At 50.9% G+C, this 70,877-nt stretch overlaps 4 protein-coding genes across 4 annotated transcripts in view; 2 read left to right on the top strand and 2 right to left on the bottom strand.

Moving 5' to 3' along the window:
• LOC100906164 (gamma-aminobutyric acid receptor subunit beta) overlaps positions 1-3,976 on the top strand; it is a 23,644-nt gene extending 19,668 nt beyond the window's left edge. Inside the window, exons 8-11 of the mRNA XM_029111674.1 lie at positions 881-1,009; positions 1,601-1,894; positions 2,721-3,044; positions 3,704-3,976. Coding sequence (XP_028967507.1) covers positions 881-1,009; positions 1,601-1,894; positions 2,721-3,044; positions 3,704-3,976 — 1,020 coding nt within the window. The remainder of the gene's footprint in view (positions 1-880; positions 1,010-1,600; positions 1,895-2,720; positions 3,045-3,703) is intronic.
• Positions 3,977-30,532: 26,556 nt separating this feature from the next.
• On the bottom strand, positions 30,533-31,918 carry LOC100906018 (elongation of very long chain fatty acids protein 4-like). Its single transcript, XM_003744095.1, has 3 exons — positions 31,453-31,918; positions 30,750-30,977; positions 30,533-30,660 (listed from the first exon to the last, which is right to left on the bottom strand). The coding sequence occupies exons 1-3, from the start codon at positions 31,916-31,918 to the stop codon at positions 30,533-30,535; spliced, it is 822 nt and encodes a 273-aa protein (XP_003744143.1).
• An 8,484-nt stretch (positions 31,919-40,402) lies between these two features.
• Positions 40,403-42,129, top strand: LOC100905871 (cholinesterase 2). The gene is made up of 2 exons (XM_003744094.2): positions 40,403-41,083; positions 41,202-42,129. The coding sequence occupies exons 1-2, from the start codon at positions 40,403-40,405 to the stop codon at positions 42,111-42,113; spliced, it is 1,593 nt and encodes a 530-aa protein (XP_003744142.2). The 3' UTR covers positions 42,114-42,129.
• Positions 42,130-59,447: 17,318 nt separating this feature from the next.
• LOC100905728 (LHFPL tetraspan subfamily member 1 protein) overlaps positions 59,448-70,877 on the bottom strand; it is a 16,532-nt gene continuing 5,102 nt past the window's right edge. The window contains exons 2-6 of the mRNA XM_003744093.2: positions 64,088-64,317; positions 63,030-63,232; positions 60,635-60,755; positions 60,247-60,514; positions 59,448-59,746 (exon numbers count right to left, since the gene is read on the bottom strand). Coding sequence (XP_003744141.1) covers positions 60,415-60,514; positions 60,635-60,755; positions 63,030-63,232; positions 64,088-64,308 — 645 coding nt within the window. The 5' untranslated portion in view covers positions 64,309-64,317 and the 3' untranslated portion in view covers positions 59,448-59,746; positions 60,247-60,414. The remainder of the gene's footprint in view (positions 59,747-60,246; positions 60,515-60,634; positions 60,756-63,029; positions 63,233-64,087; positions 64,318-70,877) is intronic.

Raw genomic sequence — 70,877 nt, 5'->3', positions numbered from 1 at the left:
TCGCACGTCCAGTGACGTGGATCAGTTAGGCTGAGGAACTCACAGGTCGGGAGTCTTCGGACAGATAAAAACCCCTGCGAGGAGAGATACTCGCTCACCTCAGGCGTGTTAAGAGGGTTCGCTGTTGAGAATCGATTCTCCATATCGTGGCAAGACCAACGGTTTGCGTCTGCGTCGCGATGTCGCGTCAGGGTGTCCACGAGAATCTCGCGAATGAAATTCGCTCAAACGATATCGATTCCGCTGTCCAAATTCGGGCTGGTCTCGATGGAATAGAATTGTGCCGATTCAATGGCTCCATCGGTTTTCTCTGCTTCATGAGAGAATTGCGCTCTCGGCCGCGATTCTGGAGCGAAAAAACTGCACATCGGACGCGAATAAAACGTCGAGTGAGTAGCGCCGATGTTCAGCTTTTTTCTGAGGCAACATTAGGAATTTCACCGCACTGAAGTTGAGAGCGTCCGGAGGAATGTTCAGAGCTCATGAAAAAAGAGGATCCGGACCTTGAGTGAAAATTCCGAGACACCGCTGTTGGAATTCGCTCGCCAGCCCCGACACCGACGGGGCGATAGTGAGGTGCAGCGGAACGGAAATCGGGAGAGGAAAATTGAGACACAGACGATTATTATCAATCTGTTCAGCGTATTGGTTAGTTCTACCCAGACGACATCATTTTCATGGTCGACTTTTCTGGGAAGGAGGCCGGCCGAAGAGACTCTCGAGTTCATGTTTCCCGGGAGGCGGCCCGCCGACTTTCCGCCAGTATCAGGTTACAAGTGCAGTAGAACGTACAAGTAGCAGCAGCGCCGTCGCGCTCACGCCATGGCGGTCCGTCCGGTCCTTTCGGTAATCTGAAACCTTCGCTACGATCAATTTGCAGGTGTTTGCTTCACTCCTGGAATACGCAGCCGTTGGATATCTTGGGAAAAGAGTTGCCATGAGAAAATCCAGGGCGCAACAGCTGGCCCGGTTCCAGGACAGGAAGCGAACGCAACGGGTGATGCGCCAGGTAAGGAAGAATTGAATCACCGTAAAATTGATTAATAGAGTTAAATAATTGAACTTGAAAAATGCTACACGTTGATCTTTCCGAACGATTCTACCTACAGACTTCATTACTTTATCGTCTCTGGATAGTCCCATCGATCACCTACATGATTCACTATCGAGCTCTTGTCCGCTACTATCGGAGCGGTTGCCGATTTTCTTGGGAAAACCTCTTCGTGAGAATCTTGTGCTCGAGACTCCAACCGCGACTGTGCCATGGTTTAAGATCGTGTCACTGTGATTCCTTCTGCGTCTGGCCTTCCGAGTCGCTGGAGAAAGAAATTCCGCGAAGAGCTAATAAGCAGTATGCCATCGCAGCATGGAAGGCCGAGTTTCTCGTTCCGCAACATGTCGCGCGGAAGATCGATCATAAACGATTCGGCGAGCGACTTGCGAAGGGCCTCTTATACTTCTCATATTGAGAGGCGTCACATGTTGCTCGAGTAAAGAGTCACACGAAACACTAATATTAGAGAACACTGTAATCGACACTGCGCGAGTCGATCTGGCTGGCGGTCTAGCTCACAGTCGACGCACTTTCTCTTCCTTGCAGTTTGGTCCCAGCATGGATGAAATGAGCCCGGAGCACGATCCTTTGATAACGAAGAACTATAACTTCAACTTCAATCAAGCGCCTTGGGGCGGTGGAGCGACGTCTGCCCCGGCTCCAATGCCCGCGTATAACCCGCGATACGAGCGAAAACTTCACATCGCATCTGCGCCAAAGTCCGTTCATCATGGGGGCCGGGAAAGCGGGAAACACCTCGATTTGAACAGCGGCAGCATAAAGCCGCACGGCAAGCATCACTCGAGTGAAAAGTCGAAAAACAATAACCAGGATAAAGTGGTGAGTTCTCCTCGAGCGGGATTGGCGAATTTCTCTGGTAGATTATGTTTATCAGTGCTTATCAGCAACAATGACCAGTAGGTTATAAGATACTACCTGGGTTTTCGATCTGCCCAATCTATCCTCATACATTTCCACATTATCTCTCGACGTATAGAGCGCTGCCTCGATTCTCTCATAGATATTCTCCACGAATCGTCGGAAGGATTACGTATGTTCCCCCGCCTCGGATCGCGGGAAAAAAGGAAATGGACCGCCAGCGCCGATATAACATGCTCGAAAGTAATCAGAATTAGCCCCGGCGCCTCAACGGTCAGAGGGCCAACAGGAAGCCATTAAGGCGAATTCCGATCATTAGTTCCCCGGAACCTCATTTCTGTCTCTTTGTTCGCTGTCATATTCATTTGAGCCGAGCCGTTCAGGTTGATACTCTAGCTTTCTAGAATGTCGCTCAGAGATTCCGTCTGAGAGCGAACAAGCTTAAAGAGCTCACTCACCTTCTGAGGTGTGATGCGTGTCCGCGAGGTCTTCCGAAGAGGTCTCTCTCGTAATTGTTGGTCGACAGATATCGAATTTTCCCGTGCGCCTAACAGGCTCCCCGAGGCTATGTGGGAAGAGAGAGCTCCGGCAGAGAAAACCATTACGTGGTGGGCGATGTCGTGGCTCATGTCGAAGCTAGTGGACTCGCTCCAAATCCGATAGACCGTTTATACTTAATACCTACGCGCTCAACCGAAGACCTACATCTCTCTCATCGATCTCAAGGCTCGCATCGATGTTCATGGGATATGCTGCTTTGTCATAAAGAAATTCGCTTTATCCACAGGATGAAATTGAGAACCAAATCCGAAGTGAATACTACTCCTCTTCGAACCCTGGGAGACCTACGCAGATCGGACACGGCAACCTCAAGTTGTCCTCGAGCTCAGCTCGTAACGTTAACAATTACTACAACACCATCAACGGCAAACACCACCAGCAGTTGAACAGCATGAGTAATAACCCAACAAGTATGATGAACTCGTACAACATGATCAACCACAACGGGCCTCCGACGTCGCACTACGCAACGATGCCTCACCTCGTCAACCCACGCGAACGACGGACAGACCACCTTAACAACTCCATAATCAACCCTCTGGTGGCAATGGTACGTAAATTCGATTGATGTGTCTTCCGTTTGTCCGAACTCGGTCGGAACGAAGGAAGAAGATTTGAACGATGTCCCTCGGTGGCCAAGACAAGCAATGGTGGCCTCTAGCCTCGCTTCTCGTTCTTCTGTCATGGCCATCTTATGTCATGAAGCTCATATGGCAGAGAGACAACGATATTACGCCGAAGCTTTCCCGAATTACGGACAATGTTCCGCAGACTTCCCTCGCGATGGGCGGGCGGGCTGCCGCTGAGTCGACCGGCCGAGCGGCGAACGGTCCCATCTTGTAGTTTGTAGGTATGTCCGTCCGTTTGTCGGATCGGCTACGTGGGTCATGGCCTTGGTTCCTCCCAACCGTGCACCGAATAGGGTCCGCCACGGGGAGGACAGCTAACAAACGAGCGACATATTGGCATTCTTCTCCGGGATGGCCGGCCGAGCAGATGTTCGGACCGTCGGTCCCCGAACCGAAAAACTCGGTCGCTTGTGAGACGCGAACGTCGTGTGGGGACGAATATTAGGTCGACCGGCTGAATTTCTCGCCGAACCGGAGCCAATGACAGGAATGGGCTCCGATCGCCCTCTTCGGTGCTATAGTCCTCAATTATTAGGGAGCAGCTCGCTCTGATATCCAACCGTCACTGTTTGTCTTTCAGGACGAGCATAGACTGAGTCGATGCGATTCGAAGATTTCACGCAAGGCTTCGACGTCTCCGGAAGGCAGCATCGTCGGAGGAGCCCTGAGCCCGGCTGTGGAGTCGGTCCTCCTGAAGAACCCGAACAAGCTTTGCGGGGTCAATCCGAGTGACATTGATAAATATTCTCGAGTCGTATTCCCCGTTTGCTTCGTCTGCTTCAACCTGATGTACTGGGTTATCTACATGAGGATCTCCGACGTCAAGTACGCAGAACCCACTGTGCTCCATTAGTGTTCGTGGATCCCCTTTGCTTTCGTGGTCGCCTGGATCGTCCTGGACCTGTCAATCCGTCTGGTTGGATGATACCGGCTTATTTTCCACCCTGGAGATACAGTACTCCTCGCTTATCACCCGGGTGATGTTTCCAAAAGTGAGCTCGACGAAAAAGCTGCCTCACTCCCATGGATCCTGACTTTTTCGGGAGCGTTGTTGTTGTTTATTCCCTCTGTTGGGCGAATTCGTCTCCACTCTGTGCCTCAATCGTACCATGAGATTCCAAGCCATCGCAATTTTTTCTCTGGCACGCCTCGAATAGAAAGACCTCGCCATGTATTCCGATTGAGAATTCCTATCGTTCTCTACAGTCTCAAGTCAAGAATATGCTCAACATTAAGTTTGAAAAGTCAATATCAAACCTCAGACGGGTCCAGTAAGGTCCTGCATGCGGGACGTATGATGCAAGCCTGCTCGAATCCAAAGGCAGGCGAGCCTTCGAGCTGCCTTTATCATCCCTATCGGTAACCACATGTTCTGTCAAGGGTTTGCTCTCCATCACACATGACTCGGAATCAGTCATTCAAAAGAAAAAAATCCGATAGGCAGCTTTTGGCAACCGTTTCTTCAGCGGGCACAGTGGGCAGGAGATCTACAGACCGCGTAACTCAGATCGAATCAGGTCAACGAGCATCGGCCTCGTTTGAAGAAATCCTTACCAAAAATCGGTAATATTGGAACCTCAGCCTGAGCCAACCAGCTCTCAAAGAACAAAATTCGAAGCAGAGACAGCATTAACAGCTGACCGCGAAAACGCAAATCGAAGCAGGGGAATACGGCCCATGAATATGCCCTTAGGATATAAAAACTGATTTCGCATAGGTATACGTGATGAGCTGAAATTACATAATCAAGCACCCCGATTGGTAACGATCTCAACATGGAATGTCATGAGACATTTCTACCGATATCACCACTACCTGTCATCACACAAGTCCTTCTACTTTGAGATTATCACTACTTCTCCCGATGCATGCTCGATGTGAGGGAGCGCATATTGCGACGCGGGTCGTTCAGAAACTGGAACCGACCATCGACGTTCGATTATCACCGGTAGCTATGACGTGTGTAGGTCTACACACGCTATGATGAGATGCCGTACTGCACGTAATTGACGCCGCACTTCTCTGGAGTGCACCGAATGAACCGTGACCGACTAGCGGACAAACAGGCCGCTCGCCTCGTCGGCATCGTTATTGGAACACGTTCCACGTACCACCATTATCGATGACACAGTTCTCCAGAGAGTGTAGCAGTGTTAGTTGTCTTGTACCAAGACGAATCGTAGCTGGTGACATTGCTCAACGTAGACCCGCTTCGGGACTGGTAGCCAGCTGTTCGTATAGCTAACAAAAATTTTAAAATTCGTTCGTTCCTAGATTATCATGAACGCCTTACGTGAACAAAGACTGACATAAATGCCGCAAAGTGAGAGCACTTGCGTTGCTGTGGTCGACAGACGGCTCCCCGGGAGCGCGCTTGACAGCAACACCCGGAGCATGCTCCCCGCCCAATGAGTGTATAATCTTATCGATGTCTTCCAAATCAATCAAAGCTTCCCGCGTGTAAGAATAATAAGATTCTCGTCGCCGAGTCGTACCGGTGCGCAAGTGCTCGAATCAAATAACAAATACGGATGACCGAACTGTACACCAATGGTGCCACAGCTACTAGCGTCGGACATTCTCGTATACCCTAACCTCAGGAAGGGGACTCCCAGCCTCGAGAGAGAGAAAGATGATCGATGCTCGTTCCGATCATGATCATCATCACTATCCACAGAGAAGGAAAAGAGGCTTTCGAGCTCCCTAAGGAAGCGGGCCGGCTAGAGAAGCCTGCTCAAGCTCTGTCTACAGGAGGAAGTGACCGACCGATTATTCTAATGCCAACGACTGAGTGAATGCGTGTTGAGTGAGCTTGGGATGCAGCGGCCTTCGAACATCGTGAAACAACTCCTCGGCGTGTCCTTTCGGAGGCATCATCCATCCGGAGGGCGAAACCAACAACAACCTTTTTGTCAACGACAGCCTCATTGACATCGAGAATGATGAAGCCTCACCATCAACGCGGGGACACCGACATTAATATGATACCATCGATACCATCGTCTCTTGACAACCTTCGAAGCTGCCATCGCATTTCAACTCGACTCAACTACACGATCAACTGGGATGTGTTGTCAAACGGATCTGCTGTTCTTCCAGGGTGCTCTTCTCAGGTAGAGCATCCACTCAATCACTATACATAGAATATTCAGGGACAGAAAGACTATTTCTTTTGAAATGATTCCAAGAATAATCATTCTTGAGCGTATCGAGCTGCATGTCATGTACATATAAAGTCTTAACCGATCATAGAGTCATCATCAAAATGATGATGAGTTTGAGGGTAACTGGCTGTTTGTAATCGGATGTAGAGCCGAATGCGAGAGGGTGAATATCATACGCAAACGAGCGGGCGAGCGCTGAAAAAGAGTGCACGCGTCACGGTCAAAAAGGGGAAAACTCGTTATGGTAATGTTATCCGTAGGTCGAGGCATTCTGATTACGGAATCGATTCGTGATCGGGTTGATGAGGATGATTAATTTCAAGAAGCGCTCGGATTCGAAAAATCCATCAGGAAGCCGATGCTTTCAGGCACTACGAGGACTCTCATCTCATTCTAGCCCTCCTTGAAGACGACAAATATTGCAGAAAATCTCAGGAAGATCCGGGGAAACCGACTCTCGAGATGGGAAATCAGGTCTGTATGTCCGCCAGGGCTTGGCTCCTAAGATTCGATTAGCCCTTGAGTTTGAAGTCGGGTGTACAATCAGCACTTTCGATGTCTTCCGTATCGAGGAGCCAGGACGAGTTTTGCAATCGGAGTCCCAGTCTCTGCGGGCTCGTTCCCAGGCACAGTGAAACGATTCCTCGAACAAGAGCCAAGATCAGGAAGAAGTCTAGTTTTTTTCCGATTCGATCAACACACGATCCGCCGAGAAGTCATTGATAGGGGATAGGTATTCGAATGAAATACCAGCTTTCGGGAGTTTATCAGGTACGTGTTGTTCGAGCTCCGGTGGTACGACACTATTTTAACTTAATGGAACATGAAGCAAAACTAGATTGAGCTTCCCGGACCGAGGTGTCAAGAGAGGAAACCAGGCCGGAAAGTCGGGGAACCAGAGAGACGGGGGCTTCGGGGCCCTGAAGGTGCCCGTATGCCCTCTGGTGCGTTCGGTGTGCTTGTTCGGAGATGAGAAATACCAATGAACTAATATTACATCCAATATTATGAACGGATCCAAATGTATTTATCATATCTCTAGTTAATCGATCCATGAGTTCAATGATTTGGGGAACCCCCATATCGACAATAGACTTTATTATTTACTGAAGATGATAGACAGTATATATATGCAGACATGCTCTATGAAGATGGAGTGAAGCAAGGTCAGTCAGACGCCTCGGGCGGATGATGAGACCATGTGGGCGTTCAAGGAATGATAGAATCAAGCAGCCCATCGACAAAGGGGCAAACAAACAACCGAGCATCTAATAACAAGCACCGTTCGATGAGAACGAAAAGTCTTCCACTTTTTCTATAAAATTGAGTTTAGAGAATTTACAGTGTTAGCGGGTTCGGTTATGATCGCTCCCCTTCTCAACAGAGGCTACAGCTGTCATTACCGTGCCTGAGTGTTGGCCTGGGATATCCATGTATACGGAAAGACCCACTTATACATCATCGTGTAACAATATGGGAAGATATTATTCATGCGACTTCGATAAGTTTAGGATCGACCGAAAATCATATCGTTTGACGACGGGGCACATTGACGTCCAGCTATACGCACGGACTTGTTAACTTGTTAACCACACGTTCGGCAGAAACTGTTATTATCAAAGTTCACTCGTGCATATTAATTGATTGGCGACGTTTGTTGCTCTACGGAGATGAGACAGAGGTTTTATTATCCAGGTCAAAATGGTTTTGTGCGGAACAGTTCTACGTCGATGTTCTTAGCGGATCCGTAGAATCACTGGACGCCTCCGGCACCAACAAGTTATCCTTATGGGATACTCGCCGCTCTGGCGAGGAATCTGTAGAGTACAAAATAGAGATCAAAGTTGCATGGTGTCATCTCTGATTGAGTTGACGCGTATCGCCGTAATGACGTCGAACCGAACGCGGTTCCGCATTTTTCATTGTGAAACTACGGGCGTCGCAACGCTCGGTTACTAAGTACTACATCACGAGTGGAGTTCTCAGAAAGACCGAACATTCTGTTGCTCGCAGCATCTCGGAATTCGCGTAGCCTCACCCTGTTCTTGGGAGAATTATTCTTCTTCTCATTGCAAACGTTCGGCCGCAACCGTTATATTTTCTCGCGGCCGTTTCGTCGGAGAACTTCCCGTCTCCGATATGGCTAAAATTCCTCGAGCCTCTCTCTCGATATCACATTCCGAATCTTCAGCATTCCTGTTCTTCGGTGAAAGCGTGTCACCTCAGATTCCCAGCTCACAGTCTATTCGGTTCTCTCTTGACACCACTCAATCTTGCCGACAGTATAAAGGTATGGCGTCATCGAGAGTCTCTGAGGCGCCCCGAGCCGACTAGGGAAATGGAGATCGTTAAGTTCAGAAGCGAAGATGATCGGAGAACATATCGTAGGGGCCTCGAAAGAGGCAGAGAGGAGCGGATAGCGATCACGATATAGCATGCGATATGTAATACTGGAGAAGCTGCACTGGAATCACGCTGTAGATTTGCTTACAGTCCATGTATAGATTCGATCGGAGTGATTTACAGAAGACGCAGATATTTGTGTAAATAAATTCTTCGTTCCTTTTTTAACAGTACACACACGCAATCTGTTTATTGGCTCTGCCTCGCTCGCATCCGGAAGCGTCAGAGACTCTGAGGAAGCTCGAGAAGAGAGGGTGAGCTGGCTCACGGACTCTCGGACCGAAAAAGCGATAGTATCTGCGCTTTCGATTTAGGTAGACGCCTCAATTAGCCCCGCGGGGTCACGTATCCCTGCCTCTTGCTCTCGCAGAACGATGTAGCATGCTTGCGAGCGGATGAAAAAACTTCAATCCGTTATCGAGACCTCGAAAGGAGTCGGAGCCCAAGACCTTATCATTCTGCCGACCATGTAAATGCCACCGCCGTGACGTCGGCGTCATTTTTCCACGAGTTCGATGAGAGAACATCTTCAGGACACGTACGGAAACATTATGAGAGCTGAGCTGGCCAATGTCGCCGAAAGAGCCAAGTCTGCCTGTCTCTCGACTCTCAAACCCAGTCTAACCGTCTGTCCACTGCTGTGGTTCTCTTAGAATCGAGCGGTATGCTGGTCGTCTGTTCGCGGGTTTCTAGCTCTTCATTCGTCAGTTGCTTCATTTGTCTATTGATTCGCCGCCCGTCCGCTTCTCTCGCGGCGCTTTGGCACCGGGGGCTGCGGCGGCCGTGGAAGCAGCAGTAGCGTCCCAGCAAGTGTCCATCCAAATTCCTTTCTTCGATATTTCTACGTTTAGCGTGTATTTTGTGCTTTTTTTGTTCCGATCGCCCGTCCGCTCGTATTCAGAGACAGCGATGGTGGAAAAAATCCCTCTCGATTTTCTTCGACTTCTATATGCTTTGATGGGCCACTCACGACGATGATGACGACAACGATGAACAAAACTTACGGGGAACACGATTGCGATTCGCTCTTCGACAGCAGTAAATGCGGTGGTGGCAACAGCCGTTGTTGCGCCTATATCGATCTGAATTGTGATCTAATAGTTCACCACATGCTCCAGAGCCAAGCCTCGTCAAATACAACATTTTTTCCGACCACCGATTCCACCGCGATCCCATCCTCGTCACAATGAACGCCAGTCGAAATTTCTATCGATTTCGACGACTGACAAAAATCAACAGTCAGGGAAACGAGAAGAGGACTTCGGTTAATGGAACAACTAACAAGAAACGCGATTCATCGATGGTGATCTTCCCACGACATGGCAGAGTAGGATTACGCCAGGGGGAATTTCCTTCGCTACTGTGTAAAGCGGGAAGATGAGATTCGTCGAACCTCTATTAGGAGGCGATTTAGGTGATTCGATAATTGACTCTGAAGGATCTGAAAATGTAGTTGGGGAACGATTCATCCATCGAAGGGAGATGGGCACAATCACATACTTGATCGAACGCCCCCCGATAGACCAAAGTTTCGAGTTTCGGGTGATCGTATCGTAATGCTCCCCAGAGGTAGGATCCCCTCTCCAGTAGAGAGTCTCCACCCACCGGCTGATTCCGGACGAGGCGAAGCTCCCGTATCTCTTCAGGGGGTACTCGCATTTTTCGAGATAACCGAGTCTCGCAGATCTTCCTCCACTCTCATGAGATGCTGACGGCCCACTTTTTCGTGATAAGAGAGATTCCCCGCGGATTCTATGCGAATCCTCACCACACGCTTAACCATCCTGTACGGGAGATTACTCTATCGGCGCGGCATCCCAAGCTCCACCTTCGCTGGATGCTGACTGAACGACCGCGGTCGGAGACCATCGCGCGAAATTGCTATTTGTTCGGGTGTGACCCCGGGTCTTCTTTCATTTGTTATTCTAGCATACCTACGTCCGTATGCCCCAGTTGTAATAGAGCTTCCCGTCGCGCGAGGCAACAATGATAACAAGCGGACTGATATGAGGCAGCAGCCGATATCATACCGTACAATATCACTTCTTCTCTGTACCTGCTGTTATTATTCGCATCGGCTAAGACAATCGTTCACTAATGAGGAAATTGTTGAGAACAAGATACAGTGGTGTTCTTCCTGGTTGCATACGGAGGCGGGACGAACCTTCGTCATGTTCACGTGGTGAATGAGCAAGACTTGAATTGATTAGTGCCCGAAATCACGATCGAGCTAATGACGCCGACGATTTCCCCCAACGCGGTGCCTGATCCAGAAATTCGATCGAGAGGTTCGCATCGTGGAAAACACAAAGTCTTCCATTGTCTATCTCGAATTGAGCGTTTCCGGTGAGGGTATTGCGATCAGTGATCACTTACATCAAATCAGAGTAATTTTGCTCCAGCCGGGGATAAGCCACGGCGAGCGATGACTGTGAGGTGCCGCTCGGTTTCGCAACGGCGCGTCGAGCGAATTTCGTGTTGTGTTCGACTTCAAAAATAGAAAGCCGAACTTTATCCGCTCTGAGGCTAATGCTTGTGGTGACGGCAGCAGAAGCTAGCAACGCTCAAAAATGAAAAGCTGTTGTCAAACACCCTAATACTGGTGAGGATACGACGGCGAAGCCTATCGCAATGCCCCCGTTCTGGGAGATTTTCTCCAGATGTAGCTCGCGGAGACAGTTCCGCTCATTTCGAGTGGTTTGTCGGTCATGCGTCCATTGTCTCCCACGCAAGTGTCAATACTTCGGTTTCAATTCAGCGCAACGTGTCTTCGCATCATTTTTGCTCATTTAAGAGAGCAGTGGAGCTCGTGAGCGCAAACAATTCTGATGAGCTCCACCTGAAAACTTCACTTCCGTGGACTAGAGGATTTGAATTTATCGCTAGAAATGCAGATCCTCGTCGTATGATCATTTCGAGATTTGGGAGGCTCAATTACCCGTAGAATCTGCGAAAGTTCTCATCAACGGACACGCCTCATTTTTGTATTTTTGAGGTACGAACCAGACGCTCTCGGAACGAAGCAAGGCATCATAGGATACCCTGAGCCAGATGAAGAAAATGATACGGGGAAGCTCAAGGGGAGTCACGTCGACGAATTCCTCTGGGGAGACGTCGAATCCTGAAACGGTGAGCTCTGACGTTCCTGGCCACCACGGACATGGTTCCTGAAATCAAATGATTCGGGAATCTAACAAGATGCCATACCTCGTATCTGCACGCCAGTCATTCAGTGCAGATCGGATCCGCAAGAATCCATATGATCCTATGGAAGCGCGGCTAATTTTCCTCGTCGATCAGATTACGAGACTTACATGTGTCGCTGGCTACGGATTTCACCTGATTATATTCTCTTCGGCCGCAGTTTCGTCTCCTTAGAAGCGTCGCTGTTGACTGTTAAGAAATCACCTACATCGCGCTTCACGACCTTCACGACTTCGGACTTCGGATGAGCGGAAATTATCTCCGCAATGATCAGAAACAACTACAGCTTGCTGTTGTCCGCATTTATGTTTTACGGTTTTTTCTCGTTTACGCGCCTTACCGGACCATAGTGATCGAAACTCCTTGTTGGTTCACCTGATCAATGTTTTGATGAGGAAAAAAATGAATTAAGGAGAAGAAGATTCCCAATTATCCTAATTCAATCGAGTCGGCACAGTTGCCGTGTGCCGCCCCGATCCGGCTTGCGTCAACATATCTTCTCGTGTCTGTCGAAGCTCCGGCCCATCGCGCTACTAGAATTTATGGAAAGCCAGACAGCCAACACCAATGTATTGTGGCACGCGTCCGAGAATCTACATAACAACGACATCTGATTTTCATGACAAAAGAGACTTCATCCGTCCTTTCTGCGTTTGCTCTAGCTATTAGAAGTCGTCTCGTAACGTTCTTCTTGCCTATGATGTCGTCGTGTGTAGCATGAATGAACGAGTTTTGTTTTTCTCGGAGACCAAGGACAACTCATTCGTATGACTCGGATAACTCGCGAGCGACCCAGTATTTCGTAAATTGAGATCTCAACTACAGCGGCTGAACTTGGAGCGATAAATGACTTGTCTCACACAGCCTGAGCGAAATGGTCGCCTGTGCGACTCAAGCCGAAGCCTTGTCATTGGCTCCATCATCAATGCGAGCTGGAGTTTCGCCTCTCGCCAAGCCCTGTTATTCCCTGTAATTTTCTAGGTCCTGCTTTCTGCTCGCTGGAGCGACAGCAACAAGCCCCGTGGTGGTCGCTGCGGCCAACACTGCCACCACAACAATGCTGTGGAGAGAATGTAACGGGCATTCATTACGGAAAGCTCACAATCAGATGCGCCGAAACTTTCTTGAAAATTCACCTTAAGGCCCCTATTCGAAGAATAAACAGGAGCTTCTGTCTTCGCTTTCTGCGTGAGATGGTCGGTAGCAGAACCGTGCCTGAATCTGCTCGATTCCCGCGCTCAAGTACTAGGTAAGATGAGGCGATCAGGAAAACTCATTATCGAGACTATTCCTGGAGACGTCGCTGCGGGATGGAGTCAGAAGAAAACAACGGAGCAGAAAGCCGTCGGCTTCAGAAATGTTAAAAGCGAACGATTAGTCGCACGACTGCGATTTCGGTGGAAACTCAAATGGAAAACGAGGATGCGAAGGGGTCGCAGAGCATTCCATTCTATTGTACAAGCGAATTCCTCTCTGTGGACCATTTTTGTCAGGATAGATATCTACTTTTTAAACACTTATTCTCAACGTGGGGAGGCGGCATGGTTGTGGTTGGCCGCTTGTTCGTTCAAAGACGTTCATCAATCGCTCGTTCCATTGGCCGATCCGTCCGTCCATCTATTCGTTAGAAGAGCGGGCAGTCGATCAGCTGGTCAGCTTTCTTTCGGGTGACAACGGTATCATACTATGGAATTATTTCGACGAATCTTTGGAACTGAAGCGTCTCACATTGTTGGTCGCCTAAATGATAGAACTATCGTTGAGGAGTCGCTTGAGGTGGCGGCTAGGGAATGCCGTTGTCGTTTTTGTCATAAGCCGACCAGCCAGCGGGCGCTTGATGACACGGCACTTTGGGAGAATATAGATTGAACGTTTTGATGTCCGTGATGAAGACGTAACGGCCGAAGAATAATCGAATGGGGTTTCAAAATCTGATCTGAGGCAACGTATCGGAATCAGAAGTGTTCACCTACGGGAGCGGGGAGGCCGACTGAAGAGAATAAGCAAGTCGTGTCCACGCGTTGACCCTGCACCATATCAGCGAGTTCCAAAGTTCGCAGTAGCAGGCGCTCTTTTTCCTGTTCGGAGACGGTCGGGCATTTGATTGATGAAGTACTCAGTACATGGACGAAAACGGAACAAAACCGAATAATTTCCCGGCCGCGGCTTTCATCGACAGCTCGCGCTGATAAATACGCGTAAAGCAATCCTGGAAATTATCACCATTATGTCTAAAGATCAGACAAAATGATTTATTTTGCTTCGCCGTCATTGAGAAGCTCCCACTGGGAGCCAGCTGTGTAACGATGCACCACAAGATCCGCACATATCCCACTCTGATGTCGGGCTCATCGGCGAGCAGGGATTTGTTCCGCGCCGAGGAAATCACCCAAAGACGGTTTGTCGTTTCTACATTTGGTCCAAAAAAAGATGGAGGCGGCGCTGACGTTTTTCGCACGGGCGATCGTGTGCTTCTCGTACAGTGCATCTTGATGAGTGCACGCGTAGCTCGTTTGTATCTTTCTTCGAAGTACCTGATGTCAGATTGGAGAATATTCACATGCATCTCATTCAAACTGCCGACTGGGTAGCGCGGTGGAGGAGACATGTCTTTTATGTCGCTATGAATTTATAGGGGGACAGGCGCCTCCTCGAGATTTTACCTCAAGATTGACTTCAAGCAGGTAACAATGTTCAGAGCTTCGCGGCAGGGCGTCCCGGGATAGTCGTCAGAAAATTCACAACAGGAACGCGCGCGAATCGCGATGATAAGGAGCATGAGACGAGACAATATGGAATTCCGAGTCTGAATTCTTCTCTGGACCGTACTGGATCGAATCCCTGCTGTCTCCGTTCTTGGCTCCCTGAGGTTCCGCGTGATTTTTTCTCGGATGTTCCATCGATTCTTATCGATTGTTTTCTGATTTCCGCCTTCCTCGTGGCAAGTAGTCTTCGTTATCCGGAGCCGGGCCTCCATACAACAAACTGAACGTGTTTGTCTGCCAGTGTTTGATCAAGCGATAAACGCTCGTGTGAGGTGTGCCTCGCTCGTTCATTGAGGTAGACACTACCACGCGCTGTCGAAGGAAGAGACACTCGGACGCTTTCGGGTACAAGGGATATTCTGAAGTCAATGCTCAGCATTATTCGTATGGGAGTCTTCGATGAACGAAAATCTGAAGAATCTCAACTCCTCGAACAAAATTTGAATCACCCTAGAACAGTGGTTCCCAACCGGGGTTCCATGGAACCCTTGGGTTCCATCGACGATTCCATGGAGCCCCAAAGTCTACCCGTGGAACCTCTATGGAGCCCCTGGGGAGCCCCCAGGGGTTCCACGAGAAAAAAAGGTTGGGAACCACTGCCCTAGAAGATCGAGGCATGCTAAAGCAGCTAGACCGAGAGTGAGGGAGCAGGCATTAGGTACCCTCGATGTACTCGCGGGCACGGAGGAGAGAATCGAAGCGTGCGACTTCTCCCGATCAGCTTCCGGATGCCGACCTTTGCTTCATACGGCGATGATTGGATTTCACACGCAGAAGTTCCAGATGTCAACGAGACGATGATCGGGTTTGGTAATCGCGTGCCTCGAGGAGAAGAACTATGGCGTGGTTCACCGTCATTGATTGTGTCTACGTCGCCCCGCTTTCACGTGATGGAGGTTGTGATGAAGACAGCGGCGCTTTGTCGAACAACCCGCAATGTCTGCCAGTTCGGAGCTGTAGGGTAAAGACAATCAGCAGATGTTGCTCTGCAATATACATCTGTTCTCTTCTTGCTGAATGCTCATTCGTAGAGGAAACAAATATACGCGAACAAGTCTCATTTTCGTTAGGCTTGCGGACCACCCCCACTCTTGTAGACGATGACTGATTATGAGATGTGTTACTGCTCTGACAATAAATCGTTCTGGTCGTCGGAGCCAACGAACCGGGGTTCAAGCATTTCTAGAAAGGATCTTTCGTTCAGTCGTAAATTCAGGGCCCGATCCGACGGAAGTCGATGGAGCGAAGCGGGGATATGAGAGGAAGCTGCGTCCGAATCCTTGGAATTTCTCATTGGAATCATGTTTCCTCGCCTCCAGACGTCATCTAGCATACAACGAAGAGTCCACGTTGGGACAAACACCCTTGCGATCCTGAGCGCCAGATTTAATCGCTGATTTGGGGACTCGAAAGCGGAATCAAGCGATAGACCGAGTAGATAGTCGGCTCGAGACACGACACCGAGAGTGTGGCCAAATGCGCCTTTGACGGAGGGAGCCAACTTGCCTAGTTCCCCGGCGCCGGTCCGAGCAAGGAAAGAAAGCCGTCGATAGGGTCCCTGAATAAATCTGAGGTGGTACCAGGTGGCATCGCAAGCAATTCAACGCAGAGGATAGAGTCTACTCGTCAACGATCACGTGCGTACCTCACGTTCGTTCCTCGCTACGGAGAGGAACGAACCAACAAAGTAAGCTTCTGGAAACTGCACCGACCCATGCCAGAATACATCATGAGTAACAGAGACGACACAAGGGGTCCAGATCCCCCGCTGGACTGGGACTTCGGAAGCCGCTGCCCTCCACGACGAAGAACTCTCATGGTAAGAAGCTCCGCCGGATAGGTATCTCAATTCGCAGCAGGAGGTAAATGGAAGCTACTGCCCTCTGCTGCGCAATATGCGCCCCTGGAATGTCGCCGTATCTTCATGACTTCCCAGCCGAAAAATTGCGAGCTCATGATCCAGGCTCTCAGGATTGCCCCAACTCCTTGACCTCGAAAACCCCCGGTTTCGCGATAGCTGCAGCGATGTCTCATGTTTTATGGAACTTCACTCCAGATCCTACCGCTCATCTGCTTAGGGCGGAGAGTGAAACGTTTTCGGCATCTTCCGTCGATTTAAAATGCTCCGTGTCAACATTTCTCCCCTCCTTCTTGTTGTGTCCGGTACCGACGGACATTCCTCCTTGCTGTTTTTTTCCCATCAAGTTGGGTAACCGTCAGAATGGTCGCATTCTATTAGGTGAGCAAGAATGGGTGGCCCAGCTCATTTTGTCTATGCTTGCTTTCATTTTTATTCGGTCACTCATGCCTGGACCACGATGCGACCGTCGAGAGTCCCGGAGGGAAGAGAAAGTCGCCATGGAATGCTTCGATTTGGACGTGGGTGTGGGAATTGAGAGAAATTATGTTTCAGTCCGGGATCCCGAGTTCCCGAATCGTTCACACGTGACGGCAGAAACGGAAACGCTCGGAATTCCTCCAAATGACTGCCGACTCGCGCTTCGGTTTCAGGCTTCATTAAGAAACGGAAGCGAGGCTTTAATTTCAGGGGTCAGTTCAACATTGCCGACGATGGTGACAGGGTCTGTCGAGATAGACACAGAATAGGAACCAGAACATTCTCCCGGAGGGGTCGTCAGCACTGTGGTCGCTGGACAGCAGATTCCGACGCTGCAATTTATCTAGTTACAATTTTCGGAGTCGAAGCCCAGGTCGTGTTTCGTGACCCGCGCTCGGACCGCTTATAGATTTAATTATTTCCGATGATTTGCTTCTGCTACCGAAGAGTTACATCTTCTAATCGCGATAACAGTTCGGGGCAGCGAGAGCGAAAGATGACACTATTCGGGATCGCTTCTGCGTGAGGAGCAAGTTTTCGGTTGCCTACCGAAACCCTTGCCGCGCGTCGGCGAGGGAAACCGTAAGTCAGGATGACTCCGACCGCGCGGACTTCGGAGACTCAATTGTGTTGTGGACGAAGATCCAGGTGCTTTGAGGTGATCACATTTTTGCTTGTAGATGAACGAAGCTCCGTGGTGTTTTTGATTTCATTCCTGGGCATCTGATGTCTGTGCTGGCTTCGATTTTCGGACTCGCTGACTGATCTGCGAATAGGTGTGGACGCCGGGCTTCGAGTGCGGCTGGGCATGTGTACTGCAGGGATACTACACGAATCTGTTCGGGCTTTCGGTTCTTCCGTGAACTCGTGAATCGACGGGATCACAGAAGTTCAGCTCGTGGAAGTGGCTGCTGTTCGATCAAGATACATTTGGCGGAAGCTACCCCGGCCTGTACTTGATAATGTTCATGCTTCATTTGCATGATTCCTGTTTATGTTGCCCGCTCTTTTTCTAGACCGCGAGACTTGTGAACTTTGCCTTTTGCGCCTCAATTTACGCCGGTGATTTGTTGGCTCCCGGCGGTAGTAGATGTAAAAAACATCTCGTTTTCATGCTTCCGTCCGCTTGCGGCGGCGATCGTGCCGGGCGCCGCGCCATAGTACACGAATTAATTTGCATCGCTTCTGATACAAATGAGAAATCGCCTTCGAACAAAATGATCTCAGCTCACTAACTGGACATTGCTTCTGGTTACAGATGCATGTGTCCGTCTTCATTGTGTTCTGTGCTGTGAACTGTGTCTTGTCTTCAGTGGCCCTCAAACAGAAGGCACCCGATGGAGGTTACCGTCTTGAAGCTCAGGAGAGCCGACACGAGGAGAACGAGCAATATGTGAGTATGATCCTCATTACTCAATTCCCCTTGATCCAACCTGCTCAAGTCCCCGGACGGAGGGCCCCCTTGGCTCCCCGGGCTAGAGTCCTTCTTTTTCCCTTGACCGAGCCTCCCCTCGGGGTATACAATGAGTATCGAAGAAGCTGCCATCCAGACAAAGGATTATTGGGGAGTCTCGCCAAGATTACCCCTGACTGACCCTTGCGATAGGCTCTCTGTGGCGAACCTGGCAGACCAAGCCTAGACTTCGAGCTATTTCCTCTTGTCTAGACATGAGAGCAGATTTGAATCGATCGCAAACCATTCGACGGCAATCCCAGCCTTCCAGTACAAGCAGGCTGTTTTGGAATGTAGCTTCAACTTGGAAATCGTTCATCAAGCTGATTTTTCCGATCGCATGAGTCAGAGGAGCGCAACCGGACCTCCGATGGTTTTTCCTCGAGGAATCGCTGTATCGCTCTCGGCTATTCGCGGTGCCGGGGAAATGATCCCTGCTCCTGCATCTGATGTTTCCGATTAATGTTCCGATAGTCAAGTTCCATTGTCTCTGAACAGTCGAAATCCGCAGATTCGGATGGAACCTCGGACCTCCGAGGTTGACCGAATGAATCCTTCAAAAGCTCTATCATTCCAAAATGCGAAATGCTACCTCGACTCGACCCCGACAAGATACAACAGCGTTTTGCCTGTAGGGGAACTTTCTGGATCTTATGACGATGACGTCCATCCAAGTATCGAGAGACGAGTCGGCCGAGAATTCTACTAGGGAATTTCTCACAATTCGTTTCCATCTTCCTACATGGGATGAAATCAAACATTCAGCATTAATTTCTTGATTATCTAATCCTCCTGGATCCGATTCTAGTTTAATATCTTCCTTCAAGTCCGGGAGTCCCAGGGGTGAATCAGAGTGCTGAATCTCAATGGGATTTTACGATTATGAGGAGCTCATCACTCAGTGTAGTTTCTCATGTTCGGGCCTCCCACCTTCCTGGCGACCGAATAGACTGGGATCAAGCCACGGTACTCCTCAGGAGCTGTGCCCTCGAGATGCTGCAGTCGAGCTCCGTCTGATGCGAATGGTATGAATGCAAAGTATCTGGGATGCGGCCCTATATTAATTATTCAGTAGGGATTTTCTCTCAACCGAATCTTCGGTTGTCGAGCTCCATTGGTAGAATGGGATGACTGTAATGTAGCACATGGAGCGGAGCGACTCTCTGAGTACTGAGTGGGCTAGATTGTATCTCGAAGATACTGACTCAGTTTGGTAGGCGCGTCAGATAAGCAATGCGGACTGTTAGGAGGTCAGGGAGACAGATTAATCCGAGCTTATCTATTGCGCATAGAATGCAAGGGCTCAGTAGCGCTGAATTGAACATGAAGGCAGAGCTCAATGGATACGGCGTATCTTACTCCGCATTCCCAAGATTCTTCTGACCGGAGTGCCCCGAGCGACATTCGCAGACCTCAGGAGCATGAGTATACATGTATTAATTCAATCAGGAGCATTATTGTAAGCGGGGCTTCTCACGAAACGTAGAAGGCGTTCACGTTCTTTCCGGGGAGAATGCCGGAGGTTTCTGTGAATTAAGACCTAGAGCCACCTCCATGCTACTTGGTCCGGAAAACGCGACATGGTTTCTCATTGGAAGATTTCTATCAGACCATACCACCTTATTCATTGGCCGGAACCGATTGCGTGCTCGTCGAAGAGACCTCAAATTCCCTTGAAAATTGAAACGAACGCATTACGCAATCGTCATGCCTTCTATAGGCTCTGAGTCCTATCTGGTAGCGTTCTTGCGCGCTCACACTTTCCGTTTGGTCTTTGTTCCACGATTTATTCTGCCATGACTGATGGTCACACATTGGCACTGGAGAATGCGAATTGCATCAACAGCCGTGAATTTTATAGAATGCGCCCCCGTGAAACTCGACGCGAAATACGAGTGAGTAATCAGGAGATTTCTCATTTCGACAACCGTTGCGGCACCGAAGTATGAATAACGCGTTTGATGACGGAGCAGAAGATGAAAGAGTCTGTTGACGTTTGAGACGATGGACTCATGAAGCGCACAATCAGATAAATGATCAGTGCATGCGAAGACACGCGCTCCTTCGGCCGTCAGCTTTGTGGATTGTGGACATCAAGCGCAGTCACTTTCACGGTGGCGTCGGTCGCTTATAAGACGAAGAACGACTTCTCAAATGTGAAGGCGCGACGCAAGCCGTTCGGCTGTTCAAAAAATTAACAAACTACTCAGGCGCGTTAGCGTCGTTCGCTGCTGTTTTGCGAGTTGAGGTTCGTCATAGTCGACAGCGGCATGACGTTTCCCAAGTCGTTCAGGTTGAGGCTCGGCTCGTCTCAGCTGCAAAGTCCCGCATCTTCGGGGGTGGGTAGCGTTATGTAGCGCGGAATGTCCAATTCCAATCAACTTATGTAACCTCGCGATTCCAATCACTGGCGCGGTCATGCTGGTGATCAGTCGATCAGCGAACGGTGAACAATATCCTTCATTAATTGTTTGATCGGTTCCGGACACCGCTAACGAGGTTCGCTCCTGGAGAAGTTCATCCTGTCGTCAGACATGGCCAGAGTCGACCGGATTGTGAGGAAAACCTCTCCCAGAAATTAGGACGCCGCTCCCTCAATCCGGATCCTTGAAGCGACAAACGGAATTCCGATCGGTATCAGCGGAGAATAGCTGTGCGAAGTTCCATCCGATTCGCTCGTGGGCGTCGTTGCGTACCGCACGGGGGCCACTTGGGAGCGACCAAGTGGCTTCGTTCGATATTGCGAACGACTCCTCGTGTTCCAGTGTTCGATTGTTTATGTTCTCTCAGCTGCTGCCGGGTTATCCTGTGAAAAAATCTGTCGCTTCCAAAAAACGCCCAATGTCTCGCCGGCTGAATGCCTCCGTCGCTCCTCCAGGCAGAGATACCACTGAGCCCTTACGAGAAGGATATAAATATCAGTACGGAACATTACACAGATGGATGACGAGCGGACACCCGGTCCAGACAATCGATCCTTTGGCGGCGGGAATCTGATCGCTCCGTTCCATGTTAGAGCCAGAAAGGAGCACAGGCTTCAACGCGGACACGGTGAAGTGATTGTAACGGGGAAGACTCGGATAAACGCCTAATAGCTGTCGGATGACAATTGCTGACCGACACTCCCCAAGTAGCTCGCGAGCACGTCAGCCGCACGAGCTGGCCGCTACTACAGTTTCAAGCTGTTTTTTTTTTATTCAGCACGGAAACGCGTTTTGACCGCATAAGTTTCTAACCGCTATGGAATGTGGTGAACGGTTGTCGTAAGAGCAGTAGCCGTGGTCTTCATCGCCATCATCGTCGAAGGGAATCAAATTAGAATTTTTGATGGCCACCAACAATGGCGAAAGTTGTCCGGTCGCGTGCCATACTGAAGAGATTTCCGCCAATTTGTGTTCCCCTTCTTAAATCGCATCTCTATCCGCCCTTCAACGACCGCAATTTCATCAATGGTAGTTTTGAGCTGTATAGACGAATCGAAATTCGCGATTTCACGCTCACGTTCCCCGTATGGAAATTTTCCGATATTCCGAATGGCAATAAACTTGACAATGAGTTTTTTCTTAACTAATCGCGCTCTCCTGAATTTCCGCGGTTCCGGCTGTGAAGGAAACTTGCGGGTCTGTCGGACGAAGAAAACTCGCTGACTAGGGCTTGCCGAAATATTCCGCATATAAATTGGTCGCTCGGAATCTGGGCATGATATTGGGGATCGTCGTCGTTGGCAGCAGCGGCAGCAGAAACGGTGAGGCGGTCCGACGGCTCATTGTTCCCCGGCTGGAGCCTATACCTAGCTCATGAATCGTGCGATTCAGGTGTGGAATACTGTCTCACCAGCGGGCACTGCGACATGAAGCGAGCCGGCTTTTCTCACGGGTTGACGTTTTGGATACAAACGGACAATTAAAACGTTTAAGCTCGTTGCTCGCTCTGAATACAATGGAGCCTTTTTAACAACATCCATACGGAACCACCGTGGAAGCCTGCACCGATCGTACAACTTACCTCGCCATTTGACCTCAGATGTTTCTGATTCCGTTCTTAATCTATTCGGTCGTTGTCTGCGGTCATAGGGCTGCGTTATCCTTTCCGCATTGTCACACTCTTCGTTCATTGATTCACAATATAGTATCGGATATCTAGTAGCGGATAGCTACCATTATTTTTTAAATCTGGTCATTACAGAGAGGAAGCTTTGAACGCTCAGGCGGAAGCCTCAATTGTCACAAATCTTGAATTCACTCACCGGCGGGTCTAGGCTGGATGACTCGATTAATTTACGATTATCATGATGATTCGATGGAATAGTCGAAAGCGATCGAGAAGTGCTCTGATGAACTAGAAGAGCACCATCAAGGGCTCTTCGCCCGCAATGAAGTCTCCTACAATTCCGCGCAACGATTCTTGTCCCATGGCCGAAGTTGTAGCATGGACCAGGGGGAATCCCGACTGGCCGGAATATTGGAATCATTTTCTTCCCTGGATCCCTTAGCCAGGGGAAATGAATCATCGGGAGACAATCCTTCTCCCTCGATTGCGCGGGGACGACGCCTTTCCCCTCATTTAGAATACCTGTTTAAATTGTCACCCGAGTCTTTAATGATCACACTCTTCTTCTATTAAGTGTCTCGGGAATAATGGTCTCAGCGTCATTGTTGTTGCACAAGAAACTTCCCCGAACGATAACATCGCTGCGACCGTGATCTGGTGACGGCCTGGCCGGATCGAAGTTTCTATCGAGCAACCATTCTGGTTGGACCGTGTTTTCCGATCGCATTCGTTTCCCCTCGGTACTCAGTCAGGCAAATGCTATGGTAGGACCTTCACGGCATCGTCGTCCTCTTGTGAGCACCGTCGGTGGGCAAACGGTCAATTTTCTCACGCCGGTTTTATTGGCTGTGGCGACGGTCTCGGCTTCGGACGGTTGGACTCGTCGAAGTTGGGAAAAGACGTGTGATCATGCGACAAGAGAATCGAGGTGCCGCTCGCGGTGAACGGGAGTGAGCTGTATACTGAGGTTGGACAATCTGCCTTACGGAGGCCTGCATTCTTATTTACTGATCATATAATTGTAATCGGACAGAATTAGAGTCTCAGACGTCGTGCCCCTACGGAGAGTCGCGAAATCGGATATTTTCTCCTAAATCCGCCCGTCATTCGCTCGATGCGAGCGGACGCCCTATCAGATTGCTTCGCGTATTCCCAATTGAAAATTATTGGTCTTCTGTCTCGACAGTTCGTTGCGGCTCGAATTGAATTTCGTTTTTTTTTTGGAAAACAAGCGAAACGAAACAAGGAGAAAGTTGCTTTGTGGTAACGCCTTAAAGCGCCGTCACTTGTAAGCTGCATTTGTTACGCGATCATATACATACACGGACAGGTGATTGTTCAAAAAGATCGTTGACCGGCAGCGAACGCTCATAATAGTTTATGATTCGAATTTTCCGTTCCAGATCATCATCATATTTTGGGCAACGAGTGCCATTGTCAGCGTTTTAGCACATCGTAACATTCACACCTATGTCTGGTTCGGAATCTCGTGAATCGCGGCTTTGAACCCGTTTGAGACATTCCTTCATTCGATTTTGTGTTTCTTAAAGTATTTATTGTTTTTCGCGTCGCTCAAACTATTCTGAAATCAGTTCCGTCAGAACATCCACAAACACGGCGTGCGTGAGTGCGTGAGTGAACGTTTTTTTCCGAACGAGCGCCGGCGCCGTGACCGCATCGCGCCGCGGCGGGCATGTAAACGCCTCACCGCATGACTACTGTAAAATATCTTCGTGTCTTTTTGTGGCGGAATTATTTTTGTGGATTCTGACGATGCTCCGCTCGGGATACTCTCCTCTACTTTTTTACATGATAAATTCACTGTGGCGCGGCGCGTCGAAGTCGCATGCTGGAGCGTTTTCCCAGTGAACCAGTGAGAGTATTTTTCATTTTCTATCAGGATGGAGTCGTTTTTCTTGACATGAGAAAGCGCCATGAGGAACCTATATATCTTCGCATTTGGACGAACAAAATGCTCGACTCGACGCGGGCAAACGTCTCCGTGGGCTCTTGACCTTCCGGGGAAACTTCCACCGTCGAATATAGAATCCATATTCCACCCCGTGATATATGAACGCGCTCGATTATTTTAACACTTGGAATAAATTGAACGGGGTGATAGAGACCCCGGCGGTGTTCGCGCAGACTGAATAAGTGCCTGTCGCGGTTTCGGCTCATATTCCGGTTTGTGTATCGAGCGCCGTAGATGGACACATTGGACACTTGGGCGTCTCAAAAAGTTGGGTTTGGAAGAACTTTCGGGGACTCGTTTTCTCTCTTCTCGATTCGGGAGCGAATTTCGTCACGGTCCACAAGTCTGACCGGCGAAATGAGCCGGAGTTCTCGACTGCGTAATGACGCTCGAATCGATCGCTTTCATGAAACGCGACACTTTGATTGATTTTCAGGGACACCAACCGCCTCCTCCGCGTTCTTCGGAAGAGTATTCCTCGGAAACCGGGATCAAGTCTCCGTTGAGTTACCATATACACGATAACACTCCTTGGAGACCAATGGTGGCGGAAAGCACTTCACGAGTCCACAAGACATCTTTTGGAAGAGGTTTCAAGTTTCACTCGTTCGCCGATCCCAAATCGGCATCTGGTGAGTGGACGGACCCGCAGTGGAGGCAACTGCTCACTAACGGATGGGAGTGGGGCTAGCACTGGTAGTTGACATTCGTTGTTGTAGTGCTTCATTAGACGGACGCGATGGCATCAGCAAAAAAAATTACGGGAAAAAGATATAGGCTGTAAAAATCGTTCTTGGCGTCTCAGCCCGCTTGTTAGAAGGGGTCCGAAGGAGAAGGGACTGACTCGATCATTCCAAACGAGGTACTAGCATCCACCTTGAAACCTTGAGTTCCTTTTTTATATTTGAACAGGACTGCTCGGTTCATTGTCTCTCTTCACAATTGCAGTGACCGTTGAACCGAGGAGCTAAAGGTTTCAGTCGGAGCTCGGAAACCACGAAACGGAAGACTGTGATTGTTTGATAGCAAAACGGGTCTTGTATTTTTCTTGAACGGCGATCTTGTGCCAACTACCTCAAACACAGTGGACTTAGCGCACATCTGGGATACTGAATACTGGAGCCGGTTGGCGCCTCATACGTCTGTGTTCCCTGACCAGACGTCTTCCTTGGGTTCCGCCCCCCCTCCCCCTGGACCAGCAACCTCATAGCAGGAATATTCCGGCTCTCGTTGTCTGTTTCTCGTGACTATAACTTGCTCGGGTCTGGCAGGCTGGAAGACGTCTTCCAGCAATTTAGCGACGATTGAAAGCTTCCATTTCTCGACTGAAATGACATTTAGGCGGGCTGCATTTTGACCATTACTAGATTCGAGTGATTCCAGAGCTGAATAATTCCGATTCAGACTATCGGATCGTGTGCCTGACTATCGCTGAGGCATTTCTTGTGCTAACACAAGACGAACAATGCGGCCAAATTCAACGCGCGCGTCGTCTTGAAATTCCAAAAAAAAGAAAAGAAAAAATCAAGAATCCAAGTCGCTTAGCGGAAAATGCCCAGCGGGGGGACACGCCTTCCGGCACACGTATCGTCTTCGGAATGATGAGCGGGGGCGAATACTCACCAAGACGTCAACGACGGACTTTCTTCCTCGAAATTTGAACCGGCACCTCTTGCTCGAAATCAGTAGCTTATTAGTTCTCCATTAATGACCGCTCGCAAAAAAGATCTCCATCAGTGAGCGGTGTCGTTCTTGCGATCACTTGTCAGACCATCGCTTCGGGGCCCATATCGAAGATACAACTCAAATCGTTTCTAGAGATTTCGAGAAATGAGGCACGGGGTCTCTAGCACCCATTGCCCTGCCGATGCTCACCGCTTCAGCCGATAGACTACTCTGCTCGTTCCATGGAATGAGGTTACAGCGTTTTTCGATTGCAGAACTGGACCACAGCAGAGCTGAACCACCCATGTACGGGGGCGAGCATCAGGTGTCACATCCACAGTTTTTGTTCTCAAATACCGGAGCTGGTAATATCAATCACGATGCGAACCACCGTCATCATTCCCTGCAAGACCAAAATGAATATCGCAACCATCAATCGAGAGAACAACCTCAGAACCCCTATCATCCCACGTCCGAGCACCGATCATTCGTGAACAACAATCCTTATACTCCGAATCATGACCACGCCGCAGGGGCCAAGAACGAGCGATTCGTGCAGGCCCAAACCGCGGAGAGCCAGCACGACCAGCAAGACACGGGGTAAAAAAAATCCCTCAATACTGCTCCCCTTTATTGATACAGCACCGAAAGCTCGTTCGGGGCATGACGATATTTCGAAGCAGGATTAATATCGCGGTGATTGATAGGAAGTCAGTCATTGTAGTTGAATGACTGTGTCGGCTCCTCCAAGATATCGTCCCTCCCCCGCCGGACTAATTTCACCGGGACATGTGTTTCAGTGGTTTGCGCTATGTTTACCTGCATGACTCGTCAGAGAAAAAGGAAAACGACAAAGAGTCGCAGCGTCAGTACGCACCCTATCACCACGCGTTGCCGTCCCAATACGAACATCACAGCCAACAGCAAACCAAGGTCCGAAATCTGCTTGAATGATAAAGGATTGACCAACTTACGATTCATGAATTATGCTCAAAATGAAGTATCCCCCAAACGCTCCAACAAAATCTTATTAGCCGTGTTGGGATTTCTAGGAGGAAGAACCTTCGGATGACGTTTTGTTGTCCCACGTTCCTCTGCCAAAGGCGAAAATCTCTGTGCAAATGCATGATGACGTAGGTCCGGGTCACCACGGAAGTCACAATTATCCTGACCAGCACTCCGATCATGAGAGCACAGGCAACGCAGGACCGACGTATCAGATGCTCAGCCATGAGGCGCACAATTCCGCCACGAAGGTTCGTGTATTCGAATGACACCCTTCGATTTGATTTTCCTAAAAATATATGCTGCATCGGAGCATTGCGAATCGGACGCGAGAGATGGCAGCGACTCGAATCTGAATGCAGACTCTGTCTATATCGCCTCAGGACAACCTCGAAGCGAGCCGTGGTCAACCACTGGAATTTGAGTACCGACCATACTTCGCCAAGCACGTACATCAGCATCTTCTTCATCGAGGTCCTCCGCCCACGAGGATTACCGGCACCAAGACCGCAAACGCACGACCTCAAAGATCTTCCAGGCAATTCACGATCAAAGCAAGTCCCATCCAAGTTCCGGACCAGCACTTCGGGCAGCCGCGTCACCATCAGGTAAGCTTCGCTTCGCATACGGTTCATCACGACGATTCCGTATTTCGACGGATAATTTCGCTCTTATCGCTAATCTATGACTCTGCGCTCATAGCAAGCAGTGCACGGACTTTTGAAAAATGGAGCGGTCGGAAATCAGGAAGCGAGCCGGGGTTTGACGTCGCACTTCGCGCCAACACGCCTGTTCGGTCTGCCGCATCATTATGAGGTGAGTCATGGGAAGCGCTTGATCTCTTCTGAGATGTCTCGAGCTCGATAATTCCACTCGGAGACGATCGATCATGAGCGTGGAAACTCAAAGACATTGTCATTCCAGCAGGCCGTGCTCCCAACCCCGCCAGCTCTGCGGAATACGTTCCAGAAGGCCAGTCTCCACCACGAACCCCATCCGAAACCATTCTTCATGCCTTTGATGTTCCCCTCAATGAACAACGAGCCCCGCGATAACCGCGTTTTCCGCGTGCCCCAGTCGAAGGGTTTCGCTCAAACAGCTTTCTCGTACTTAGATGGCGTCGGCGGTACCGCCAATGCCGGTCTCGGCAGGGTGCCGTTGACAAGAGACATCCAAGCGTACATTAAGAAAAAAGCTGCTGCTTAAATAATAGCCTGTATGGCGCAGCTGTTGTCGTTGACTTGCAGGGACAAACGTGCGAGCCCTTAAGCAAGTGTACGGAATGAGGGCGACCAAACCGCAGACTTGGGATCCAGGAGGAGCCCGCGCTCCGAGTTCCACTCCGCATCTAGTTCGGGCTCTAGCGGAATCATTCAGACGCTCCTGCTCTCTCCGGAGAAGAAGCCTGCCACCCACCAATCCAGCCAGCCCGCCCGTTGTCCGAAATACTTCTGTTCCTCGTGTAAATAGTGTTAGTGCAGTTGTCGCGAATGCCGATTCCTCTGGATGTGCATGTTCTATACGTCCATCAGGGCGCTCCTAGGGAAGGACTCGTATCGAATAGATCTACGGGTTCTCGTGATAGTGATCCTCAGCGAAAAATTCGACCATATAATTGTTCCGGGGAATTCCACTGAATGTTGTGAGTTGTGCCATGGAAAAGATTGACGCTGATTCCTCATCAGCTCCTAGACGATATTATGTAGTTATCCACTGCTCGTTGGATTGTGATAGGTTTAAGTATATTTGATTGTTGCTATATAAAACGTTTTCCACGTCTCGTCGCGTTTTCTTGAATATGTACCATGAATGATTTGGGAACATCCCACAAAAACCAACACTCAATGCCTGAACATCGCAGCGAGTCTGTCTCGCGAGAGATTCTCGGAATTATTCTCTCGACCCTGCTGATAATCGCTGCTCATCTCTCTGGGGCCGAGCATCCGAGGAGCGGGGAGAGTTGGAGACCCGCTGAAGTTTGACTGGACTCGATCAATAAGCTGCGATATAAGAGGACGCGTCCCTCTTGTCCGTCCTGTCTGCTTCATGGATTGTCAAGGGAAGGTTCGCTCTTTGATATCTCCGAGGAAAAGCCCTAGTTCCGATTCAGGTTAAATTTCCACGCAATTTTCTCGATCTTGGCTCCGAGGTCCCGAGGGCACGAGCATGAGCCAGACGTCGGATCGGAAATTCCCTCCTCAGCGAATCGTCCCTGAACGATCGAACATGGATATTGGGATTCGCCCGATTGTTGACTCGCGGCAGAAAAAGGAGGAGAGTTGAATTATTCCTATAGCACGAGCCAAAGGAATCACGAGGCAATCACAAGCACAAGGAATGAAAAGTCTACTTTCGATGTGCGTTTTTCGTCCCCCGCGGAAATTTTCCTCTATTTTCAGCGGAAAAATGCCCTCTATGCCAGTGAACCAGCGCCGCGCCGTCCGCGAAAATGACGCTCGCTCCTTCTCCGACGCTCCTCGCTGGAGCTGCTTCTGGAGACGCGGCGGCCGGGGGACAGATTCGGAGCTGGGACATGGAAGGAAACAGGGCATCGAATGACGGAGCTTCGGAAGTCCCGAGCCCGTGTTGCGGACCGGGGAGCAGGGGGATTTCACTGACTCGTGCAGTTTTGCAGGGAAGGGAGGGCCAGACTCAGTCAGCTCCGTCACTGGGACTGTGAACTCGCACATGCCTGAGCATTGCCTCATCTAGATTCTAGAAGTGTACCTGGAACGGTCGCATTGGCGCTTGGGATCACAGAGACGGTATTTCGAAAGCTGTCGCTTTCCGGGGGGTCAGATTCCTCGGACCAATCTTTTGGGGGAGTCTGATACAATTCGAATCCGCGCGCAGATCGGTTCCCGAGCGGTCGTTCGATTAGCTTGCTCTAAGTTTCGAGGAGCTCCCGGTGGGAAAAGTTCGGATAGATCAGAGAGAGCGGAAACTACCTTTCTCCGATCGAAAGTCGCCCGATGGGGCGATACTGGAGCCGCTCCCGACGATGTTTCTCATTAATCGAATTTATGCCAGGATGAACCGGCTTTGAGATTCTCATTAGCTCGCGGATACCTTTTGCGATATTCCGCCGCGCGGTATCCCTCATTCTTAGAACAGGTCGTCGCCAGGCACGCTGTAATCACCGCTAATGTTGCAATGTCGCCACAGTAGAAGTTACACCGGTGACACGCCAAAATATTCGAAGGAAAAGTCAGAACTAAACTTGAGTCACGCTCCAAAGCTTTGGCGAGAGTTTATATTGATTGTACAAAATCCTACAAAAAATTCGAATACACAGAGAACTATTGCGCAGAGAATAATATGTTCCTCGATTGAGGAATGAGCTTGCGAGCCGTCGACGATGGATCAGGCACGATCCCCGGCTCGCTGTGCTTATCGTCGTTTGCGAGAAATTCCGTTAGAGCTCGCGCGAGGTTGCTGTGGTTGCCGACTTCTGCGGATATATGTTTTGATGTAGAAAGCCACGAACAGGGAGAATAATATGAATACGTTCACTATGCCTGGAATCGAATAGATCCAATTAAGAACTCAGGGCGCTCAGGGTCTCATTCTGCAAGGAAAACAATGGTATTTTCCCCGAGTATTTTACCATTCAATAAAACGGCCTTCGGGTACCCGCAATGGTCTTCTCTTGAGTAAACGACCACGAATTGAGATATCATCGCGATAAACTGAGCCATTTGAAGTTGTGTGAGATACTTCTTCCACCACAGGTGCTTCTTGAGATGTGGGAAGGTTGCCATCAAGAAGTATATGTACATGATTGTGTGAATGCAGGCGTTTATCAACCCACCCAGCGCTCCGATGTTTGCCCAGCCTGGAAACCACAACGGAATCAATCCTATGTTCCTATGGTAATAGCGATCCTTGATAGATGGATCGGTGATACGTCATACTTAGGGCTGGGAATTCATCGCGGCACTTTTCCCGAAAATTCACGGTGCCGTGAATTTTCGACCTTGGGAATGCCGGGTAGGGGATACTATTGGGCTGATGACCCTTTTTTCGGCATCTCTCTAACGCCAGGTTCTATTTCCGATAGTGGAATCCTCATCTCCTCGTGGAGACAGCTCCTAGAGGTCGGGAAACATCTCGCAGAAGAGTGAAAAAAAATTCACGGCACCACAGGATGAAGGAAAATTCACGGCTTTCGGCGCGACCGTGAATTCCGTGATGGATTCCCAGCCCTATTCATACCTGTCAAAATTGAGTCATCACCGGCATCGAGTAGTTCAATGCATTTTTCATACATGAGAGACTGGGTCTCGCTCTCCCTAGAATCACCTACTTACCCTGTCTCATATAGAGCCATCCATTCAGACAGACACAGAGGTGATGATAGACATGGAGGAATGTGACGTGAGATTGTTTTTTTGCGAGGACAAAAAACACTGTGTCCATATAGTCCGTGAATCTCACAAGAAGATAATAATATCCAATCGTATGCAGTCGGAGACTGTCGACATCCATACGTGTATCGGGTGGTTCGCATATCAAGGAGAACTTCAGCTTGTAGAACGCCAAGTAACTCATACTGATGACTACGAAAATGTTCGCAAGGATCTGATATGTATTGAAAACTCGAATCCACGGCTTGACGTTGAGCGGCTTCTTATCCCGCATGAAGCGGGGTCCGATGAGGAATATGAAACTGAGGTAGATCGCCGAAATTCCCAGCACATAGCGCGGAGAATCTACAAATGGGTTACCGATGAATCTCGGATCCCTCGACTCCTCGTCGATGAGCAGCTCCAGCATATCCGTTGACACTCTGCAAGCGAATGAGAGGACGCCCAATTTTTCGAAGGTCCGTCTTTGCCAACGTTCTAGGGCGCGAAAAAATGCTGTCTCATTCTGGACGGATTCTCGCAACTTACTATTCACCGGGATCACGTGCTTCTCAGAAGTTGTCGGTCTCGGTCGCGGTGTTCCGATCGAGTTTTCCTGGAGTCGATCAGCTGCGGCTTACATACGATTGAGCTGCCATATGAATTTGGCATATATACGAACGGAATAGCAAATTCACCCCGAGAATATCCTCAGGATGCTTGAGTATGATTTTGGAACGCCCCTCCAAATATCAGGAGGCAGCCATTTTATACCTTTCGCTCCCAGGACCGGCTCTGCGGAGGGGTTGGCGGCCCCGAGCTGCGGGATGGTGTCCCGCATGTATGCTATCGCGGAGGGACTTCAGCATCCAGCTTGGGAAGGGAGAAACACAGTTGCTCAGGAGCGTTTTCAAGGAAACGCGCTCCCCGACCAGGCCATGGTGGGAGCCAACTTCTTCCAGGTAGCATTTCCGGCTTCCGACCCTCCGCCTATCTGCGCGGACCTGTGGGATCGGGAATCATGGAGGAGAAAGTCAAGTTGGGAGGCGCAGCCTTTGAAGGGGTTGACGAAATGACTTCTAGGTGTGCTAGTTTGAAACCAGGCCCGCGGCCATCGCGTGAAGCTAGAGAAGAATCAGTTCCTATACTCATCTTGAGACCTGGAGCCTCGTTGCAGAAGCATGAATGCTCGAGAGGGAGCTCTAGATCTGAGCATCTACATATGCCCGACTCCCCACGACATACCCTTAGCGGGTTCTTGTCTCCGAAACATTTCTACGAGACGATCATCTCACCGACTAGGATTCGCGGTAATCGAATAATCAACTATGATCCGAAGTATCTGTGAGCTCCGTTCCGTAGATCCTAGCGGGTGTCGAGAGCCCGGTCAGAATGAGGTGAATAGAGAATAAGTCGTGACTGCGGGGCGATTCTCATTCCATGGGAGGCGGGGAGCTCTGCTCCAAGGCGTTTTCCGCTGTACCACGAATCATGATCAAATAAGTATTCCCCCGGAAGTCAGACTTCAGTCGAGGTCGCCTGCCGTCGTATCGATCGGTAACGAAACCAGCGAAGTATTCTCGCGATGATTCGGTTTCTTAGCGCAGCCCCTCGATACTCGAAAGAGTCTCACGAATTCTTCAGTAATCGATGGCAAGAACCTCGGGGAAGAGAGGAGCGGGGAGCAACGTCAGCGTTTATGTTTCTCGGTGGTATCACGTATTCGCGCGGAACGTCCCTCAGCGATTGGCGTACGGAATCGAACGGTCGACGTAAAGCCGTATTCGATAAATAATTGGCAGACGCGGAAGACACCACTTAACAGTTTTATTCTGACGATGGGTCAGCGTTTCTCGCCAGATGTGGAACGTGTTTCCGAGACGGCTCTTCCTACTCGTGCTGCTAGGTAAATTCCTCCGGAGACCATAAGGCTGTTAAACGGTGGCTTCGTGTCCGTCCCCTGAAGCCGCTCACGGGAATTTCTGACAGGGATGGCAATTATCGTTGAGCCAGAGCTCTAGAACGCGACATTGCTGCTCGGATGATTTCGATGAGATAAAGATCAGTTACTACTCCTCGGACAGGATCTTCGAGCTGGTCCTCAGTGTACCGGTCTGCGGTTGAATATCCGGAAGTGGCGAGTTTTGTGTCAGCCTTCGCTAGCTGCTTGTCTTTTGCCTACATTCTCATGTTCGTGTGACGATCGGACGCCTCCCGATCGGTAAAGATATCCTGCTCGGGCATCGTTGCTTAGATTCCGAAAACTCTCATCGAGGGTTTTCATGTGTTGTGCTCGCGGGAGAGGATAGGCTGACCCGAACCTTTCCCCGCAGCGACTCTGGAGGGGATCGCTTTTCCTTCGCCACGTTTGAGTTGAACCGGTCAACTAATCGAGAAGCACACCAGGATTTCAATATGGGAAGCGTCAGCTTGACTGGAGACTACAAGGTTCTACTTCTGAACGTGGTTTACTCATTATACACGGCGTTCCTATCCCGTAATGTGAGCGATGTTCTAAGTGCTGGGACTCGACTACGAATACGAATAGCGCGGAGAGTCGACCTGAATCCGGAGTTCAAAAAATTATTGAAAAGTTATTTTTTCCATGTTCACACTTCCTATGGCTCCTCGTCCACAGAGCGTCCTCCAACCGAATGTCAATTGGATTTGCCGAATATGGTATCCCCCCGAGACGTCGTTCAGGAATAGAAGCTCCCGCTACCTTTGGGTGCTTCTTGTGGTCAAACTCCGCTTGTTCATTACGTCGCTTCAATGGGCGCTCTAGGGGAGCTTTTGAATCCGGGCCTCAAGGTGTGTAACGTTAGCTTGCAATCAACCCCAGCATGTTCCTGAGTCCGATGCGAGATCCGTAGGGAATTGCTGACATCGACGAAAAATGCTTATCGTTAGGTCACTAACCTAGATGGCCATTCGGGACAAGCAATCGATGTCAGGTTGCTTCTGATTCGTCATTTGGAAACTGTAGGCGTGCAATGTGGAGTTATCCGTCCGGATGCAAATAACTCAGCTTCTGATTACTTCATCGGATACGAGTGTCGGAACATGATCGTGAGATACGTCGATGTGAGTTGAGTCGCCGCAAATTCTCCATCGAGTTCCGCCTCTCGATCGTGATCTTCAGCAAAGCCTCGATACGAACTCTTTCCAGAACATTTTGCATTTTGAGTCCAGATTCAATGAGGAGCTGAATCATCGGGAAAAATGGCGGGATACGTAAGTTCACATGGCTGATTATTTCGAGAACTTATTGGATGTGACGTGAGTTTTTGGTATGGTCGGTAGCCTCTCTCGCAGGAAGGCCAGAGCCCGGTTTGACGGTGCTTTTTCACACTCATGGGGGGAGAATATAATATATCTGCGAGGCCCGCGAGTCCGCTGGTCCGGCTTTCGAATGATGGATTGCAAAACGCACTCGAACACGACCTCCACATAAATTCTGAATCCCTCCAACATGTTATAGCCTAGATTTCCATCCCATGATAAAAGCGACCTATGGGAAACTTGGAGAGCACGGCCCTCTCACATATCGGAACGGAATGATCAGAATGATCTTCAACAAGGTAATCGATCTATGAGATTCACGCGTGGAAAGTCCAGAGAAGTGTGGACACTAACATCGTACTAGAATGTCCCGATCGCTCTCTCGATTTCCGAAGCCTGCCGACCGAGCTTCTCCACAGAGGATGATCATCTGCTCAAATTTGGCTGGCTGCACCATCGCGCGCTCCGGTTCTTCCGAGCTTCCAGGAGAGCTAAAATCTTGAAAGAAAAAATCTTTGCGGCGCCCTTGGCCGAACTGGACGATGGTCATCGGCACGGCCCTCAGACAACGTGAGTATGAGAAAGAGTGGCTGGACAGATTCTCGGTCACCCGAATGCTGATGATTAACATCCGTTGGATATTTGTTGTGATACTTTGTTTTGGTGTAACCGTCGAATCTTGTTTCGCCATCTCTCGCCTCCCCCGACAGAACCCGGAATCGACCTGAATCGGTTTCTGAATATTCCCCCCATCCATTACAGCCGCTGATCATTTCTTTCACCCATCTCTATCTAAGTAACGTTTATTCCTGGTGATCATCTGAATTTATACGATCGTCCACACGAGCATCTACTGCTCGGCGTTAACCTCCATGATGTCAGTGCCAGTTCATCGGTAATTTTACTTGACGTTTTTGTCCCGCGGCTTCGGACCGCCGAATTCCTGCTTGCTGCTCCGTACAGTGGAGTCCGCCAGACCTCGATTCGGGCTCAGAGCTCAGAGCAACGAAATATCCCTCTCTCCTCGGAGCTCCCATTCCCCGCGGCAGAGAAGTTTTTCGGAAACCAATAGTTGTCAAGCCGACGCCGATGGAGTGACATTTTGATCATGAACTCCGTGTCTGCCTCCCGAGCTAACAATAGAAGCTCTCCTCTGCTTCCCCTCCAGTCCCGTATTCAGAGCAACGGTGACGGCCTTGCAGGTATCGACAGCATTGCGGCATTGGACAGAGCAGCCCTTGAGGATCAAGTTCGATGCGCCGCTCTCGTCGACTCCGTCGTGCTCCAGTATATCACCGTAAGAGCAAGCTGAAGGCAACCGTCGGTTTAGTTCTCAAACTGTCATCAGTCATTTTCCCCATTGCGGATTGTCATCCGGGACAGTGATCGAAAGCAAGGAGTAGAGTCTGGTAGGGGATGGGCAGGCGACGGCGCTCTTCGATCGTCCCGGCGTCGAGGAAGAGCTCACATCTACAACACCTGCAGACGATGCTTAGGGAAAATCCTGTCATCATTCTGCATATGTATATTCATGCCGAAATGAGGGTCAACTAAAACCTTATGTGGCTTCGCGACGCAGGGCTGATGGACGAGAATCGTCTCCAAAACGTCCTGGAGCACCTTCATGTTAGGCTGCATCGGGCGCATCATTGATTGTGAGAAGTCGTGACGAGGTCGTCAGAAGGTGTGCTTAGAATTACGTGGAAATATCACTGTTTGTTTAAGGCAGGTTGGGCTTCCTGGGAAGATTTCCTGATTATTATCCCAGCCTAGGAATGAAGCCCTCATGATGGGCGAAAAGGGAAACGAGACTGAATCAATCCGAGAATGATTGTTATGCGAGTAGGAGTTTCCGTCCCGGCCTGCTCGTTATGTTCTTGTTTTCAGGGTCCGATCGATGCTTGATTCCGGCCATGTGGACCCTGACTTGCGGCAGGCTCTATACGGGAACAAGACGAGAACGAAAAAGGAAATGACTGGCTCGCCTCTCGACGTGGAGGACGTGAAAGGCCATTCTATGATGCTGATAATTGGACTCTCTTCGATCGTGGGGATCGAATTTCTGCGAATTACTGTTCATTTGCGCTCGCTTCGGCGAAAGCCGGGTGTTGCTGCGGCTCCCTCCAGTCCCTCGCTTAATTCGATGGTGAGTCCGCTTCGGGGGTTCGGGAGTCCCCCGAGACACCGATTATTATCGATTGGAGTGTGAGTTTTTAGTCTTTCCGAGACGAGCAATACTGCGGCTCCCCACGTCCTTAGCTAAAAACCATGATTTTTACCGACAGAGCAAGTGAGATTTCAATCATCGCAAGCAGAAAACCCCCGACAGCAGCCCCTCTTGCCACGAATCCCTTAGGCGCAGAGTCTCTGATTCTCCCAGCAGGAGGAAGCGTCTGATCGCTGAGGCTTCCCCGATGAATCTTCATATCATACTCCTGCCCAACTGAGTGAGAAGAACTTCCCTGGACTTTCTCGCCATCGGAGCGATTTCAGTCTCGGCTCCGGTCCCGCGTTCAATCCCAAATCTCACAATGAGTCGGCTATCAGCTCCACGTCACGAGCGGTGCGCGGTGTTATCATTTGGCCACCGCAGTGACCGTAGAACTTTCCGGAACAACGAATTACTATAACAATTTTGGAAGCAGGCAGGGCCGGTGCTTCCGCTATAATTGGAGGGTCACTCTCATGCCTGTTCAGTGTTTGAATCAATTATCGAGGAGAACTACACTCATGCAAGCCCCTTGGAGTAGTAGGTTTCGAGCCACAGCCTCATTTGCCTCCGAATGAGGCTTTACCGAATCACGAATCAGACCTTCCGTCTGACAGCGAATTAGGACGGATAACGCTTTGCAAGTACCCAGAATGACCGATGGAACCTCAAGAAACATGATCAGGAGCTCTTGACTGATCCAATGACGAGTCTGGATACCCTCTGGTGCGCCGTAAACTCGGAACCGACCGGACGATATTTCGTCGAAACAGGGCAAGAAATGATTTTCCACCAGATCCGATAATGGACTCAATTCTCCCATCTCCCGTGGGCATCAAGAGCGACGCTCGCGGTGTATACTAGATCGATGCCCGAATTGAAGGGTGACCCAGTCGACGGATAAGGGATGAATAATTGACGGAAGAGAAATTGATAGATTGCTACTCTCTGAGGTGAGCGCATACCGGAGGGCAAGCGTAACGATGAAATAAATCGCAGTGTCGGGGCATGAGGCCGCGCTGAGATCCAAAGGAAAGCTGCCGCTGATCACGCTGAGAGATGGGCTAGAGCTCACATTTGACAGACATCGAGCAATATTTCGGGTCATATTGCCGTCCCTAATTTCTCCTTCCGCAGACTCGACCCGCGCTTGATTCCGGCTGCGATTGAGTCATCCTACGGCAGTCGATGAGAATGAGGACCTGGAGCCACACAAAACGTTGACGGGAGGTGCTGGAGCGCTATCCTGAGCCAGGGGTTAGAGCCGCCATCTTCCCGATTTAGGTTCGCCTCGAGAGTCCCGAATGGTCCCGGACGGTAAGAAGTGATTCGCGCGCAATCACCGCAGTTCCTGAGCCGTCTGTCCCATCTCTGCGACAGGAAAGGCCAGACGCGAAAATATGTATAATATCTTGACGAAAGCCCAGAGTCGGGTGGGAATCGCAAATATTTTCCGAGTATTCCACTTTCCGAGTATTTCCACTTGCCGGAAGCTCAGAGCGAAGCTTCGCGCCTTCTTTCTCAGAAACCCCCTGAATGAAAGAATTTTTCGCTAGCACTGCAGCGGCGTCGTTTTTCATTGGGTAGCCGGGCCAGGAGCTACCGCGATCCCCGAGGTTCCCTGAGAAACTATATTCCCAAATGATTTCAGGAGTCTTGGGAGGCGGTCCGGGCTGGTTTCTGCAAGGGAATCCTTTCCAAAGCTCATCTCCGTCATGCGCTTCAGCGACCGCCGCGGCACCGCAATCTCGGCTCCCAAAGTCCCGAAAGCTCTGGTGCCAATTGTTGCGCTTTCCAATTCAAGAAGGCTTCCCTTCGAACCTGGTGCTCTTGTGCAATATCATGCGTTGCCATCCTGAGCAAGCGTAGTATCTAGTTACGGATTCGTCATCGAGCATGAGGGGCTCCAAGTGAAAGCACAACGCATCATCGACCCTGAAAACTCCGGTTTCTACCGTAAAACGTCAGTTTTCAGGAAAGTTTGAGCCTATATGGCTTGTCATCCGATGTCTTGGAACCTTCCCTCGATGAGAGGTCGAATCTTGAGAACTGACCCAATTATTGGCGAAGAGCGACAGTCAACCGTTCGGTATACGAATGGCAGAAAATGAAATCCTTGCAAGCCATGCGAAACCCATTCCGTTATTCGATATCCCGAGTCAAGACTGTAGGCAGGCCGTTCAATGCAAACACTAGCCCCATTGCTGGAAGCTCCGTCGAAGGGGCTTTTCGGCCAAGGGCGTCTATTCGGGCGAAAGGGAGCATACAGCGTAGCATGCGATGAGTGAAAGAGAACAGGATGCAAAACCACGTGAACCGGATTCTTGTCGCCGTCAACTATCGTGAGCATTCCGAAGTTGGAAGTCAGTCGATTCCATGCACCTGAGTGAGTAGGTTGTCCGGATAGAGCCCGATAAGCGATTGCCACAGGTGCTCTCATGTAATGGCTAGCCTAGTCGTCAACGCTGCCGCATCCCTTCGTGAATCTTGATGGCATTATCCTAAGAGCGGTCCATGTTTATTCCCCTTTCCTGAGAGAAAGATCTGAATTTTCGTCTGCAGGCACGATTGCTGCATTGCTAATTGCCACGCCTAGGATACTTATGCGAGCTGGGGCGTTCGAGATCCCTCGAACACTTCGCCGCTGAGCGTCATCGTTCGGAGGTCGACGAAGTTTCGCTTCATCCGATCATCCGTTGCACCTATCGAATAAGAGCTATCAGGAACATGGAACGCAGAACGCGAGTCCGGCAGCTGCTGGTCCGTACCAACCTTTCGGGCATCCGATAAGGCGTTATTCTGAGAGCGAGCCGCAGTCGCGCGCGCGCTAATGATTATTCAGAGTTTCAGAAAGAGGCGGTGCTAGCTTCTGGCGTCGTAATTAACGACTGGAATCGATCCGCAGGCGTCGACGAAGATTTTCTCTTCTATGGGAATGACGGGATTCCGTCCCGGAAGTCCGACGGAGCGAACCCTGAGCTCCTACTTCTTGAGAATATTCTCGCACCGGTTGCTCGTACGCGTAGATCAATGAATGAAGTCGGAATTTGGTCTCCGTCACCGTTGGCCCGTCTTACGAGAGGAATCCTCCTCCTCTCCACTCTGATTTGTCTACCAGCCGGTCGACTTCTCTCCTCTCCCGCAGCACTGCTGCCAACCTTGAACGTTTGCGACAGTCGAGTGTTTTGAGCGGCGGGGACTGCGCTTACTTCAGGAGGTTTTTGTGTTTCCCGTGGCCCATGCAAGTGTCATGACTATTTGCGCCGAAGTTCGATAATGTAGCGTCGAGGAAAAATGAGCACAATCAATTACGAACGACCTCCAGAGCGAACGACGCGCTCCGGAACTTTTCCCATTATTTAATAGCGGACAATGGCGCCGAATGTAAATGTGATGAAACGGTGGCAAAGATTGTTTGTTGCGATGCAAAGCTTCCGTTTGCTCGTGTTCCTCGCTTGTTTTACAATCTGCCAAAGCGAGCCCGAACCGCCTCGGGTGAGGGTTCGCCGATTGGGAACCGTTCTGGGAACCCATGAAACGCTGTGGTTTAATAATCAGACAGTGGAAGTGTTCCGGGGGATTCCTTTCGCCGAGCCCCCGATTGGGATGCGGCGTTTCAGAGAAACGCAGCTCGTCGAGAAGTTCCCCTACTCCCCCTTCAATGCGAGCGAATATCCGCCGGCCTGCATTCAAATCTACGCCAATTTCACTCAAGACGAAGACTGTCTTTATTTGAATATCTGGAGACCGGCTGTGAGACGAACGAAGCTACCGGTGATCGTTATGATTTACGGGGGGGCCTTCATCGTGGGCCACTCGAGAAGTCCAAACTACAGTGGACTTCCTCTGACGGCCCTTCACGATGTGATCGTGGTGAATTTCAATTACCGACTCGGCGCATTCGGCTTCTCTGACTTGTCGGAAATCGTGAACCTACCAGGGAATCAAGGCTTCCTGGATCAGAGATTAGCGATAAAGTGGGTTAAAGAATTTATCGAGGACTTCGGGGGCGACCCGACCCGAATCACTCTTATGGGCTGCAGCGCCGGAGCTGTCGGGGTCTCCTACCATCTCAAGTCGCCGCTCAGCCAAGGATTGGTCAGGGTTAGTTCATTTCTTGTCGGGAGCTCCAGTCACATATACATATTTTATATATACCCTGTCTGCATGGGTGAAAGAGCGGCGATTCACGAAGATTCACATCCGACGTTTGTATCCGCAGGGAGCCGTTATGGATGCGGGAGTTCTCTCCACGAAACGCCTGGAAACAGTTCGAAGCTCTCTGCGGAGGATGATCCGCTTAGCAGTGAAGGTCGGCTGTAATTCGACCAGGCCGCACCAGTTGCTTCGCTGCCTTCGAAAAGTTCCTGCGGCAGTGATCAACGATGCATCCATGACCGTCATGGATTCCCCTCTACTGAGTTTTCGGCCGACAAAGTTCCCCGAAGAACTCCTCGAGGCAGTATCGGGGAACGTTTCCGTCTTTCTCGGTCACTCAGGTAGCGAAGGCCTCACGCTCGTGTCGAATGGTTTCGGAATCAACGATCCCCTGCCCGAATTCCGCTCGACTCACGAAGCTGTCGAATGGTGCAAAGTACTCCTCATGTCTGGCTTACGGGAGTTTGAGGAGAACATCGAAAGCCAGTGGTCTCAGTTTAAAGATTTCTTGGATCGGTTGTACTTCAAGGGTTACGAACACAGTCTCGTGGATCGAGCCGCGCTCTTTCTCGGAGACATGTATTTCCACTGCTCAATGTTGAGTTCCTACAAAACCACCCCGGTTTCCACGTTCTACGTCTTCGAGAGAGCTTTCAAGAAAAACGTCTTCTGGGACAACGATCCCGAGATTTACAAATCGTTCCATATGACAGCTCATATGCACTTCGTGGGGTCCCAGTTGCTGACGCTGAGAGATGAGATTCATCCGGAAGATCTCGCATTCACCCTGAAATCCATGGAGTGGATCGCCGATTTCGCCTCGCATTCGTCGGTAGCTGGCATTCCCAGGACCTCATACCCCGCCGTTGTATCGATAGATTCTGAAATTCGTCGCTCGAAACAGCATGAAGCTCTCGATAGATGTCGACATTTGAAGGAGTTTTTCAAGGGGCGCGGATTGGATATTTTTGAATAAAACTTTTCTAGGAGAGGCTCTGCCCAAACAGAGAGTGATCACACAGCTACCCCGCACATGTAGTACATATTGCGTCTCGCTCCGAACTTCGAGTTCATTCTAGTTTCACGGATGATGTTTGCATTGCGTTTCTCTCACTTCTGGAGGGCTGGAAAGGGTACGCGTATTGTAGACTACTTGATCTGCTCGCAGACCGTGTGAGGGCTACTGTTGCGCACCGAGTTTGCATGCCTCGGAAGTGAGAGTCCGAGAGTTCTTATCGCCACGTATCATGAACTTCCCTGTTCCTGGTCGAGTTCATACAGCGAATCGAAATTTTTCTGGCCCCTACTGAGAAAAGTCCGATAATGCTGTTTGTGCGCGTGCCTTGGTATCTCCGGGCAGGCGAGCAGGAACTCGCGAGGCCTACCCCTTGACAAATGGAGGGTGAAACATGGCGTGGAGCTTCTACCATGATGTTCTGGAGATTGATTCGGTGCCGGGAAAAGCCGAATCGCGGGAAGTTTGCCTGCGGAGTGGGAGTTCCTCATTCTCTGTGGGAGCCATGCAGCTGAGACGAAGTGGGGATTTGATGAAAGGATGCCTCTTGCTGGAAGTCTGATATCGGATGGAGAGCGAGTAACCGCGCGGCGATGTGTGGCGCAACGAGTATTTCGTATGCATGGAGCTCCCGCCCGCCGTCCACCTTCGTTATCCGCGATAAGAAAAACTAACCACATTTGCTTTCCTCGCAAGCACGAGTGTCCGTCGGACAGCTTGAAGCACTGAACGAATAACTGGCCATACCAAATCCGTGAACGGGTGGACTCGTTGCTGAGATACAACCGACGGTTAGCCCTCCGAGAGGCTGCTCCTTTCCCGAGACATCTTCTTTCGGACTTGGGAACGACGGAATTCCCTCCCAGACTCCGGACCACGACAGCTGCTCGCAGCGTAACGTGCAACCGGTGGCGGGATCGCGATAAAGTTCAGAGATCCCTGCGTGGTCCAAGAAGAATCGTGCCACGGTTTAGCGCTACCGGCCCCGGACTCCCGCCTTGAGCTCCGCCTCAAAGTTCCGCAAAACACGAGAGCTGGCGTGACGCAGAGGCAATGCGTGGAAACGGTCGGGGGGTTCCGATCCCAACCATTATGCTAGTAGTGGACGTCTGTGGAACTGGCAAAATCCCACGTCAATGAATGTTAAATCGTGTCAGAGGAGGATAGTATTCTCCTCGGGAAGATGTTCCTCGATCATTTAGGAGCTCTTGCTCTCGGAACTATGTTGTGCCTCAGCAGAACGGCGGAGGCCGACATCTGGAAATATTCCATCCGAATCCTGATGACTTTAACGTCGTTTGCCACCGCTTTTTTTGTGCAGCACAAAAATGATCTTCCCTCCGCGACCGGGGGTCTCGTGTCGCGTTCGGCAAACTTCCGCCACAGCTGAGCGGGTAAGGGATCTAATGGAATCGGTGCGATGTTTCAGGACCGACAGGCGATTCAAGATGAAATTCGCGTTTCCTGGAGCCTGTGGATCAATTTGGGAGCTCGGCTTTCCGCCCAGCTGAACAACAACAATTTCAACGATCGTTCCGGAATGCACAGACCTCTCGGAGTTTTCGCTCCGATGCGCACGTCCTGGTGCTTCGTTCCGCGCAAAACACAGTCGTCACGTTCTGTCAAGCTTTGACCGAAGACGCCTGAAAGCTCTCACGGAGCTCGAGCTCGTTCATGTCTCGCTCAGGAGAACCACACGAGCTAGAATTCCCCTCAATCTCGCAAGTTGGACGCTCAGAGAGCTCTAGGTCTTCGCTTAGTTGCGTACCGTGGGGTAACAAAGTAATGAATCGAAGACAGTCCAGTCTGGCGGGCTGCTTAACTACTCACAGCCAGAGTTCAGAAGCGTTGCGTCACATATTCAGGGCTCGAGCCAGCAGCGGCGCAGGGCTAACTGATTAATGGATGTTGCTCGAATCGCCTCAACTTTTAATGTCACTTCTCCACGAGAAGCTCCATTCATCTATTCTGGGCGCTCGCCTCGGCCGACTTTCCGTGGATTGAGTGATTGATTCTCGAAATTTCCCCATGGATCGAGCCGCTGCACCCGACAGCCTGCCGGCTGGCCGGCTATCCGACCGCTCGCAGCGATCCTGGTCTGTTTGAGACTAGCGGCATCTTCCCGTATTAGCTTGGCGATATTTCTCTTCGGAGAACTTTCGCGGAGCTCGTGAATCCGAAACATCGCTCGTCCGTCGTCGACAATGGCTGCTGTTGCTCGCTCCCGGAAAATATTTCTCGCGTCGCGGAGCGAGAGACAAGCCTTCAGGACCGCGGTTCTCCGAGCACCGTTCTCCATCAGGTATGGCAGCCGAGCAGCGGGCAAATGTGACTTTTGTGGGCTTAGAGGAGCATCGTTTGCCAGCGATGCTTCGTCGTGGTCACGTAGACCAATTTGGGAATTGCTCTGACCGAATAACCCAGGAGCACTTTGCGCGCGAACGCTTCCCCTCGAGTTATCTGAGCCAGGCACACTCTCCGAGGACATCCGGCTGGCAACTTGATCTCCTTCGGATGCCAGCGGACAATTCAACGCTGTGAACTCCGAGCGCTTATGGTGATCCGTCGCGAAATAACCAGACGCTGAAGTGGTATGCCTAATCGTGTTGTGCGACAACTTCTCTCTACAGCCCGACAATGCCTGTTCGACGAGAGCGCACTCTGTCGCAAGTGGTCCTCCTACACGGAAGAACGGTATTGCTCCGGAACGATGAGTTTCGGGGAATAAGTTATGGCCGAATGCGGGCCATAGAACACATATTCCCCTCCCTACGCAGTCATGACGACGCTTTCGTGCTCACAGTACGTGCGTGGAAACAAACATACATACATACACGCCGAAGCGTTTGCCGGCCAACCGGTCCGCTTCTGTGTGCGCACTCACTCAGACACAAGAATTCATGGCCCATAAAGCCACCATTATTCAGGATTTAATGGTAGGCCAACCGAAGACGCCTAAAGTTCTCAGGCAGAGAACGACGCGAGATTCAGACACCATTAAGTCCTCGTGCTCTAATTGTCCCCGAGTCCGTCGCCTACATGAAACGGGAGCGATTGTAGGCTTCGCAATTCTATTGCACGCTATCGCAGCGTGTTCTCTGTCGCAAGATATTATGCACGATGGAATTCCTCGCTCTGTGACTCAATACGATCGACGACTTCTGATCTGGGCGGCGGAATTCGGCGAAAAGCGGGAAGACAGAAAAGAAACGTATCCGTTGATATCGCCCCATGAGACATCCCGTCGGAGTTCTCCGGATTTCGTCAAGGTCGTGATCTGTCCCTCCAGTTATGATATCAATCAATAGGAGAGCTCACGAAATAATTTGGATTCTCAGGCCCCCTTCGTCGATGTTATATGGCTCGGGATTCTCTCTGCGATGGTCGGGAACACACATCACAGGAATTATTCACGAACAGGAGCAATGTCCGATGAAAAGACTTACGGTCTCCATGCTGGGTAGGTAATGCTCGTTGCCCGGGTCCGCCGTGTTTGCATATCGCGTTTCGTCAGCATGTTCAGTGCAAATAATGCACGTTCAATCATTTTGAATCCCACCTATGAGAGAATGCGAGCCTCCCGAGAGTAGGGTAACGAACGCTCGCTGACATAAATACAGAGCTAGTCTCCGTCCGAAAGATCGCCTCGCTCTCCTTGTCCGGAATATTCCACATCCGACTGTATGATCATCTGCCGGATACTTTCACGATTTCCCCGAGCCGCTTTTGTTCGCTTCCTTCCGTTTTCTGCTCATCCTTGGCCGCTTCCCTCAGCCAGAGTCTGGAGTCTAGACGATTCCATCATCAAGCCACGATTCGCGAGAAGCGAGTATATATTCATCCTCCCGTCCAAGCCGTTGAGCTGATTCGACGACTGAGCGTGGAGCCCGTATGTATTTTCATTCACAAACAGTTCCGGAATTGAGAAGCTTCCTCGTCCTAACGCGCGAATTCCCCTCCGCTCGTCCCGGCAGGCTCGTTTTCCGGTCCGACCCGGCGCTCCCGAGTCGCGTCTTCTTACACGTGCCATTCTCCCACGCTTCCTTCGCTTGAGCACCGAGTGCAAGAGGATGGTTGCCCATGCTATTTGCTCTTTATTCAGTCGGAATCTGTCTCTTTCGTTCCGTCTTTGCTCTGTCTTCCCTCCTCGCTCTTGCTCGTTGTTTAAATTCATTCATTACTCCTTGTGTATCTTGCTTGCGCCGGCCGCGTCCGCCAACATCTCTCCGCGGATTTGTTTGCTCAGCATTCTGATGAATCCATGCGGAGCGCGCGGTCGGAGCTTCGATTGATGGTGATTTTCGAAGATGATATCTTCTGCGTCCAATCGGAAATGAGAGAAATCGAACGAAGGACATTTCCGTAGGCGGGTGGTTTCAATTGATATCCGGGAGCTTCGCTGCTCTTTCCCGTGGACCGAGCTCGATACTCCTTACGTGGGATTTTTCCCTCGAAGTCCTCAACCGTATGGGGATGCTCGATGCGTTAGCGGCCGATGGTCGAGGTGACGAGCGCGCAGACAAACGGATAGGACGCCCGCGCACGAGCTCAGGACTCGGAGGAGCTGTTTGTCGACGTGGGGGAGGGAAAGATAAGCTCTTCAAGAATGAGGATCGATCTGATCTCGGCAGGCTCCGCAAATATCGAAGTAGCTCCCCATACGCTACGGTCAAGGCCCAGGCAATCGTCTCCTATGCAGTCCGAGACGTTCGAGTCCGCTGTCGAAGTCAATCTAGAGGATGATGCTGAAGCTTCGCTCAAAGATCCTGCGGGTCATGAAGTGGGAGCAACATCGCGCCTGCCTCGATACGCGTGGAATCCTTTACATATCCATATAAGGCACGAACTGATGTGGAAGATATGTTTTATGCTCAGAGCAGAATAGGATTCTGATCCGTTGGAGCGAAATGATTTGTTCGCCTCTCGAAGACACCAACCCGCTGCCTTTGACTGTCGTCATTGATTAAGGATGGCGTCGCCTTTCATTACTCGAGGTCGTTCGTCGACAATAGGTTAAGCTTCTCGCACCTTCGACTGCGTCGTCCTCTTTTATCTGCAACGCGAATACAGCCCCGGGGGTACTTCTGCACAGGCGTTCTGTTTATGATCTTCTCGGTATCGATGAATGAGGAGCGAGACTGCTCCCAGCGACTTCCGATTCTGGTGTTCGACCGTCTGAGGGAGACGGACGCTCCACTGACGCGTCGACCCCCGGTAGCTGTCTCAGAAACAGAGTAATTGCGACGAGCTTCCCATCGCGCCGCTGCCGCAGGCCGTGATGACCCGTTCCCCGATGATCGTACACACAGAAATACTCAATTCCTCAGGTTGAAGGACGGCTATCGAGAGGATCGGAAGCGAAAGCCAATAAACGTCACTTGGAACAACTATCTCCAAGCCCCTCGGAGTGCCGGGATCTTTCTCAAAATATTTTATTGTTTCGCTTCTGCTCGATGCTTGAGCTGAGCTGCACTCGAGAGGATGGTCCGCGCATCGAGTTATACAATGGGGTCGGAATGAAGATTGACGACGGAGCGTTCCGTACGGATTTCAAGGCCTCGCGACGGCGTCCTGACTGCGCAACCCCTTCCCACGGTCGGGGACGCTACTCGGCACGTGGTAGAAATTCAATCCGAGGCTTTCCTTGTGAGACCATCCGCATGACCGCCGAGATATATGATCGACAATTTCGTGATTTTTTTCTCCGCTGATGCGCTCTCGCGCGAGATCAGCCCCCCAGTCTGCCCCGAGCTCCGAAAGCGACTCATTTGGAAACGGCCGCACACGAGAATTTCGAAGGAGTCGAGGCTCGCCATGACGTCTTGCTGATGGAAAATTCTCGGGTCACTGGCCTCAAAAATAGTCAACCCTCCGTGCTACGATCCCCACGTGAAGCGACGCTTGCGCTGAACGAGCTCTTCATTTCAAGATGATTCGAAACGACAAGTCTTGTACGCTCCTCCATATACATATGAATTATTATTTCCAAGCCGCGTCATGACCGTAGCGCACGCGGGTTCAAGATCGATTCAGGACTCGAGGGGCGACGTGTAAGGGATAGGGGTCCGAAAATCAACTTTTGACAGGGAGGCGTTTCCCTTGTGGAGAGGGTCTGATTCTCTCTCTGGCTCGAACTCTTCCAAATTAAATGCAGAGGTGGATACTTCGACCTTCTCCATCTTGCAGCGTATTGCGCTTGGAGGACGTCCGGAGCGGCCAAAGAACCCCGGTCGGGAACCCGTGCAGGAATCGCGGACGGCCACCCACCGATTGAGCTCACGCCTCTCGACACCGAGAGTTGCGAACTCGACGCGGCTTTCTATGGGAGATGCATGCTGCGCAGGAACAGCTCAGACCAACTCGGATCACTCCATCGTCTCGTAGGTCCCGACTCCAGAATCTCCCCGAATCCGCCGTCGTGTTGAATTCCCACGGTTCCTACCGATTCCCCCCGCTTTCCCTCGAGCATTCATTCACCCCTCCCCCGCGAAGAGTCGACGACTGGTTTCTGGACGACCGGAACCCCGCGGTTCAGATGTTCGGACCCTACGTGCTCGTAATGATTGAAATGAGCTCCGGATCTGGATCGTCGGCCGGTGTTCATCCATCATTCCTCATACAGTAATTGAAGTAATTCGGTGACGTTTCTTGAGTTTTATCTTGGCGGGATCGATGGTCGGGAATAAGCACGACCGCTACTCCTCGGAGGAGTTCGCCTCCGCTCGCAGGGCGCGGCTCCGATCCTTTTCTCTTGATCGGATATTCTCTGAGCCGATAGACACAGTATCAGGCCGAAAGCCGAAATCCGTGGGGCTTCGGCCTCCCTGGAGGCGTCACTTCATGGTCCTCGCCCCGCCATTCTTGCTCCGCTCAATAATGAGGGGAAGATCCCTGACATCGATGTGGGCTATTCATCCCAGTAATGGATATCTTCCGCTGTTTATCACAGAAGCCTCTGGTTCGTCCGATTTACGCTCTCTTCGCGTGCGCATCATCTCCGCCACACCTGGTGTTTGAACGACGCGGTTACAATGCGATCTGCCGACAACGACCGCGCCATCCAATTACTCGGTGAATGCTAATTTGCGAAGCAGCATGAATAAAAAAAGCCACGTTTCTGCGGAAAAACTGCAGGCGCACTGGGAACGACAGAAATCTGCAGTCGCTCGTGTACCGTCTCCAATATCGGACGAGTAGAGAAGATACTAAAGGAATCCAGCAGCCGATGAGCTCGACCCTCCCAGCCTCATCGTCCCTGCGGAAAATTCTTCCTTGATACGAATTCCGTTGAACGAGGAAATTAGCAGGATAACGAGGAAATTAGGATACGCTCTACCTGCAGAAAGGAACTTACCGAGACCCGTCGAAATTCCAGAGCCGGCAATCGAACGTTGTCCCCGTCGCCAGCATCCGTCTCCTGGTACGTTATCTCTTCCTCTAATGGTCCTTTCGAATCCTTTCGACTTATACGGATTTTCGTATTCTGCAAGCGAGGGAAGCCGAGCCTTCGAACGGGAACGACCGCTGAGCCTGACGGTCCCCGTGAGGCCACTTCGGTCATCGTCCCTGCGTCACCGCCAGTTGTCAAGAGGCTGAATTGCTCAATCGTTGAAGATAAACTCTCAGTTCAGCGAGTCTTCCGACTACGAATGAGTGAAGGCCAAGTCTCTATTTAATTTACTCTCTCGCTTCGCACTCCAATCGTTACTTTGACGACGTATCGCTTGCAACAAATCCCAGTGGATCACTCTCCAAGTGCACCTAACGGACCTGTTCCTATCGAGGAGCCGCTGGAGCCGGTAGTTCCCTCGATCGAACGAGAATAAATCTTGGAGAAGCACGTGGGTATTCAGAAATGCGTAACCGCAGAGGCTCTCTCGAATTGTGTGTTTCGAATCAGAAATTTCTCAAGGATCAAGCTCTCTAATGAATAATCAAGACCATTCCGACGTGCTCGCTTGTCTAGTGGAGCGAGTGCGTTGTTACTATGTAAGAGTTGCTGCGATCAATCTCGCATCTTTTTAGGTTAATTAACTATTTATCCGAACCATTGATTATACCGCGGAGGTCTCGGTGCTCGAAGCCCGAGCAGACAGTTGAGACTTGTGCTTCCGGGCATCAACTATCTCTGGCAATGCTTGTTTTTTAGATGTTGGAAAGAACGAGAACTCTGGCTCGCCTCTTATGTCGGAATGCTCGTCAGTCCACAAGATCAATGATAGCGGAAGGAGTACATACACGGAAAGCGGCAGCCAGCCACTTTCTGACTTGATGGATGGAGCATTTGCCTCGGGATTTCTCCTCTTCCCAAGTGTGTCAGTAAGTCTGGCAACCCATTCCGCCGTCATTCTGTCTGCGTACGTGTTTCGCCCGCATGGCGACGGCGACAACAAGGAAATGATTGATTGATTCGACGATGCCGCTGAGGGGAGACCAAATGGACACGGGTATCCCCATCAGAAGCGTGTACTCCATCTCTGACAGTACGGATCCACCTTTTTTGCATTTCATTGAGTCCCATTTTGATTTCCGCTTGAGTTGGGGAGCATCTCCGGTCGCCGCCAGACTCAACTCGGATTTCGCATGTCATGGAAGGAGAGCAAAGGAAGATAAGTAAACTAAGCAAGAGTCAACGCATTATTTGACAACGTGCGTTCGCTGCCGTTTCCACCGGAACAGCATCGCTGTGCCGTTCAAGTTCTTCGGGGGCATGGACGGACACACAGACACCCTGCACCAATCCAGGGTCCCCTTTATCCAGACCACTTTTTTCCCCGGCCTGCCGCCATCCGCTCGTTCGTCGGGCTTGTCTGTGTCCGACGACTTTGACGACGAGTCCCATGCCCCCTTCGAGCCTCGCTTTAACTTCGAGTTGCGAGGCGCAGCGTTGTCCACCATCCTCTGAGGCAACTTTCCTCAGACAGCCGAACACCCCAAGTCGGTCAGCCCCTTCATCGGTGAGTCGTTCCGTGCCCCCCCCCTCTCCCTCTAGTCAGCCCGGCCAGCCTGCGAAACTGTCCCGTAGCTCACGTCGGTCGGGACCTCGCTGATTGCTCCGAGTACCGCGCCGCCGCACAAGTCGCACCGAGAAGCTGTTTCGATGACACAGGCTTTGTAACAAAACAGATGTGTGGATTACACGCTCGGGGAACATTGTTGCCCGTAGAAAACGAGACAGGTTTCGGTCACAAGATTCTTCGTTCTCGCTCCGGACGGCATCGGTGAAACTTTCAGGACTTTGACGACGAAGCGAGCAGGCTTCATCTTCCTCGAGGAGTCAATACGCGCGCCGAGGAAACGTCTCGTCCGTCGTTTATTCCCCCGAGGGAAAAGAACGACTCCTCGCCTATCGGTTACCACAAGAAAGCGCTCAGAAAGGAATCTCGTCGACTTTTACTCGGGAGTGAACTTTTGAAATAAAAACGCGTACCCGATGACGAAGAGTATTTGAGCGAGTTGGATATTGTTTTCGGTTGGTCGCCTCCGTCGTTGCGAGCTCCTCGATGTTTGGCTCGTGAGTGTTTGGCCAAGATAGGAGGAAGACTCCGACGCATCACAAGCTTCGACTGCGGAGTTGCCTGTTCGGCTTGTCGAGTTGCCCACTCATCCACTCACTCGCTCGCTCGCTACCCATCTTGCCTCGATCTGTTGAGTTTCGCCATACCCCTCCTCGTCTTTATTCTCCCCGGCGAAGTGCACTGTTGTCTCCGTATTTATTTCCTCTCCGGTTCATTCCTCGGCGCTACGAACTCTCCCGGCCGGAGACGAGGGCTCGTGACGGCGCATTACTGCGGCTACTTCGAGCGTACGATTTCTCTTTCATGTTGCAACTGCATGCTTGTATTTGCGACGCTCCTTTTTTTTTCCCAAGCAAATGTTGACTCTGCTGGCAGTCGCTTTGTGCCGGTGTTTGTGTGTGTTCGCTTGTAAGCCCATGCTCGTATATTCCTACGGCCCTGGAGCAAGTGATTTTTGGGTCATGTGGATGCTCGTCGAGACCGGGTTCTGGCTCGCCTCGAGCTCCACTGAACCACCTCCGGTAAGTCTGAACCGTTAGGGTCCGCATTGAAGTACTCCATGTGTGAGCCATCTTGAGTCCGTGGAATCTCCAACTCTGAACCGGTTCTCAAGAGAGCTTCGAACGTCTTCCCACTCGCGTTTTTCATGTCAGAAGCATTCCAGACGGAGCACATGATGGTTTGTCACGTGCTCCGTGACCATGGCTGTCGGCAGACTTGAAGTCTCGGAAACCCTTCTCTCGAAAATATTGCGAAATTTAGCTACTCTCCGACGACCGGATTCAATGGCTTCGCTGTTGGAGGAAAAAGCTCTTATGCGAATAACATGACAACGCTTGTCGTCGCATTCCGCTACAGAAGCTTCGATGCTGACCCTCGCAACGTAGTCAGACTCACAGGAAGAACAGACAGGCTGAGTCTCTGGGATGCTCGGTCGGTAAGTCGTTGGAGCTCCGCGGCGCCGACAGGACACATTTTTCCCTGTCTATTTCTTCCTGATGGACTCCATGCGAGGGTTTGGGTGGCACTTCCCCGATGCTGTTTCAATGGCGCGTCAGCCTCGCTTGCCGGGGGTCAAAGCTTCATAAATCGCTGCCCTGTAAACCAACGGAAGGCCCGAGATAGCGAACGGATGAAAAAACCGCCTGGTTCGGCGAGGCATATTTTCGGTCGATTCGTCGATGGCTAGCCGATCTTGAATGAATCGACGATCGACAATTTCAGCTCCCAGAGTTGGCGTCTTCCACAAGAAGGCAACTTCACACCTTTCCGCTGATTTTTGGTGCACCTCGAGGCTACCAGCAGAAATCATTGTTTTCTGGGATACTATCTCCCCCCGTCTCTCGCCGATTTTCTGCTGGACCCACTGCAGCAGGATTGTGTTCCAGCACAACACCAATACATTGGGACGTCCTTCTAACGCCGATGCCCGGTTTTCGCAGGACTGGCAGAAAGAGCTCGGCTCGATAGCGTGAGCCACCGCAACAAAAGCTAGACGACGCAAATCCTTCTGCTCTCGAAGCCTCTACGTCGGACGTGGGTCTTTCCGCTTGTCCGCGGCAGATGTCCACTTCCGGACCGATTTCCGTGACATCGTCCCTCCCGCTCGATCTCGTCCGCCCGCTCGAACCCTGAACGATGCTGGCCTGCCGTTGGCCGGAAAGGAAAACCCTTAGTTAGCCAAAACGTCCTGTCGACAGAGTTTCCTCCGGTGGGGCTCATTTCCCAATGCGGCCGCATTTAAATTTCTTTCGGATACTACTCTAAGTCAAAAGAGAGCGGTTCTGTGTCGCGGTCGTTGCCCTCGAGTCTCCCGGTTTTACGACCCTTGTCTCGCTGTACTGGTTCGCTCGAGGGTACTGCTCTCCTCATTTTTCTGAGCGTGAGAGAGAGAGCGCGCCGGCGGAAGCAGAAGGCAGAACAAGTGGTACGGTCCAAGGATGACCTGATAGTACGTTTCTCACAAGTTGCACTCGAGACGGCGGCGATCGCAGCAGCGGTAGCGGCGGGCTGGCCAAGACTGCTTCTTCACAAGACATTAATATATATGTCGTCCCCGCTTCTGAGGGGATCTGGCAGGAGATTGCCTTCTTCTCTCCATCCAATGCTATAAGCTTGGTAAATAGATGAGACGCTTTCGTCTCCAGCTGCTTAAGTCCCTTTTGGCGGGCTGTGAAGGGGACGAAAGCCGGCTCCCTGACCAGCCAACAACCCAGCCAACCGTCAGCCCCACGAAGGCTTTTCGCTCGAACGCGTCGCCCCGACACCAGCAATTGGTGAGTTGGCGCTGCCTTTTTTTTGGCCATTTGATGTTTTGTACCGCTGCCAACGACTCTGGCCGTCCCTGTAATAAACTTGTTATCTCAACAACAATGAACGAACACTCTGAGCTTAGCAGAGTACCGATGGCGGCCGTGGGCTCTATGCACGTTCATCTCTCGTACGAAGTCTATTCTACAGGTCGCTTAAGAGTAAAAAGGGGAATACCGGCGTTTTCCGGAGGGAAGAGCTCCAAATAGATCCTGAGAGGCTTTGGGAGCTTTACAAAGGGTTCCACTTCCAGATGCCTGTCTGAAAGCCCCTACAACGGCATGGTCGCCATCAGAGAGTCTTCCGGGCACCACTCAATGCGTCCGTATACGGAGAAAATTTGCTCATTGTGTTCGTGACGCTCAAGTCGGTAGAAGCTTTCGCTCTCGAAGCCGAATGGCGCAAGACGTTCCATTCCGCGAGAAGACTGTCTTCGCCGCCCGCGTGCTTGCTTAATCATTAGTTACACCCCCACAGGGACTGAATGCAACAAGCGGTTGACGAGTTACATTTTCTAGTTGTGCTCAACGATGATGATGGGACCAAGGCTGAATGAACTCTGATTATTCCGTACGCGGAAGACGCATCGTTTATTCCAACCATCGGAAGGTACGCACTCAATTGCGCCTGACAAATGAGTTTCCACGCACACCTCTGGGACTTCGGCAACTTCGACGCTCGACCATCCCTCCCAGTGTTCCGCTCCTAACAGTAGCAGAAGTCGACTTATTGTCTGTGTGTTTGATGAGAAATGATCATAGAGATCTCGACTGTTTCGAGAGGTGCCGCAAACTGATGATAAATTAGGAAAAGTTCAGAATAGCCTTCGCGTCACAAAGTTCACTCCGCTACTGAGTCCAGGCGGCAGAGCGAGGCGTGCGCAAACTCATTTCTCATAAACAACTGTGGCCGTCCCGACAACGACTACCACCACCAGCAGCGGCTCAGCTACTTCCATTGCCACCAGCCCAGCCCTCCCTAAATGTCCCGGAACTCGGCGTTCGGTCGTCTTCAGCTTGGCCCGGGGAGAAACTGCCGGCCTGCTGCGCTTTTGACTACGGCTTCCCTTCGCCCGAAGCTTCCCACTTCGCAAGCAGCGAACTTATCTAATCCGGTACGGCGCTCATTGTATGTATGTGATGGCGGTACCGATACGGAAAGAAACGAGAGAGAAACCCTGGGTTCCCGGTCCGCGTCCAATGCCATTTTGAAGAAAAGTAATTCAGACCACGGGAAGCTCCGTGATGACTAGCATGATTGCGAATCCGTTTCTCGGACTAGGAGGATCCGTCGGGCTCCAGAACGGGCAGCGAAAGGTATCAATCCCGATCGTGGCAGCCTCTCGACCATGATTTTCGAGGCTTCTGCTGTGAAAGCTTCTCAAGGCAAGGCGCGCCTTGATTTGACTTTTTCTTTGGGAATCGGAGAACAGGAGACGCGCCCCGTCCATTCCCCTTGAGCTCTCTCACTTGTTGTCAGCTGCAAGCAGCAGTGTTACCGTACGACAATCATCGACTCCGTGGGGAAGAATGAAGGTCTTGGTTGGTGCAATATTCATCGATATATTGCTCGCTCGCTTGTCGCTTGGCCTGCATCGCGAATCGTATTGCAGGAATAAGCGATTACAGCGATAGACATCGATGTTCAGCCCACAGTGGGCAGATAGCGCCATCGTCCGCTCATGAGAATCGAGTCTCGATAGACACTCGACAAATGTTACGAGGTACTCCGGCACATCGACTCGCGGACGTCCAGCTCACAGTCGTCCTAGTTCATAATCTACCAATTTTCGGAAACTGCCCCTAGCGGAGCTCCCGTCCTGCGAGACTAGAGCCTTGGTGAAGGCATTCGCATCGCCGCCCCGTAATCCACCTCCGGTCAACATTTGAGTTGCGCTGCAAAACCGAAAATCCTTGTGAGCATCATCCCGGGAGAGATCCGAGTGGGGGCTCTACGACCCTGCTTCTCGATTAAGCTGACAGCGGAGAAATACGGGAAAAGAATTTCCTCGGACCAGGAAGGAACCCCTCTCACTCGCGAATTATAGGTAGATCAGATCTCCGGAATAAAGGGATCGGAATCTATTCCGTATAACCCTCTCCGAAACCGGCAGCGCCCAAACGACTTTTCGATTGGAGCAGAGCCCCTGTAAGGCAGAAACATTTCCTGAATGAATGGAAGCGGATTAGAATCCTTCCCTCGATCATCTTAGTAATTGTAAGCAGGCTTCGAACAGAATATGACGTGCCTCTGCATCGCTTGCCTCAAAACAAACTCATCGGGGGCGATCGATAATAATGGTCAGGTCACAGTCGATTGTCGATGTTAACTCATTCGAGGGACACCCACTTTCCCGGATTGAGATTCTGTCAATGGGAGCGCAACGATTCATCGATAGATTCGGCGTACTGTCCTCATTGAGACAAGGTGGTGCATTCGAGCTCTATACAGCTTCTAAGGCGACAGTCCTTCTGCCTATACTCCACCAATGGCAGGCTGAGCGTGTGCGAAACGAAACATCATGAGCAAGGAGAACGAGAGCATACATTAGGTCCCCGTTCCCTGGTGCCTTTTCTTCTTCTCCGATGAAATTCCGAGGTGGCGGCTCACTTGCATAACAAATATCCGTATTCGTATTTTCTTCTATCTATCGTCTTGGAATCGGATCAATCCATGCATTGTATGATTCAAAAACTTCTTCGCAGCTTTCGAGAGAGGTGGTCCTCTCAAGAAATTCGATCTCGCTTCCGATATCGATATCAGATGTTTCGAATTTCTGCGGCAGTGGCGCTTCGTCTCCGACATCGAATGAATGATGGATGTCGATCATTGTGACTTCTGTGGGACGACAGTTTTTGTCCTTCGAACAACAAAGTGAATCTTCTTAGGCGAGTGTGGAGATGGCAAAATCGGTGATGTAGGTGATCCACTCCGGTCCCTAAAAAGGATTTGAGATCCCTTCATCTACTGTTTGTCGATGATAAGCTGAAACATTCACGTGTGGAGCGTTCATTGAAATTCATCTCGCAGGATGGGGCTGGATGAAGACTCTCAAAGGGGCAGTCCGACAGTTTCGGAGACGAAATGCCGCTCGCGTTCGGGACAGGGTGAATTCCTGGCCTCGACCGAGTTGTCTGATGGCGGACCTGCAAGGTGAGTGCATATGGCTGTGGTGGACTTCCAAAACTAGTCGTAGGAGCGATCTCCGCATGAGCCGAGTTCCTCTCACTGAGGGTCGGTCGAGAGTCCTCTCCGGTCGTGAAACGATAATTACCGATCGAGAATTTCGATCAAAATGTTCGAGCGGGAGCTCTGCTAGAGAATAGAGTGCTTCCCATCCAGGTCAGGCCTGTGTTCAGAAGAACCGCAGAACGACGGAATCGAGAGCAGCGCCAACGTAAAAGAAATAAATTTGAATGAACGAGCACCAGCAGGAGAAGCCGTCCACCCAAATGACGTGGGAATTCTACCTCCTATCGAGAACGAGGCAGGTGCTGAATCGAATCTCATTTCACAACTGCGGGAGAAAATCCTCTTTCTCGAAGCGAACAGGGACGCGACGCTAATCGAGAAAAATCACAAGTCCAGCGTGAGTATCCGGGAACCTAGAGCTCTTCGAAGTTTTCGCGGAGCACAGTCCCCATACAATGACTGAACTCTTGTCATATCAGAGCCTTCAATGGTTTTGGCAGGAGCTCTGGTGTCAATTGGTCACGGCCAATGCGAGAGTAAAAGACCTGGAGCAGCAATGCGCCTTACTAAAAAAGCAAGTGGAAACAGCCAAATCGAACTCTCTGAACTCCAGTGTCAACGCGAAAAAGGTTTGATGCTCCTCAAGGTGCATAATTCTCTATCCAAACGGTGGATAGCTCCCAAGGGACGATTTAGTATACGATGGAGTGGAAGAATGCGGGATTCCGTTCTTCGTCTCTGTGCTTAAAACTTGCTACCCGATACCGCTGCATCGATAAGCCTCTCTGAGCATGGCTGCTGAGATAAGGCTTGCAGAGTGAAAAATGATTTCATTGTTCTTGGAGTTTGAGAGCTCAATGAAGAATGGAATTTTCAGATAGAAAGCTCATCCAAACGCTCCGGAGAGTCGAAAAAGTATCTGAGGTATTTACGGCTCGTATTCAGAGCGCTCATCCATGCCTGCGTCGAAATCTGGAACGTTCATATGCTGTGCATTCGTTTTTCTCGATGAAGCAATTGAAAAAATGAGGAATAATCCGACCCCGTCGAGGGAATCCCGTCGAGGGGACTCAACGACTCCTTCCATCAGCAGGAAGCTCGAGGAAGCCCAGGCGCTCATATCGAAGCTGAAGGCAAGGGACGAAGACTGGTCAAGAAATCAGTTCAAAGAAACTGCGAATTTCGAGGAGTTGAAGCAACTGTTCGTGAAGAGCGCAAGTGCTCTCCAGGAGCAGATCAGGTGCAATGCTGATCTCACGATTGGCAATCATCGGCTTGAAGCTGAGTTGGAGGCCAGGGCGGCGACCGAGAGATCATTGAAGGAAACTCTAGCCACTCTGGAGAAAGACCTTTCGGCAAGTCGAAAAGATATGGCGGCCATGAAACTGAGGCAGTGCGCTGTGGAGCAGGAACTCCGAGTGACCCGATGTGAGGTAATTAAGATTGACGTACTTGTTCCGCTGAGATCATTCCACGACGGCGGAATCTGTTCTGCTCAAATGACTTATCTGTATCTTTCACAGCTTTCGGATGAGGAGAGGCTGAATAAGCAACTCCGAAGATATCTCGACGAAATGGAGAAAAGTCACAGGATTGAGCTTGATCTCACCAACTCCAGACTGGCTCAGGCTACGGCCGTGAGTTTCGCAGCTTCACGAGGAGCGCACGAACATACTTGTTCAAAGTCGATCCGTTGTCCGTCCTCGCTCGATCGCCTGTCTCTGTGTTTTCTCCCCTGCAGGAGGGGGAAGAAAACGGGAAAATAATATGGGGTCATGCATGACGACAAAATTGAAAACGTCTATTCCTCCGCAGCTGCTGAAGACGATTCACAAAAAAATCACGGGCCGTGAGAAGAAGAGCAAATTGGCGCGGCTCGCCGCGAGAGTCATGGGTCTCAATGATAAGGTTATTCGAACCCTAGATCACATTTCATAGTGCGCCCATCGATCACAGCGGAGACGTTCCGCCCGACGAATCCCGTCGCGCTTACTGTAGGACTGGTATGGATGATATTTTTCCGCAATTGTATTGCAGGGTGCGCATTCCTCTACAACTGTTCGCGAGACCCCGTCATCTCCAGGGGTCACTGAGCACTAGCACTGGGGCCTTTAGGAACTGACTCCGGAAACCGGAACATGATAAAAGTACTCGATTTGGGCCCCCCCTTGTTCTATTTCTCAGTCCAATGGCTCTGATCCGAGATGTAATTCACTATGCGAGGTAGGGTGTCCTAGATCCGTTGCGGACGAAATCATGATCCTCCATTCTCAACACATATAAAAAAAATTTAGTCTAGTCAAGTAGATACAGTTTGTACATTCTCCCTCTCGGAGGACTGTCTCGTTGAAGGGAAAAGAATAAGGATCGACGTCGATCTGAGATATTGCTCTGCTTTGAGTATCGTTTTTTTTCCTTCTCCGCTCCTCGGTCTATCCCTCCACTTTCGTTGCCACGTTTCCACCATTGGTTCTCTCAGGAGTTAAGGCACGGCTCTGGTCCAGATGGGTGACGTTTATTCCGTCATTATTCGCACGCAGTCACTGGATCGTCAGCGAATCTTACGGTGAAAACCTGCAAGGGACGAGTAATTTGGGTTGATCGACTTTCCGGAAGAAGCCTCTAGCCTGATCTCCAGAGTCGATATTCCTCTGTAACGATCAGGAGAGGGCATCCGTGGCTCCTGAAGGAACAGGAGTGCGTCCCAAATAATTGGAAGCTCTCATTCATGAGAATACGGCGCTTTGCGAATACAACCGCCGAAGATGTAGTCTGCCTCCTTCCTCTCCTTCCCTAATATTAGAATCGCTCCTTTCTCTGAGGGGAAGCCCTATATTTCCAACAATGTGGATATTCGCAAGTGCGCCGCATAGAATCTGCCCCCTGGGCGTGTGCCCTCACTTGCCCGGTCCGGTCGCCCACTGGCGACAACTTCAGTCAGGTCCTCTGTATGAATCGACCCTGAGACTGCGAGAAACCGATGCGCGTGTTTCGGCAACCTCTCGAACACTCGTTCATGACGTGTGTTGCGGTTCCGAAACTCGAAGAATCGGAGGTGTTGAAATGCTAATTACCTTGGTTTTTCGTCACGATCCATTGACGGTCGATCCTGTCTGGTTTGCATTCGAATTCCACGCGTTCTGCTGCGTAGCCACCGGCGTAGTCGGCTGCGACGATTGCTGGCTCGAGCCGTTAGCGTCAGATATCTGACTGCCCAGGAGCTCGACCAGCTGAGCCTTCTGTCAGATGCGGTAGAAATGGGGAACCATCCTCGAAGCTTTCAGCGATAGAACGCTGCAAAGCCACAGGATCATCGTCGCGACCGAGAGCATGTAGAGCGACCTGTGATTGATGAAAGAGGTAGGTAAATCGCCTGATCTCCGCATGGAGTAGAATCAACGTTGAGGACTGACCGACTGCTGATAAAAACATTTTTCATCCTTCCCCCGCCGTATCTCTTACCAAGAATAACGACATTTTGGTCCAAGATGGTACGCTTCCGACGTTTCACCGCAAGCCTCCTTCACTTGAGGGTTTCCGTAGCCGAGCGGGTAGAGACCGAGGCCCGCGACGACCAGCAGACCTGAAATTCCGAAGGAGATTCGATGGTATGACAGGAAAATCCACTTTTGTGACATAATCGGGAAATTCGGATAACAACTCCATCCGACGCTACATTCCTCTACGCCCGGTATCGAGAGTAAAGAGTCGAATCTAGAGCTCCGTGGAGCTGAACTTGCATCCTCCTAAATCAATGATTTCCCAGGAACGACTTCACATCTTCTCGGATGTGTAGGGATGGAAATCGAAAATTCCCACAGAGGTGCCCCCGTGAAGTTCCATAATCTACTTTCCCCGAAGCGCATCAGAGAACCATCTGGAACAACCACACATAGGTACATATATTCTACGAGCGGTTTCACACCGAGTTCGGACGATTGATCCATTCGCGCGAGGCTTTGACCTCGATGAACGTCTAGAGCCTTCGGGGAAGCCTTCTTCAAAACAGGTTGAGGAGCCGTCGGGGGAACCCCCTGGTCGACTAGAGGGCGGGCCAGCGGCATGGCCCCCTGGCGCTCCTTTTTATCCTGAGAGAGATCTCGAGAGCTTCTTGAGCGACTCGCTGTGAGCGCACATCATCAGACACACCCGCTACGGCTGTTTAATGAAAGTCGCCCATTAGAACTACTCCCGGGGTGCAGTAGCCATAAGCTGTCTTTAGTGAGCTCACTGGTCGAGCAATCATTCCCCGAGACATTCAGTCCATCCATTCGACCGTTCGGCCAGAAAAGTGTTCCAAGCAGCGACCAAAGTTGAGCTGAAGGGATTTATCCCGTTTATCAAGGAGCGGTAGTCTCCGTCGGAATACGGACCACCGCGTGAATAGGATGTTTCCCCGCTTGCGACTATTCAGGAATTCATCTCAGAATCCGGCCACCCTAAGATTCATTATCACGTCGCGTCGTACTTTTGAGCCTGTCTCATGCCTTCGGAGCGAGGTTGGAAGAATTTCGGTGGGAGCCCCGGCTTAAACATCGGGGATTCCGGATAATTATCGGGAGCCTGCCGACTGACCTCGGGGGAAGGTGGGCAGATTCGGAGATTCTTTGTATTCAGAGCTCTGTATTCTTGTATTCCTCCGAGGAAAAGACATACATATGTGGGTGTATTCGAAACTATGTACATATACGGGATATCGCTGTGCTGTGTCGACGTTCCGAACGCCTCGTCTGAGAATCGTGGAAGTTTTCCTCCCTCCCTCCGTACGCTCGCTCGCAACGCTGTTCCGTCGCCGCTGACAAGCAACGCGTACACGTTTCCTTTCACAAGAGAACAACACTTGTTAGCTTTTTGTTGTTGGCATTGTGCATCCGAATGCAATGCGAGTGGGGTTGTAAGTAGAAGATGATCTCGTCTCTCTTCCATTGGATTATTCAGGAGAATGAAAGCTTGAAAAACGAGCGACGGGGAGAGACACGCTCTTCTGTAAGTGAGCGCTGAACAAACGCGAGCGGAGCAAGCTGACACATCAGTTTGTATTCATGCGGCTGTAAACCGGAGCCGAGCACCTATTCACGCCCGGTCGAGCTCTTCTATCGCAAGTGTGCGGTCGCTGTTGCTCCCGCGCGAACGCGCCTCTCTTCTCACTACTAATATCAGCCACTGCATTCCTGGTCGACCGTTCTCTTTCGACGTGTTGCTGCAGAAGGCACTCGCAGCCGAAAGAAAAGCGATCAACCGATCCAACCTCTCACCTGGGGGAAAATTTCATCCCTCGGGTCTCGGCTCGATGTTCACCACCTACAGCTTTCGTTTCTTTCTTGTCCGACTTCGTTTCGTCTTCGGGTGAGTTTTGTTACGCCGGCGTCGTCGTAACGTTGCTCTGCAGATGCCGGAAAAATATGGGATGCGAAACAAGAGTACGCGATCCAGTTCGGGAAAGAAGATTTACATCCCGGGCAGGAGAACAATTGAGACGGCCGGTACACGGATCATATCGAGCTGCGAGGGATTCACTTTCGAATTTTGCTTCCAAAACATGAATCAGATTTGCCGACGTGGTCCTCGTATCACGCGCGGGAATCGCGGCTCGGCGAATCATTGGATATTGCTAAACTTCGATCGCATGATTGAATTTGATTCGAGAGCTCGCTCTCGTTTATTGCCTATTAAGCGCAGATTTCCGACGGAAAACTCGAGCGGAGCCGACGTCGACGAGCTTCTCTTCAATTTATTCCTCGGAAACCAAAGGTTACGACCCTTCGGGGATACGATCGCACGCCACACGAGATAACAACAGGTGAGGTGAGGGGTACCCCGTTTACTCATCGTTCCCCTCGAAGTTATTCTGACGTACCTGCGACAAATTGTATGAAGCCGAGCGTTTTCGCCAGCAGGTGGTTCACAGCGTCTGCGGTGAAGCAGCCGATCACGGCGATGAATGCTACCAGCAAAGCGAGTGAAGAGGCTACGCCGATCAAAACCGACGTAACCCTCCACGATACGGAGGGTATCGAGGAGAAGGAGGCGTAGCGCCCGCATTCGAGGACGATTTCCAGTCTGAAAAGCAGAATCGGCGACATTACCATCAGGTATCGAGTTAGCAGGTCCCGGGAAGTTCACTTCTTGTAATTTCTCGGTCGTCACGGTTAGCCGTGCATGCGCGGAACGTTCTTCCAAGCGCCTTTTGCACGTCTCATTTGGTCGGGACCCTTATTCGAACCAGTCCCAGATTCTTGGCGCGCGCCACCACGTCTTTCTGGGCCGCTTTCCGCACCGCTACGGCCGAGACCGATGCGGGAAACACCAGAGACCACGGACGTTGGCGTTAATTTCGTGCCGCTGCGAATTCTCCTTCTTTTATTCGTCTTCCGGGCGGCGCTGTGGGCACACCGCACTGAAAGACGGCACGTATTATACTCCTGTCAAAACAGGCGTGAACAAGGTACGGTCGGCTGACTGCCTGACTGGCTGAGCGTTTCCCCTTCCGCCTCCGGTCAGGCCGAAACGCCGAAGCGTATGATGTGCTGGTGGGCCACAAACGCTGACCGTTCGGTTTGCTTCCACCAAGAGTTTGGATGCTTGGCCATCCAGCTAGAAAAGTCCTCCACGGAGGAAAGAACTCATTCCATGAGCTACAAACGCTAGAACGACCGTCCTGACGCCGATGGGATTTGCGTCGTCTTTTCTGTCGAGGGTCTTACGAGTAACAATTAGTTACCGCGCTCTGTAAACAGCTCGAACGACCATAGCTCCAAGGCACTGGAATCGGCGACGGAGACCGATTCAGGATCTGCCTGTTCCGTGGGAGTGGTGATTTCAGAAACCAATGAGGACAATCAATTGGTAGTGAGCCTATCTGGCCGGAACAGCCGCCATCTCCCGTAAGCCTTCTTACGCCTCTAACGAACGCACCTTCCATTCTCGAGTAGACGAGGGTAGTTGCACCTCCGAAACGAGCCGAAGTAGACCGTCGTCCTATTGAAGATTTCTCCCTGGATCCAGAAAGGGAGATAGAAGCCCACCCCGCTGAGAACAGCGGACGTGAGCGATAGTATGGCCCAGAAAATCCCGAGGTTCGTAAGTGATGAGTTCACAGGCGCGGGAAGGAGCGTTTTTCCGCTGGGTATCGTCATTATGAACTCCTGGAATCGAGAGCAGACAATGTGAATTCGTGTTATCCACGCAGGCTTTCATTATAATTTAGCCGTATCCCATTCGCGGCTCAATTGTTAGTGATCCACCGACGATAGATGTTAACAAAATATGCACCTCAAGGGCGTAATCTCTTTTTTCTCTGAGAGGGAACGTGTATGTGAGAACTGAGCCTCCCGGGGCATAATCCCAATGGAGTGTCTGTTACCCTCCGGTGGCGTAGAATGGATATGCTCCGGATATCGTATGCTGAAAAGTACCTGGGGCATACGTTTTCTTGAACGTGGGTGAGCGGGCAGACCTAGCAAGAAGACGAAGTCTATGTTTTCTAATTAGCCCGATCTAGTCGGATCCAACGTAGAGGCCGGTTCGTTTCCCACTGTCCATTCACCAAGTAAGATGATCGCGCAACGGGAAAAGCCTCAATAGATGGCTGTGTTACTCTCCGAGTAGGAGAAATGTACTCGCTCGTTTGGACCTTTGGGAACGCTATTCGGCGAGTTGTGCTTGGCATGTTCACGCATCATGTTTTTCCGGGTCACGCAAATCTTCATCGATCAGCGTAGAAGAGAGGAAAAAAGGTGATGGAAAGCTTGACCGATGACTCATGGAAATCGAGTGTCGGGGAATATCTTCATTGCGAGAATCTCTCTGACAGACAAGTAGGGACAGCTGCGCGGACGACCGACCCCGCAGCTATCGAATGCTAAACGGAAGGTCGTCAACGCGGACGATCATCGTCATGAGCCCATTCCAGCCATTAGAGCAGCGAGTTCACAGCTCGTCCGGGAGAGTGAGTCGGAAGTTGCGGAGCCCGCTCCCCGATTGAGCGGGCGGTTCTTTTTCAGACAGCGCTGCGATACCGATGAGCGTTTGCTCCTAGGGTGGAGAAAACGATCTTGAGTTTCGAGTGGAGAGTCTCGGCGACAACGAGACGGCCCGAGACGTCTAGCTTCCTGTAATAATTTCAGAGCCGAATCGAGTTCAGCTGGGCGCAACTTTTTTGAGAGAGAAATCATATTCATCATCTTTGGCTTGGTGAGTCGGTACATTCGCGATACTACGTGATGAGCGCACGCGCCCGTGGTACGGATGAGTTTTCTCTCGGATCGGATCGAAACATTCAATCAACAACAACGAGCACAAGCGCGAGCCCGGTGGGCTTCTATTCTGTCGCGTTACCGAGATAACAATTTTGCGTGACCATCGTAGATTCCCAGGCTTGCCCCCAATGAGGTAGGTAGGTGGCAGGAAGCGTAACGGGATCTCATCCGAATCCCGACGTTTTTCTGAGAGAATGGAATTACGGACTAGAGAATCATAGCTGAGGACCTCGCGCGGTATGTTGCGATCAAGAAGAATTTCCTGGGGAAATATCGACAGTTTTAGCTCAACCAGCTCTTCCATTGCGCGTCTACGCGATCGATGAGCGGTAGAGATCCGCCAACTGTTCGTCCCACAGCGGGAAGAACTCTATCGAGTCCATTGACATTCTAATGGATACTGTGGAGCTCCGCAGGACCGTCCGTGGATTGAGTGTTGGCTGATTAGACGCACAAAAACGTTTTGCTACGCATCCCCCACGCCGAGCCATAGATCCGCGCCCCGGCACAATCATTAAGAATTGCTACCAAACGGTCATGCCGGACGGCACCTCACCGAAGATACGTCGAGCCTTTCCAAGCTTCTGATTGTGGACACTGGTCTCCCGTGTCCGCTACTACGACCATTCCGATGTCGACGCGTCGTACTCACGGAACGGGCAGACTGAGTTCTCCGCGGACAGTCAGCAAGCGTAAGTGGAGCGCCAAGTGATCGAATGAAGTGCCGTTGTTCGGCGTACTCTCACAACGGCCGGCTTTTTTCGATAGGTCTCCAAGTGGAACAGTGTTCATCCGTGGGTTCTTTCAAGCTGCCACTCACGTTCGCTTTCGAGGAGTATTCTTCCTGGGCGACACAGCGTCGGGCCTCTCATTTACGACGACGAACTCGACGTTGACGACGGCAGCGAACCACCCATCTATCTACCCATTCATACACGGTGAATGCATCTACTGCTCCAATTATCGAGAAGCTTCCGAGAGAACAGACCGGCCCGCTGATCCGACAGAGTCAATCATACACAGCGAGACGCCGCACAAAAAAAAACATCCGAGTGAAATTACATCAGCCGTCGCTTAGTGAGAGCACGTCTGCCGAAGTCTGCGGCTGGAGGCGCTAGGGGCCATCGGATTCTTGGCCTAAGCCACGCTTTGCCCAGGAGTCAAAAAGCAGCGGTGGCAGGCCACCGAGTCGGCCATCCAACACCCGAGTCCGCCTTGGGAAGGCACCAGCAGGCACTGTATGTGAGAATGTGTGGAATGCAGAATTCTTTCTCAGCTCAGACGGCTCGGTCGGCTGCTCGGTCAGCCCATTTTGCCTCATGCTCCTGGTGTTCTCCTTTTTCCCTGGCTCCTCTATTGTTACAGCATGCAGGCTTGCCACTATCCATTACGACGAATGGCGCCGCATAAGGGAAGAAATAAGGAAACAAACAATAAAATTACGTTCGAGCGTAAGTTCGCGGACTGAGTCCTCCCAGGTTTCCGCTTCGGTGCGTTTCCAAAAAATACGCGCTCCTTTTCGTCCTTCCCTCTCCTCCGGATCGAGCATTTGACGCGCACGTGTTTCCAAGATCGTCAAATGTCTCGGCCGAGTCCCTGATTATCGTTGAGGGGGAATATCTGCTGCGGACCGCGGCTGTTCTCTTCTGTTGCACGAGCTCACTCAGAATGCTGATTACTTTTAGATAAGGATGCAGACAAAAACCGTTAGCGCACCATTCGCGGGGAGGGACCCGACAGACTGAATTCATTCCGGCCACGCGGGCTCAAAGAAACAAATGTGTCAGTTTCAAATAGCAGCCTCTCCACACCCACGTATATCCGAACGTCCCACAGGTAGCTGTTCGCGTGCATCTGAGAGACATTTCCCCCGCGCCCGCATGCGTTTCCTGCCGTGCGCAGAATTTCAAACGGAAAGGAAGTGACTCCTACTCACTCGAGCTCACGCTCGACTGGGTCATCAGCACACGATCCTTAAAAAGTTCCTATCGGAGCAAACATCCCAATCTCCCCGGCAGATCGATGAATGAAGCGGGATAAAAACTGGTCTCTTCCGATTCCTCACAGATTGCTTTCTGAGACGCTGATGACTCTGGGGACCCGAGCGCCAACGAGAATGGAGCTCCAGCTTTCAGATTACGTCTGTACGTGCCTCATCGGGGGACTTTTGAATGTCATACCGTCATACCACCACAACGCTGGTCAGAGCTCGCTATCGGATGAGCTTCCTCATCTGCGGAAAAATTCATCCCGTCTCTCACCGTCGCATCGGTTGGCAGAAAACGAGTGACATAGCATGAAAGCGCCTGACTGCTGATCTCGCGTCCTTCCGCGCTCGTTCCATCTCGCGCACAGGTCCACGAATCGAGCCTCCACTGCTTCAACCCCGTGGCTCTTCCGCTCGATCCGACGACCTGCGGTGTCCCCCGGGACCCGGGCTCCAGGAGAACACCTCCAAAACGAGAGAGTTTCATTCCACGTGGATCTCCTTCGGTCCGGCTGCTCGTTTGAGAGCTCCGAGAAGACCCTCGAATTCCAGGAGAGCTTTTTTTGTTTACGGAGAATATTCTCGTCGAGCGGACGCAGGTCTTCTCTTCTAGCTCTCCCATCATTCGTACCCTCTACCGTGAGGGTTCAAGAACGAGTGGAATGGCTGCGAGAATACGGCGGGAGATCCTTGATCGAGGATAAGAGGAGGCTGGCCAGAAAACTGCGTCTTCCATTTGAACTTATCACCCAGAGGAATTACGCAGGCGGTCCGAGAGGTCTTAAAACCTCTCGATTCAAGAGATCCGAATTCCCCGCGAGGGAAAGTTGAGGCCCCGAGCCGGAAAGAGCCCGTGGCAGATTACAAGAAGACTAGCGGACATCAGAAACTCGTTTCCAGGTCCCTTGAACGGTGCCTCCTTCTCAGGATAGCTGACCGAAAGTTTGCCTTTGCGTTCCTCTGGCACGACCACTCGTCCCTTAGCGGTTCCGTGGAGTTTATCTACTCTGTAGTAACGATGAGAGCCGCGAAGAGGATCGGTCTTCCCTATCGACATCCCAAAACCTTCGATCATTCGCTTGTTTGAGCGCAGAGGGTGAGGCTGGCCGCACTTCTCTCGCGTTGACCACCTCCCCCACCTATGTACATATACATATACAGTAGAACCTCGTTATAGAGTACAGAGAGGGGCCAGCCGGGAGGGTACGTCATATTCAGAGTCTGTCGATTCGAAAACGGGTTCTAAATCGGGATGCAGCGTGGAAACTATCGGGAACACCGCACAAGCCTTTCTTATGACGTGCATCCGAGCGATGAAGCCCGCAAATCGCCCAATAGGCTATCGTATCAGATTTTTCCACTCGCAAGAATAGGTCGATTCTTATCGATTTCATTAGCATGGTGGGGGAAGGGACCGAGGTCTGGAAATTTGTTCTTTTTTATCCGAAAGTCCGTCATTGGGAGCTGAGATCGAGGGATCGGTTCGTTGTAACCGAGTGTTCCTTGTATCCGGGTCCTCTATGTCGAAGTTCTACTGTACATTTCTTCAAGTCCCCTCCTTTCTCTCTCTCGCTCCGCGCGAGAGCGTTCGCGACGGAGAGCAACTCTTGCTTTTGAGAATTCGATCAGACTGCCATCCCAGAAGACGGCAATGCAGCTCGTCCTAGGAAAGTGAAAAATAGAGGTCGGCTCTCCGGGGCGACTCTCCCTTCCTCACCCTGCAAATGTACCGTTCCACATCCAGGAATGATTCAGCTACATAGATTCTGAACCCGATTTTCATCGTGTGGTATCGATGCAGATGAAGACATGGATCATGGAAATCAATCGAGAATTCCCGCGCCGAGCGTCAGGGCAGGATCGGGGGAGGGGGCTCGACGGAAGGGGGTGATCTCTCATCGAATTCCACCTCCCGGAGCTTCTTATCCGAATCATCCCCTCGAGCGGATTTCTGATTGAAATCGACAGCATGGGCAGTGGATCCCTCAACCGAGATGAAGTCCACGAGCGAATTTTCGCATAAACTACGTTCGCATCCCGCGCGGATGACTTGGCGCAAGTATTTCTAGAAATTCGGCGTTCTTCGAAGGACACCGACCCGATCGCGACGGTCCTCTGCGACTGAACAGCATAAATTTTGGGTGACTCGGATTGGTGCCTGGGATTCGAAAAAAATTCAGTGCAGGTTTAGCTTGAAGCCAAACCTGTGGGTTGCGTAGAACTACGTCAACGTACTCGAGGGGACTGATCGCGAGATCGCGATGAAGTCTATGAAGCGAATCGAGGGAAGATTTATTGTTTCAGTCTATGATTATGAAATCGAGATATAGATAGTTGAAGCGTGGCTTGAAAATATAGCTTCGCGATGAATTCCGATCCTGGATTCTGATTTGGGGTCCTCAAAGATAAGTTTCAACCGATAAAGTCCCGATCCAGAAGATAAAGTCTGGCCGCACTCTTCCGGAGCCGATGAGGTTCGATTCCAGATGAAAATCCTGAATCCTCAACGATATGCTCCTGTCATCTCAAGTCTCGACACGGAGGATGAAGTTCGGACGCACTCTCATGAAGCCAATGAAGTTCGGTCCCGCATGAGAATCCCGGATCCTCAACGATATGTTCCTATCGTTATTGAGACCCGATCCAAACGATCGAGCAGTCGAGCGGAGCCGTAATTTGATGTAAGAATTTTATCGCAGTAAGTGTCAAATTCGGATGAGAGTCTCGAGCCCTCATTCAGCGAATGAGGAATATAGCTCCTTGCTCAAAACCTCCAAAGTTCCTCGGTCCTCACTGATGAGGGAATAAGGGATGAAAGTATAAGCCGACGGTGAAAAGAGAAAGTCGAATATTGCAAGCCGTTTGCTGTATCGGATCATATTATACGCGTGGCTGAGATTCAGTTTTCCGGCTTTGAGCACCCGAGACGGTTCTGGAGCCGGATCCTGTCTATATAGTTCCCATTATCAAAATGATTCAGTTCGGTCGTGAGGTGACCAGGCGGCGGCGCGTATGCAAATGTAGATGTGTCGGGCGCGCTGAGCATTCGACTCGCCTCCGGAGTTGCGTGGGAGACGATGTGCTGATACCCCGATACAATACCTGATATTTCGCCGCTTTCGTACCACGATTGACAGCTCAGTGGCACGATCGTTTGCTCCGGCACTCCGGCGGCACCCTTGAGTACCACAATGCATCATAACGCATCACGTTTAGTTTCAATGTCCAATGATTCTAAATAACTGAGGTGATTCGAAGGTTCCAGAGGTAGTTTTCTGGACACGGAGTCGCGGGGAGTTCAATAGCCTCTCTGACAGTTTTACCGTGCCAGATGTCGCCTGAGAAGCCTACCGCGATTTCGAAACCCTCAATCCGAAACCATTCGTGCATCCGTAACTGGATCCGTCACATTTTTTTGGACAGCGTCCATAATGACGTAGTTCTACGTCAAAAAATTCTT

This window comes from Galendromus occidentalis, unplaced genomic scaffold, assembly GCF_000255335.2.
Source record: "Galendromus occidentalis unplaced genomic scaffold, Mocc_1.1 scf7180000077459, whole genome shotgun sequence".
Lineage (NCBI taxonomy): Eukaryota > Metazoa > Arthropoda > Arachnida > Mesostigmata > Phytoseiidae > Galendromus > Galendromus occidentalis.
The sequence above is the reverse complement of the archived record's forward strand: the minus strand, read 5'-3'. Positions and strand labels throughout refer to the sequence as shown.

Bases quoted from the DNA above. Each gene is read 5' to 3' on its own strand.
- LOC100905871 (XM_003744094.2), top strand. From the start codon at position 40,403: ATGCAAAGCTTCCGTTTGCTCGTGTTCCTCGCTTGTTTTACAATCTGC. The intron at 41,084-41,201 runs GTTAGTTCATTT...TTGTATCCGCAG, and splicing joins TCAGCCAAGGATTGGTCAGG to GGAGCCGTTATGGATGCGGG.
- LOC100906018 (XM_003744095.1), bottom strand. From the start codon at position 31,918: ATGCTGGAGCTGCTCATCGACGAGGAGTCGAGGGATCCGAGATTCATC. The intron at 30,978-31,452 runs GTAAGTAGGTGA...TGTGGTTTCCAG, and splicing joins ATGGCTCTATATGAGACAGG to GCTGGGCAAACATCGGAGCG. The intron at 30,661-30,749 runs GTAAAATACTCG...ATTCGATTCCAG, and splicing joins GAAGGCCGTTTTATTGAATG to GCATAGTGAACGTATTCATA.